The sequence below is a fragment of the Mercenaria mercenaria genome, chromosome 9 (genome assembly GCF_021730395.1).
Source record: "Mercenaria mercenaria strain notata chromosome 9, MADL_Memer_1, whole genome shotgun sequence".
In the NCBI taxonomy this organism is placed as follows: Eukaryota; Metazoa; Mollusca; class Bivalvia; order Venerida; family Veneridae; genus Mercenaria; species Mercenaria mercenaria.
In genome coordinates, this window is record NC_069369.1 from 82,040,072 (window position 1) to 82,091,616 (window position 51,545).

A 51,545-nucleotide genomic window follows, 5' to 3' on the forward strand; every position below is an offset into this window, starting at 1 on the left:
TGAACATTGTTTTTGTGTCTTACAAAATGACGGGGCGCTGTACTTTCTTTGTTTACCTTTTCAGCAAGCGCCTCGTGATCCAGATTTTGTCCCAGTTTTATCGCCATTTTCACGTATAATTCTGTCTGACAATCTGCATTACCGATTTCTATAGATCATATGATGTCTTAGCTTCATTTTGAGACCGATTTCAGCTTTTAACTCACTTGTTTTATCGAGTTATACGAGTTCCAAGCAGACCGCGCTATCCTGCACGTTGTGTATTCTTGCACCGTGTGACGTCATAGTGTACTAGGTCGCGCGCTCTTATCCTTTTTAAGTCCACTCAACAGTAGCGCTAGAAGGTTTAAACCGGCTAATACACTGAAAATGCACCCTCATATGGAGGTTAAGACACATTTTAATTAAGTAAACATTTAACCTGTCACTGATCCTAGATCTTTACCCATTTTTATGTAAATATTGTTTATTTATTATATGGTTTAAAACCCACTTTTGGAACTTGACCCAGTCTGGAACTTGAAGTTGACCAGATCTTGACATGACCCATTCCGGTCAAATAAGATTTTCTACCTTATCCTTCATTTTATATATCTGGTATGCTTGGAACTCGGACTTTTATGTATTTATATTGAAAACAGACATTTGATAATGCACAGTCTGGTTTAACCAGATTCTGTTATAAAATAGTTGAACTGTCTGTTGTCATATGAAATTAAAAAGATGTACATTAGACCTTAAATAAAATAGATAGAACTGGATACATCTTTCTTGGCTCTGTAGATTAGAACCGAATCCAATTTCCTATTATAGTGTTACCCCTATTTAACGTCTGACAAACTTAAAGGCAAAGAAAATCTCCTATATAAGTGACCCCCACCCCTAAAAGCCAGACACTTTAATCCCCAATAAACAGGATCCTGTCTGGTCCAGTCTGATAAGGGTCCGTAAAACCCCTGTAGACTTGACATGTAGTCCATGTCAGAGGATCATAAATTTTATTGATATGTTAATTGGTTACTTCTAATGATATACATTTTACTGATTGAAATACAGCTTTTTTTCAGATTATACACAACATTATTTTAATTGATAATATATTAATTGTAATTGCTCATTCTTGTTGAGTAATGTTCTGACCAATTAAATGATAATTCTTACATCAAGACAATTCTCACCATTTTAGAAAACTCTCAGCTTTATTTAATGAAAAATGAAATAATTATTTAAAACTCAATAAGATAAATGACAAGCATTTTTTTTCAATTATTAATTAATTTTGATATTTTTTATCTAAGTTACAAAATCAAAACAGAAACATTGAATATTGCTGAATTTATTAGAAATTAAAGAAGCGCTGAGTTGCATTTTCAATAAATGAAAAAAAAAATATGGACCTTCATGATAAAATCCAGCATAAAGCGATATCATTGTTCAAAATACACATGATTTATTTATACATGAATTATTCATTAATTTCAAAAAGGTGCCTGAATGCACTTTCTTTCTTTATATATTCTTTTTATAAAAATGAAGCAATAATGAGATAGAATTGTTTATAAAGCTTGATTAATTGAAAAATAAATATGTTGTTGTATTTTATCACTTTGTTTGTTTAGTCCCAATTTAATCAGGTTTTCTAAACTCGTTATAAAAGTACGAACTGGTTTGCTATAAAGGTGACAAATTTCATATGCAATCTTTGTACTGCACAGTAGCTATATAGTAGCTTAATATGATAAACAGAAGCAAGTCTATCAATCGTCCAGTCTTGTATATTGGCTCTTACTGCCAATACGCAGACCATAGGCCACGAATCAGTGTCTTTAAACCTTTTTAAATCCTGACTCATAGAAAAGAGAACATCATTCTCATTTTATGAAACACACAATATTTACACAAGTTAAAGGGACCAGAATACATTTTAGAGACATCCGAAAAAGTATTAATACGGCGATGCACATGGAACCTTTGATGATGCACAGAATGCAAAACTATGAAAAGCGGCGTATGGTCCCTAGATAAAATCAAAGGCCTGAAGGGCTTGAGAGTCGGCTAATGATTGATTTACTGGTAGTATAGTCTACCAGTTTCAGTTTGTTTTTAGTTTTTTCCCAACTGAACAGAGATTTTGTTACAACAGATGAAATTGACATTCAATCGATGCCTAGTAAAACTTTGATTGACATTATACAGGTATTTAAACCTAATATATTTCTCTAAAATTGAAGAGTGGTTCGCAAAAATAAAAATGTTGAAAGTACCAACTACAATTTTACAGCTGACACTAAGATACTGCCCATGACTATATATATTTTTCCAGTAAACATTTGGCTCCGGCATTACCAAAACAGGCAATTATCGGCTGGTATATATTCGCACATGATAAAATTTGAATATGACCATTTATATAGTGAAATTCATAAGTTAAAGCGCGGATTGTCACATACAGTTTGATCAAAAGTATGACTCATGTACTATTGACTACTATGCTTTTTACAAGGAAATTGTATGTAAACAAAGGGAGGTAATTCTGCCTAGAAATGACAAAAATGTAGCTCAGTCTTTCTTTCTGCAGTTTCCTGTATATAAGCTGAATTGTTAGCAAAAATGATTGTAGCATTCTTCAAACAGCATATTGATGTGAACGAAAAAGTGCGATTAAATTATTTAAAAAAAGAGACACAATCTGTTCAAAATAATTGTCTTATCTGGACTTGTAGTTTAATGCGATTGGCTACGGAGAAATCCATTTCACATACGATGGCAAACGAATAAAATGTAGAATGCACAGTCTAGCATATTTCTTGCGAAAAAATTATTTATATAAAGTCGTAAATAAAATCTGGAAAGTAAATCCCTCGGAAGCACCGATAACAAGAGAAACTGTGAAAATGGCAGACTCGGTTTGATTGAGTCTGCTCATGAGCAGTAATAGAAAATGCAACACTGCCAACGCCCCTAACACCAGCTTAAGTAGTATTCAATCTTCAAACCTAAATGAGTTGAAATCAATGATCCCGAAAGACCAGAAAATATAACAACACTGACTCTTGTAAGACTCTTGTTTACACTTCTTACAGATAGTGATTTTGATCTTACAAATATATTTGTGTATAAAAGCATTATTAGAGAATATTTGTATTTCCAAAAGGGTCAGCTGTGTCGAACAAACAATGCTAAGCCATTTTTCATTCTCGTGTAAGTTACTAATGAATGACTGATTTTTTTAAGATTTTGGCCATTTATTCCTTTCAATCATCTTTATTTCAAGAAATGGAGCTATATCCAAAGCATTTTCAACTCACATTTTGGTTACTCCCTTTGATTTGTGGTATTCTTGAATATGATGAAATACACAACAAGTATGCCAGATTTATTGTTTTCATTCAGTTTTATTGTATTCATAACATATTCTTATATAAAAATTCAGTGGTACTGATATAAAACGCCTGGCTGTGCTCAAAATGTTCGAATCCAAGTGTACCCTGCTACCTTACATTATTCATAAATACATTGTAATCATATACATACATAAATGTAAATGGGCCAATAGTTATAACAACCCTTTTAAGTTTATTATATGAATTAACGATGTGTTGCTAAAATTCGTCACTCTCATTATGGGGAAAAAGTGTAAGCAGACTTTCCAACAATGTTTGTTACATTTCTTCACATAAATGTTTTCCTTAACTGCACATACTATACTGAAATTAATTGCAGTTTCCAGTTTACAACGCATGGGTGTTAAAATATAGTAAACATTCTAAAATATAAAACTCTGACACATTTTGTTGTCAGAATTATGACCTTTTTTGACTCTGTTTTTTTGAATACTTTAACCAAAATAATTTTGAAGCATGTACTTTTTTGTACTTTGAATATTTGATTAAGTAGTTTTTAGAAATAATTTCTGCCTGCGTATCTGGAGAAAGGCTCAACATGAAATATCTTTCGTAACAATATAGAAACAAATGTGCGACAGGAAGTGCACAATTTGTTCCCATGGAAATACCAATTACCTGTCTGAAACATGCATCCCCAAATCTAACGTAAATACTAATCAATAAAAAGGAAAGGACTTTACAATATCAGGAGAACGTTGGCATCTCATGCGGCTATCTTGCTAAGTGTATTTTTGCGGTTAACATGTGAAGAACCTTAATATGCAATGGCATTTTGGACCTTATGAATACTTCTTGAAACATACAGTGAATTTATTGTGCTGTGGTTATACTATTACAGTTCCCTTTTTACAATCGCAATTAAAATTAACAAGATATATATGCATGGGTTTTTTTCTTTTATTTTTGAAGGGCCAACACTCTAATAATGTTAAAACTAGTTGTCCTTTTGCTTTTACGTAAGTTGAATATTCACGTATTTATAAAATTGTTAAATTACGCTCGCTATTTGTGAATTTGTTATGCCATGCGAAAGAAGCAATACAATATAAATAAATCAAATGTTTATCTTCTGTGAAACCTTACTTTATTTATGTCAAGTAAATTGTGAAATTCGCTTGGATTGCATTGAATATTGTGGCGAATATCTGCATCAAGGTTGAAATTAGCAATTATTGAGTAGAAGAATTATGCCAATGATTATGATGATTAAATATATTCTATACATATAAACATACTGAACAATAGAGGTAACTCGCCATTTCCTATTTTGTCAATATCTTTAGATTACTGCAATTACTAGAAGTGAGTTCAATGTGATACAAATATTAAACATCTTTTAAGAAAACCTAGACACTCACAGGTCGCTCAATACGACGAAAGTGAAATGTTGCAGTCTCGGTTCGCTAGAGTTTATTCGTGCACGGTTATGAAAATCCATGCCCTCTATCCCCCCGTTAAGCAAAACGCAACATTTACATATATTACAAGTACCAAAAACAATTTAGAGATACATGCAGACGTATTTATACGACGATGCACATGGAACCTTCAATGCGTATGTAATGAGCTTGCCCTAACTGGGAAAACAATGGGCTGAACTAAAAGAAAACAAGGGATTTGAAATATCCAAGGGGTGATTATACAATACCCAAAGCTGTGAAAACGGCAGTATAGGAACATTACCAATAACACAGCATAAAATTTTTTCTGAACGATCTTAAAAGATCGAAATATAATAGTTGGGATTGAATGTACGGGGAGACGTATTACGGCCGTCACACGGCACAAACAACGCTGCTGTGATAAAAAAGAAAACTAAAGTAGAAACTCCACAGGTCGCTCAACTTGACAAAAACGAATATGTTGCAGGCTCGGTTTGATTGAGCCTGTACATGTATGGTCATAGAAATGCATGCTACCTTACACCGCAAAACTTAATATTTACATATGTTACAAGTACCAAAACAGTTTAGAGATATCCGCTGATGTGTTCATATGGCTGTGTACATGGGACCTTCAATGATACACTTGTGTATTATTCCATGAAAAGCAACGTATGGTCCCCAGTTAAAATAATGGGCTTGTCCCAAAGTTTTTTTAAAGTATCTTTTTCGATATTGTATTGTAAGGGTCTTATTTTGTTTTGGTTGCCATTTACTGCGTTTATCAGTAGTTTGTAGATCAGTGTATTTCTTTGACTTTTCAGAAATGAACTGAATTTGTATGATGAGTAAATTCATTTTATGTCTATGATTTTAATTTTGATCAAATATGGTATCACCAACATACAGTTCTATGTCTATGCATAAGTGCTAGAGTTTACTTTTGAGGCATTTCAAGATATTGGCAATGTAACAAATGACGGGTTAACTGTTTTTGTCAGTACATTTTAAGGCCCAAGCTACTTAGTGTTGCATTTCGGAGCATAATGATTTGAGATAATATCTTTTTATGTAATATCTTTGCAACAAACTTATATGTACATATTTTTTTTTGAAATGTACAGCACCTTTTTCATACAAAAAAATGTTACACTGTTACACAAAGTATGTTTATGTGTTGTGATAATACCACCACGTAAATGCCGAAACTAGTAACTGCTTTTATTCTTTTTACTTCTGTTACTTTTAGATAGCGTTGATCTAGTTTATTACTATGTTCTGCATTTTGAAACAAACAACAAGCAACATGTATTGGGATCGGTATTGAAAAGATGACAGTGATATAAGATAAATATAGAGCATAAGCAATATAACACTGTGATTTGTTAACAGCTACGTTACTGGTAGTTTAAACATTTATTTCTGAAATACGTTACTGGTATAGTTTCCGAACGATTGATAAAATCTGCATCAGTCACATGCAAAAAGGTCTATATTATTTTCCCTGTTATTTAAGCTTTAGTGTTTCTGATGTAGGAATTACATGTAAAATATACACAAACAAACAAGCAGATTCTTTGTTATATTGAAGCGTCGCATTGCGACACAAAGTGCTTTTAGGAGTTGCGATAGAACCACAACGTAAACGCCGATATCTCTTTTCACTTCAGTCACTTTTAAACAACGGTAATCTAGTTTAATACCATGTCCTACATTGCAAAGAAAAACACCAAGCAACATGCCTCAGTGTCAATATTGAATAGATGGTGGTGATTTAACATAAGCATTGAGCATAAGCAAAAGAACACATTTTCAGAATAAAAATCTGCTATAACGACTTAATTTGTTGAAAAGTACGTTACCGTTACCTAAAATATATTTACTCCGAAAATTGCATATAGGCTTTTGAATATAAGAATAAAAAGAAATTTTAAGATATCTTGCAAGTACTAGAGGGTTCCGTTCAGAATTTTATTATCATTGTCAGAGCGACTAGGTGTCAAATTTCGGATCACAGCTGTCGAAATTCAGAACATAGAATTTCCATAGGTGTTTTGAACAAACTCATCGGTATTGTAGTTACAAGGAGTTGAACACAAACAACTATGTCTGAAAGTAAGAAACAAGAAAAAACATTTATAGGGGATTTGTAAAAAAAAAAATTATTTCCCAATGTTACTGCAGAAGGCTTGGGTACTTGATAACATCTACATTTGGTAAAATACATTAACAGTTACAGCAACTGGTTAGAAAATCTTCTTGAACTGCTTTGCAATGTGTTAATATGTAATGCATACATATGAATAAAGAAATGATACTAATTTTTCGTTTATTTTATTCTATTTTAGGTAAATGTGCAATACTTTGTTTAATTAAAAGGAAGCTGTCCTATTTGTTTTGGTTTGGCTAAGATTTCTTTTGAGGACTGTTCTCTCTCTATTGCATAAATAACTCATCCATGAAAACCTATGTTGGAATCAGTTTAAAGTTCTGGCATTTTTCTAACAATATAATCGGCCTAATTACAATTACATTTCAAAAATAGGAAAACATATTGCAGGTACGAAAGGGAATAGAACGAAAAAGAACTTAATAGTATACTGTTATATGCGTTACTGTCCTGGAAAGTAGCAAGAAGCAACAACTTCCCGATATAACAGTTATCATGTCTTACTTAGACAATGAAGTGATTGATATCAGCTTCACAGGGTTTCAGTCTTTGTCTGCATTCTGATTTTCGCATTCTTTTCCAGGAACATCATGACACACTGTAAGTATGCTTAAAACTGCCGCTAGGAAGATGCAAACACCTGAAAAGAATTAATGTATTGCTTGTGATTGTGCTAATGGAACAATTCTCTCAAAATGAAGACTTACCTATGTACTAACAAACATTAACTGATAAACACACGATGATATGTATCCACCCTATGTAAATATTAACTGATATTATTATGAACAGTTGGAGCCTTATTAGGCAACTTTGTTTAGTCGTATGACTTGATGTGCCGAAAAGATGCAAAATTAACATCGTTCCTGCATCAGAAACTTGAATTATAGATACGTAGTAAATATTTTAGTGTTGAGAGATAAAAACTCAGTCGTTCGTACAACTGATACTGTAACCACTGTGAGATACCTGTATTTTGCCAGTATGGCACTAAAAACTAACTATATATACAAATATAGTTTTAATTTTACAAGGTGGATATAACAACTTATGTTATGTTAAGGGTATCATGTAAACGGGTTTACTGTGTTTAACGGGTATGTTAACATAAACCAATTGTGTTTGTCGCTGTTAGGGGTGCTTAAACTGGTGCTTAAACTTGAGAGTTAAGTGTGTCAGTAATACAATTCGGAAAACAAAGATAATCATATAGAAAATATGTGATATTCACAATACCTGCAAAAGTAAAGGATTGTTCGTATGTACCGCCATTGTCCACCAATACACCTGAAAATGAAGGCAAATACTACAATATGAAAACACGAACAGTTGAATAAATATGCAAGAGGTGAAGCCACACAGCCTCACAAAACCCCTATAAGCAACATGCGGATGTGCAAAAGACGAGTATATATAGGAAAACACCAGTACAGGCAAGCAAAGACAAAAACAAAGCAAATATTTGAGGACAAAACGAACAAAAGAAGGTGCAGTGGGGTTCCGCCTTGGAATGGTGCGCGCCTACACTCACTCTTACCCCCACATGTAAACAAATTACAGTATAAACAAATACAAAACATGTAAAACGCACAAAAAGATGTTCCTGCAAATAACCCTTAAGAGCAACAAAAAGAAGAAAAAAGAACAAAAAAAAAAAAAAAAAAAAAAAAAAAAAAAAATCAACAAAAAAAAAAAAACAAGAGGGCCATGAAGGCCCTGTATTGCTCACCTGACCTATTGACCTAAAGATCATCAAAATTAACATTCTGCCCAAGTTTCATTAAGATTGCATTGTTTTCTCGTTTAGGGCAAATCCATTATTTTATCTGGGGACCATACGCCGCTTTTCATGGAATTACACACTAGTGTAGCATTGAAGGTTCCATGTGCACCGCCGTATGAACACATCTGCGGATGTCTCTAAATTGTTTTTTGTACTTTGAGCATGTGTAAATGTTGAGTTCTGCTCAACCCGGGGCTAGAGGGCGTGGACGGTAGCATGCATTTCCACTACCGTCCATGAACAGGCTCAATCAAACCGAGCCTGCAACATTTTCGTTTTTGTTGTGTTGAGCGACCTGTGGCGTTTTCACATTTTCTATTATATGGTCATAAATGTGGCCTCTAGAGTGTTAACTACTTCTTCCTTTAACTTGCCTAGTGATCTAGTTTTTGACCAAACATAGCCCAGATTCGAACTTGACCTTAAGATCATCAAGATTAACAGTCTGACCAAGTTTCATAAAGATACAATCATGATTGTGGCTTCTAGATTATTAACAAGCTTTACATTTGATTTGACCAGGTGACCTAGTTTCTGACCCCACCTGACCCAGATTGGAACTTAAGTCTTAAGATCATTAAGAATATCATTTTGACCAAGTTTCATAAAGATGTGGTCATAAATGTGGTCTCTAGAGTGTTCACTAGCTTTTCCTTTGATTTGACCTGGTGACCTAGTTTTTGACCCCACATGACCCAGATTCCAATTCGGCCTAAAGATCATCAAAATTAATATTTCATGAAGATACGGTCATAAATTTGAACTCTAGATTGTTAACAAGCTTTACCTTTGATTTAACCTGGTCACCTAGTTTTTGACCGCGTATGATCCAGATTCGAACCTGACCTAGAGGTTATCAGGACAAACATTCTGATTAACTCCAAGAGTTTCAAACTTTAAATTAGGTCTCTAGAGTGTTAACAAACTGTACCTTTGATTTGACCTGGTGACCTAGTTTTTGACCTCACATAACCCAGATTTGAACTTGACCTAAAATCACAAGATTAACATTTTGACTATGTTTCATTCAGATATAGTCATAAATTTGGCCTTTTGAGTGTTAACAAGCTTTACCTTTGATTTGACCTGGTGACCTAGTTTCTGACTCCACTTGACCTAGATTTGAACTTTACCTACAAATCATCATGGTTAACATACTGACCAAGTTTCATTAAGATATGGCCATTAATGTGGCCTCTGGAGAGTTAAGTAATTTTCATTTGATTTGACCTGGTGACTGTAATATCTATCTTAAATAATAGCGTAACGCGCGATATAATGGACGTCAAGCTAGCGTGGTGACGTTACGTCACATCCTGTTTTGTAATGTTTGTATGATCATTCCTGATATGTACGATGACCAGAATACATGTATAAAACCTCTCCAGTCTTATTCACTATTATGAAGATACAAAATTGGCGACGAGGATAAAAGAAAATAAAGACAGTATAAAACGAAAAGTTAAAGATGGGTGAAAATATAACTGTTATTTCGGAAAACAGAAATTTGAGAACTTTGCCATTCATCCCGCCAGACGATCAGCTGACAATAGGCAATCAATGGGAAGAATGGGTAGAAGGTATAGAGCGAGAATTCAGATACTTTCGAATTACGGAACCGATAGATAAAAAGGACGCAATGATAATTTACGGAGGAAAAGAAATCGCCCGGCTAGAGAAAAGCCTCCCAAACCCAACGACCGGAGACCTAAACGAATATACCACCTTGAAAAAGAAACTGAACGAATATTTTGCACCAAAGAAAAATAAACATTACGCCAGATATATTTTTCTGAAAATGAGACCAACAGCGGGAGAAACTACAATAGCATATGCAGCAAGACTGAGGGAAAAGGCGATAGACTGTGACTTTGAAAATCTAGAAGATCGGATATTAGAACATATCATTCAAACCACAGACAACCAGTCATTAATAAAGAAAACAATAAATAAAAAGTGGACACTGTCTGAAATGTTAGAGGAAGTACATACGATAGAAGAAACGACGCTTCAAGTAAATAAAATGCGAGATGATGACGTATATATAGATATAGCAAGAATCACCAATAGAAATTCCAAGATGGTACGCGACCGGAAGTACCGTGATTCCGCATATGATGAAGAGAGGCAAGTGCAAAACAATAGAAAATGCAGGTACTGTAACAATTTTCACTCATTTGATAAACTCGAGGATTGTCGAGCTTACGGAAAGCAGTGCAATAAATGTAAAGGTTGGAATCATTTTGTGGTGGTATGTAAAGCAAGGTCCAATAGAAACAACGCAGGCTATCCTGAGAAGGACAGTTATAAGAAAAGACATTCTAAAAGAAGACTAGGCAGAGAGGTAAGAAAAACTTTGCGAAGAGGAAGTGATGATGAACATACCGGAAGTTCTGAAGATGAGATTACCGGAAGTTCTGACGATGAATTTTACGGAAACGCCATTCATCACTTACAGGGTGTGAGAAAAATACAAGTAAACAAAGTAAGTGATTATATAAAAACAGTTCCAGTATTGTTAGATGATGTACAGGTTCGAGTAGAACCAGACAGTGGTGCAGATGTCAATGTCATGTACGAATACCAGTATAGAGCATTCAAACATAGAACAACAGAGCACACATCCCTTCAGAAAAGTAGTACAAGATTGAGCACATTACAGAATAAACTTCCAGTAAAAGGTGAATTTGTTACAATAGTGAGAAATAAAACACGTGGAGCTAAAACAACATTTGTTGTCGTGAAAGGAAAAATAAATTCTCCGCCATTGTTAGGAAGGAAGACGTTAATAGAGCTTGGAATGCTGCAGATAAAAGCAGATGGATCACTCAAACAGGAAAATGACTTGAGAATCAAGGAAGAAGAGTGTGTGAAGTCCGTTAATGAGAAAAACCAGTCACCAGAAATTCTAGCAATTCTGACAAAGAATAAAGACGTATTTCATGGAATAGGAAAGCTCGTTGATAAGAAGAAAAATGAAGACATTTTAGTGAAATTCACCATGAAACCAGATGCTGTGCCAGTTGCGCAGAAACCTAGACCAATCCCGTATTACTTACAAGCACCACTTAAGAATTGGCTGGATCAAGGATTACAAGAAGACATATTCGAACGTGTAGAACCTGGAGAGCCAATAACATGGTGTTCACCATTAGTTGTCCAGCCGAAGCCAAGATTCAACCAAATAGAAAAAGAGAGCCTTGAACCACACATGATCCGTGCCAGCGTGGATTTGAGAGTTCCGAACAAGTACATGGAAAGAAACAGAATTACACAGACGCCCGTAGTTGAGGATTTTACATATATGTTTCATGATTGCACTGTTTTCTCCAAGATGGATATGAAACAAGGATATCATCAGTTATTACACCCAGATTCAAGATCAGTAGCAACATCAGTACACCCTGGGGAAACATTAGACCAAAGAGGTTAATATTCGGTGCCAAGTCGTCACAAGACTTACTTGATGAGGCAATGTACAAAATATTCGGCGATATACCAAAGTGTCTTAACCAGAGAGATGATATTTTGATAGGCGGGAGAACATTAGAAGAACACAACAGAACATTAGAAATGGTATTACAAAGAGCGAGAGATTTCGGAGTGACCTTCAACAGAGAGAAATGCAAGTTTGGCGTACACGAACTTGAATTTTACGGGTATAAGTTTACAAAAGATGGTTTGAAGCCAACATCTGAGAAAGTTAAAGCTGTCAAAGAATGTCAAACACCAGAATCTAAAGAGGCAGTGAGGAGCTTCCTTGGCATGGTTGGGTATCTTTCCAAATTCATTGATAGATACTCTGTGCTGACTGAACCCCTAAGAAAACTGACAAAGAAAGACACGCCTTTTGTTTGGGGAAAAGAAGTAGATAAAGCTTTTCAGAGGCTGAAAGAAAGCATCACCGATGAGAAAACCATGGCATTTTTCGACCCAAGAAAACCAATTATAGTAAGAACAGAAGCAAGTTTCCATGAAGGGTTGTCAGCTGGATTATTTCAAAGGACAGCGAAGGGTCTACAACCAGTTCATTACGTAAGCAGATCAATGGCGAGTGCTAAGAAACGATACAGTCAAACCGAGAAAGATGCACTTGCAGTGAAATGGGCGAAAAACAGATTCAGCATGTATTTGCTAGGTGCGCCAAAATTTAAGATCATTACATCCCATAAACCACTGATACCAATGTTCAACAAAACTATGATCAACTTACCACCAAGAATAGAGAATTGGGTGATGGAAATGCAAGACGTCGACTATGAATTGATATATGAACCAGGAAAAGACGAAGCTGACCCATTAGATTACCTTTCACGACACCCACTTCCGGAAATAGACAAAGATGAAACCGATCAAGTGATTCGGGTAGTAGTTGAGTCGGAACATGCAGTCATAATGACGAAAATACAAGATGAAACGAGTAAAGATGTTAGACTACAAGATGTTCTAAAGCGTATTCAGAGCAATGACTGGGAAAACACAGAAAACGACCAGAAATTAAGCCATACTATTTGGTAAGAAATGAATTAAGTATTGCTGAGGGATTAATTTTCAGAAACAGACAAATAATTATACCGGCAACTCTACAGAAGAAAGTGATAAATTCTGCTCACGGAATGGGTCATCTAGGATTAACGAAAACTAAACAGATGCTGAGAGCTAGATACTGGTTTCCAGAGCTAAACGTACTTGTAGAAGATACTATTGGTAAATGCTTTGAATGCCAAATCACAACAAAAGAACACAGACAAGAAACAATCAAACCATCGGAGATCCCTGAAAATGAATGGGAAGCGGTTGCTGTAGATTTTGGAGGACCTTTTCCAGACGGACACTACAACCTTGTTGTAATGGATAAAAGAACACGATACCCTGAAGTAGAGCAGATAATATCCACATCTTTCAGTGACACAGCGGAACGATTAAGGAAGATATTTACTAATCACGGTGTTCCGAGAAGAGTAGAGAGTGATAATGGACCGCCATTCAGTTCAGTCAAGTTTGCAGAATTTGGCAAAGAAATGGGATTCGAACATCATAAAATAACACCAGAACACCCCAGAGCAAACGGAGAAGCCGAAAGCTTCATGAAAATGTTAAACACAACAGAACAGATAGCGCATGCGCAAGGCAGGAAAAGTATCGATACCATTCAAGACATGTTAATGGGTTACAGATCAACCACATCCCGCGACAGGATACACGCCATATGAAGCCTTGATGAAAAGGAAGGTTAGAACAAAACTTGACATAATTCGAAGTCAGCGACAGGTTCCAGAGAAAATGGAGCACGAGATCACGTGCAAAGATCAACAGTACAAGCAGAAATGGCTGAAACGTAATACGCGAGCAAGATGCAGTAAACATAAGTTTAAGATCGGAGATACCGTATTATTACGACAACACAAAAAGAATAAATGGTCTACAGCATATGAGGCGACACCGTATATCATATTCAGAATCGACGGATCGAGTATAGCTGCACGGAGGGTAACAGACGCGCGCGAGATTTATAGAGATGCTACACATTTTAAGAGTACGAGTAATATCACGTGCAAACAAACAGATGACACCTGGAGGAAAAAAATACTAAGCAGAAGTCGGGGGTCGAATAATACACAGAGACGCTGAACCACAACAACCAGAGCCTAGTCGATACAATGACTATGTAAAATAAACTGTCAAAAGAACTGTTATAGAAACGCGATTTATTACTGTGCAGAAGAGGCGGTTAATTAATGACATAAGATGATGTAAAAGAGACAGTTAATCTAAATTATACAACATACGTACTATATTTATTTACATAAGAATGCGAGGATCGATTACACTTGAAGTAAATAGATTTAAAAAAAAGAAAGAAAAAAAGTAGTGTTCAAAATACAAACTTTTATCTGAATTTAGAGAATCAATCTTTAATGAAAAGGAGAAGTGTAATATCTATCTAAAATAATAGCGTAACGCGCGATATAATGGACGTCAAGCTAGCGTGGTGACGTTACGTCACATCCTGTTTTGTAATGTTTGTATGATCGTTCCTGATATGTACGATGACCAGAATACATGTATAAAACCTCTCCAGTCTTATTCACTATTATGAAGATACAAAAGTGACCTAGGTTTTCACCCCACCTGACCCAGATTAAAACTTGACCAAAAGATCATCAAGACAAACATTCTGACTAAGGTTCATTAAGTTATGGTCATAAATGTGGTCTCTAGAGTGTTTATTAGCTTTTCCTTTGATTTGATCTGCTGACCTAGGTTTTGATCCCACATGACCCAGATTCCAAACTGGCCTATAGATCATCAAAATTAACATTCTGACCAAGTTTCATGGAGATACGGTCATAAATTTGATCTCTATATTGTTAACAAGCTTTACCTTTGATTTGACCCGGTGACCTAGTTTTTGACCGCACATGATCCAGATTCGAACCTGACCTAGAGGTCATCAAGACAAACATTCTGATCAATTTCAAACTTAAAAGTAGGTCTCTAGAGTGTTAACAAGCTTTACATTTGATTTGACCTGGTGACCTAGCTTTTGACTCCACATAACCCAGATTTAAACTTGACTTAAAAAACATCAATGTGAACATTTTGACTAAGTTTCATTCAGATATAATCATAAATGTGGCCTCTAGAGTGTTAATAAGCTTTACCTTTGATTTCACCTGGTGACCTAGTTTCTGACTTCACTTGATCTAGATTTAAACGCTACCTAAAGACCATCAAGATTAACATACTGACCAAATTTTATTAAGATACGGCCATGAATGTGGCCTCTGTAGAGTTAAGAAGTTTTTCCTTTATTTGACCTGGTGACCTCGGTTTTGACCCCCACCTGACCCAGATTATACCTTGACCTAAATATCATCAAGACAAACCTTCTGACTAAGGTTCATTAAGATATGGTCATAAATGTGGCCTCTAGAGTGCTAACTAGCTTTTCCTTTGATTTGACCTGGTGACTTAGTTTTTGACCCCACATGATCCAGATTCGAACTTGGCCTAAAGATCATCAAGATTAACATTCTGACTGTGTTTCATGAAGATACAGTTACAAATGTGGTGTTTAGAGTGTAAACAAGCTTTTCCTTTGATTCGACCGCGTGACCTAGTTTTTGATCTCACATAACCCAGATTCGAACTTGGCCTAAAGATCATCAAGATTATCATTCTGATCAAGTTTCATGAAGATTCAATCATAAATGTGGCATTGGAGTGTTAACAAGCTTTTCCTTAGATTTGACCTTGTGACCTAGTTTTTGACCCCAGATGTCCAAGTATCAAAAACGTCCAAGATTTTATTGAGAGTAACTTTCTGACGAAGTTTCATTAAGATTACGCCAAAATTGTGACCTCTAGAGTGTTAACAATCTTTTCCTTTGATTTGACCTGGTGACCTAGTTTTTGAACCCAGATGACCCAATAATGAACTCATCCAAGATGTTATTGAGGATAACAGTCTGACCAAGTTTCATTCAGATTAGGCCAAAATTGTGACATCTAGAGTGCTAACAGTCAAATTGCTGACGACAACGACGATGACGGACGGACGACGGACGACGGACACAGGGCGATCACAAAAGCTCACCTTGAGCACTTCGTGCTGAGGTGAGCTAAACAAAACCCATAAAAACGCGTGTTCTCAATGGTTATGCAGCAGACAATGCTTAGTCCCGACTGGATTTTTAAAGTACCATAGAGACCATTGCCTGTTACGTCAGACATATTCAAAGAGGGTACCTTTTCTTTATTATTCTTGATAAATAATTTACTAGTGCAGTATATTATGATAATCAGGTGAACTGAAATCAAATGTAAGAAAATGGTTTTGTATTTACCAGCAATTACCGGTCCTAAGACTGCACCAATTCCGCCAAAGAAAAGCTCAATTCCTATTGCTGAAGACACAAACTTGATACCAACAATACGTATATTTACTGCCGTCATTAGTACATAGCAGCTGCCGAAAAACAAACCAAGGACTGCTGCAAAGACGATATGCCCTGCAAATGTATATGATATGTGCGGATACACAATTGTGCTAACAGAAACGACGCCAAATGTACCTGCGTATAGCCAAATTTCTTTGAACATACCCAGATTTGCAACGAATCCGGTTATTATACGGCCAACGACAGACAATATACCTGTCACTGATACCATCCATGCAGCCTGAAACTCTGTGAATCCTTTCGACACAATATATACCGGCAGATGCAAGTAGATTAGATATGTCCCGACGCAGTTCAAAAACATACCAACACTCAAAAGAGCTATTGGTTTGTTAACTAAAGCTTTGCAATACTGCGTAAAGACTTCGATGCAATTTGATTTTGATTTGTCGGACTTTGTATTAGCTTTGTTACATTTGCGCATTTCTTGTGTATGTAGTTCCAGCTGACTTGGAAAATACATTGCTCCAAATGTTACAATGTTCAGAGACATTGTTGCCTGTATAATAAAAAACCCTGTAGATCCATAATAATTATAAGCCAGTTGCATCATGGGTGAGAGCGCAAAGAGGCCGGCACCCATACCAGAAAGAGCAAAACCTAAAGCAATGTGGCGTCTTCGTTTGAAACTGAATCCAATGACAACCATGCTCGCTGTGTAACCAACACCAGCACCGCAACCTGAAGGAAAATATAATAATAAACAGGAGTAAACTTGTCTGAAATGTTTTGCCATCAGTCATTAGGCGTTTTGTTAATAAAGGCCTTGTAAATTATCTATGAAAACAGAACCATCGTTTTTAAATGACAGTATTTTACTTCCTGATTTAAAAAGAAAAAAAAATGAAGACAATCATTTCCCGACACAAACAAATTTCCAGGGAAATGCAAAATAGGAATCACTTTATCCAGCCCGACTCTCCAACAATATTTTCGTACTAATCTTTGTTATTTGTTTTATTCCACTCTGATAAAAGAATCATTTACTGTCCTATCTAGAATTATATAGCCTTTATATCTAGGTATTAAAACCTAAATCAGTACCAGTTTCCACGTTCTTGGTATGAAATGGAAAAGGAGCTAACCCAAGACCTCCCACACTAGAAGTGGGTGCTTTACTACCAAGTTACTTAGGCTGTAATTGTTTTAACTGGGCTATATAACACTTTGCAAAGCTTAGATTCTATATTGTAAGGTTGTCTTTGATAAACCAGCTGCAGTTCTATTTATAAATCAATAGTGGTATTTAATGAATTAACATACCGGCAATGATTCCTAAGGTGAAAATTGCTGTTTCAACATTAGGTGCAAATGCTGTTCCCAGATATCCCGTCCCAAAAAGTATTCCGGACAACATTACCGCTGTCCGACAACTGAATCTGTCCACAAAATAGCTTGACAAAGGAGCTGTAAAATATAATTCAAATCATTGTATCAAGTCTGTATGAATATTTTCTGTACGCTTTGATTAAACAATTGTGTGAGACTTTTACACAATATGATATGAAAAACTGAATTTAAGTATATTTCTAATTATACTGCTATCTATGGAATTAATTGCAACCCACCTTACCGGAAACCCAAATTTTACAAAGAAATCCTTAGAAAAACACAAAATCAATAGTCAGACTTCAATGAAACTAGAATCAAACTAGCCCGCCCGCTAAGCTCAGTAGGGAAGCGTTGGTCTTCGGATCGCGGGGTTGCGAGTTCGATCCCCGGGCGGGGCGTATGTTCTCCGTGACGATTTGATAAAAGACATTATATCTGAAATCATTCGTCCTTCACTTTTGATAATTCATGTGGGGAAGTTGGCAGTTACTTGCGGATAATAGGTTTGTGCTGGTACAGAATCCAGGAACACTGATTAGGTAAAACTGACTGAAATACTATTGTAAAAAAAAAAACGGCGTTTAACCCAAAACAAACAAAGAATCAAGCTAGAATCAAAGCAGCAAGTTCCACATTGATTCTTTTGTGTGCTGTTACAGCCGCTAAAAGTTTTACTTTAAAGCAGATTATCGGGACAATCTCCCATATTTTAGAGTACTCTACTGTTGAATCAATACTCAGTTTATATCAAAGTAGTTGTTTCTTGCAGACGTTAAAATTGAATGATCTTCATACAGTTATAGCCCTATGATTTTGTTTTAATGTGCATTTCTAAGTTAAATTCACCAATAAAATTTACTAATGCATCTTATCAGAAATTCGAGTATCCCCAGAAGTAATATTCAACAAAAGTCTTGAAATGTAATGAGTCGAACAACTCCAAAACTATAAGCCTGGTGTGTAGTTGATCATAAAGAATGGATTTATTTTCTGTGACTATTCTTACCAAACCTATGGCACTTTGACGGAATACAGAGAAAAATCTTGTATGTCCAACTCTTTACATATTATAAGCCACATTTGTTTCAAACTTTCACAGAGCTTGATATCCAGATGAAGGAAGGTTTTTTTTTCTGTGACTGTTTTTAGTGCAAGTATGGCCCTTTGATGATTTTTGCTATATTGAATACAGAGAAAAATCTTGTGTGTCCAACGGCTCCCACATTATTAAATTGATTTGCTTTAAACTGCCAGAGATCAACAGGCTTGATGTGTAATTAACCATAAAGGAAGAATTTCTTTGTATGACTATTTTTACAACCGTCATGCAATTGACAGTTTTCCTGTATGGAATATATTGTGTCCAAATCCTCCAACACTATAAGCCTGATTTGCTCCATTTTGTTTCATAAATGAAGAGCTTGATGTGCAGATGACTACAAAGGAAGGAGTTTTTTTGTGAATATTTTACTGCAGTTAGGGCCCTTTGTTGTATAGAGGATTGCACAATATGTGGAGGCATCCATGTCCTATGGAAACAATATCTTGCTTCTTTGTATGCTAACATTTAATTCAGGGTTCTAGTTTTTAGAAAAATCAAAAGTTACTAATGCTTCTAATAAAAATTTTCATATCCCCATTAATATATTAGTATTCACTTTCTTTGTAAGTTAACATTTACGCCATTATTATATTTCTAAAAGCATTTCTTTGAAGAAAAAAAAAGTTAATATTATATTATATCGAGATATACTATTTTAATATGAATTAAGGTATAAATGAAACAGCTGAGTTACGTTTTGATTAGATTATGACAGTAATGACTAGTACGAAAGAAAATAATGAAAACGTTAAAAGACTTGTGAATATTTCTAAAAGCATGGATGAATATCCAACATGGGGAGCCCAGTGCTTAAAAAAGCAGCCTCCCAAAACGTAAACCTAGGACACAGACGTGCATTCGATTTGTAATGTACATACCGAAGAATATTCCTCAGGCCAGTAATCGATAGCGGTTAGATTTTCTGTATAGAAATAAGAAGGGCATGTACACATTTTACTTAATAACAAAATTACTAAAAATAAGAAACCTTAGGTGCAAAAATATTACCAAAGTTCAACATCTGATTCATCACACGGTATTTTAATTAAATTTTATTTTTATTTTTGATTCGTTCCTGACATGATGTTTAATGCCATCATTTCGTCATTTTTTCCCTTCTATTTTTCATATAAAATGTGTAAAAATCTCATACATGCGTTTCTTAAAAGCATTTTTTATGGATAAAACCATTGATATGTAAGCTTAGGTGCAAATGATTTCCTACTCTCAATAAATTTACCTTTTGAATGATATTTATTTCATTTTTGTAAAATAAAAATTTGATTCATTCGCAGACGGTTAACTTCCACTGATTTTGAAGAATAATTAACTTCAGCGCGAAGTTGCTGTTGTAGCGTCATGTGCAGACGACATATCAATGTCGCGTGAACATGCGGTATCGTGATCAAAAAAAGTAAATAATTTAATCAGTTTAGTTAATTTGTAATTGAATGTTCAATTCGACACAGTGAGTGTAAGTTTTAACTCAATTTTATTTCGCGAATAATTCCTTTTCTATTAATATCACAAATTTTACAACAAGAGAAATTCAATTAAATATTGCAGTTAATATCCTAATTCTAAAAAGAAAGACATGCTATTTTTTTTCTTATGTTATTTTTCTTACCTTTTTTAATTTTCATTTAAATATCAGTGTCAGTAATGCCAATTACAATGTATGTCAATTAAATACGAAACGAGAAAGGTTTCTATTGGCCATACAATGTTGAAAGGCTTACCTGGAGAAGAAAAAGTGAGGAACGCAAGGTATTTATATAAAAAAACTTCGGTATAAATGTTATTTTTAGTTTTTAGATAATAAATTGCAAAAACTACGCAGCGCAGCGTAACCAGATAAAACGAATAAAAAAAAAGATAACAAATTCAAGGTCCGCCTAGGTCAAGTTAAAGGCGGAAATTATGTCCGGAGGATTTTGATGTTCAAGAATGTTTTTGAAATGTAAATAAAATATCTGCATTTAAAACGGAATTGATTTTCCACCACATAACTTTCATGAAAATTTTTGCAACAATAATGACGGTTTTAATAAAAACTAAAAATATCATGATAACAGATAAATTTTCCATGAATGCAAGATAAATATAAAAATAGTTTTAAGTCAGTGCTTTAAACTGCATCAGCAATACGTATGTTTTCATGATATCAACTAACTTTTATGAAATTAGAAAAAAAAGATCATGATCATTTTTTTCATTGTGTGGAAATATAATTTTACTTTCGTGACAGTTTGAACTGGTTTCATTATTTTTTTCAGTTATGATGAAAATCGTTATTATGAAACTTTCATAATTGATTGTACATGTTCAATTTGAAATGATTTTACATGAATGTGATTTCTATACTGTTATGAAAGCTGATAGAAATTGTTGATCCATCACGCGTATATATCTATTTTATTGGCCCCAAATTACCACTAAATAAGGAGCGTTAAAACAACACAGACATATACAACACTGATAAGGCTATAAATGCGTTTTGAATATAATTATAATGCCATTTTACTTTTTCGCGTCATTTTTATTTAATTATTATTTTGCAACAGTCTGGTAAAATCTGTGCAGTTATATTCACATTGAATATGTCAAAATACCTGTACCACGCTGATTGCCAATATTTTTCAAAAGAAAGAGAAAATGATCAATTTAACCAAGGGTGACACAAGTCTCCCTTTTATTTATTCTACAAGCATACCATAATTTTCGATTCATTTAATTTCTTACTTTCCCGATATTTAAAGAATTACTATTGATATACGTATGATATTTAACCATTAAGAGAAAAAAAAATTAAATCAAATAAAATCTAGACATGTAATCGTATAAATTGTAATCAACAATTTTTAAAAATACACCTTATATATGTATTTTTGTGACTTAAAAATGGACGTGGTTGTAAAATTCTAACATGGTCATTATCAGGATTTTAACCTGGGGTCTGAAACATTTGATGAAATATACTACATGTCACACAGAAAAGAAAGAGCAGTATTAACTATTATAATGCCATTTTACTTTTTCGCGTCATTTTTTATTTAATTATTATTTTGCAACAGTCTGGTAAAATCTGTGCAGTTATATTCACATTGAATATGTCAAAATACCTGTACCACGCTGATTGCCAATATTTTTCAAAAGAAAGAGAAAATGATCAATTTAACCAAGGGTGACACAAGTCTCCCTTTTATTTATTCTACAAGCATACCATATTTTTCGATTCATTTAATTTCTTACTTTCCCGATATTTAAAGAATAACTATTGATATACGTATGATATTTAACCATTTAAGAGAAAAAAATTAAATCAAATAAAATCTACACATGTAATCGTACAAATTGTAATCAACAATTTTCAAAAATACACCTTATATATGTATTTTTGTGACTTAAAAATGGACGTGGTTGTAAAATTCTAACATGGTCATTATCAGGATTTTAACCTGGGGTCTGAAACATTTGATAAAATAAACTACATGTCACACAGAAAAGAAAGAGCAGTATTAACTATTATAAATCGACATGATTTTTACAATGTCAATTCTAAAATTAATTTATTTTATTTATTGATATTTTGTGACTTGAAAGACAAAAAATTCAAAATAACATTTAAGAAACTACATATTAAGTATTGTTATGGTAAAAATTTAAATTTCTTACGAAAAGTCCCTTCTTTTACATACTTTGTAATTAAAAGTGCATGTCAGTTATGGAAAACCTCTTGAAATTGAAACAAGAAATATCTTTAAAAAAGATGGTCGGCGAATTGTATTAAGACAAGACGTTTATGAGGTATTCATATAATTTGTGTTATTCTATCATCTATCTAACATTCTAAAAATAGCAAAACTAAACACAACACTCAAACAATTTAAATGGTTCTCTTTTAATTTTACACAAAGGTCTCGTAACGGTGCAATATTGTTTTGTTTTTTCTATGTCGAATAATTACAGCAGTGGTCTTGAAGTCACTTCTCTACCTAGTAGACATTAATCGATCGGCTAATCACACCTCATTCATGTGGGCCAAGTTGTTCGAAACTTTAACCGGCTGTTAAACTAACGGCTGGTTAAATTTTGATTCATAATATTAGTATTGGTGGGAAATACCAGTGTGGTATTTTGATTTTACCAAAAAAGAATGTTTCATGTTCACAAACTTTAACACTATATTTGTTTTTCTATGTCTTCTAAAATGTTGAAAAGTAACTCTAAAAGTTAATCAACCGTTTGCGTAATCGCCTGTTAAAGTTTCGAACAACTGGGTCCAGGTTTCTATTATATTTATTAAACTTACTTATTTTAGATATATCAATACTCTTGCTAAATATACTGAGCGAAGCGTAGCTTTAAATCTGTAAACAACGTCATTAAACACTCCTTGTCTGACATTTCATTAGCGCTGCACAATCAGGAGAGTGAACAAGAGGACCATGATGGTCCTGAATCGCTCACCTCTTCCCACATGACCCAGTTTTGAGTATGACGTCGTTTTTTTCTATTATTTGACATAGTGACCTAGTTTTTGAGCTCATGTGACCCAGTTTTGAACTTGACCTAGATATTATCAAGATAAAAATTCTGACCAATTTTCATGAAGATCCATTGAAATATATGGTCTCTAGAGAGGTCAAAAGATTTTAATAATTTTAGACCTACTGACCTAGTTTTTGACCGCAGTTGACCCAGTTTCAAACTTGACCTAGATATCATCAAGATGAACATTCAGACCAACTTTCATACAGATCCCATGAAAAGTATGGTCACAAGGTTTTTTGATTATTTGACCTACTGACCTAGTTTTTTATGGCACGTGACCCAGTTTCAAACTTGACCTAGATATCATCAAGGTGAACATTCTGACCAATTCTTATGGAGACCCATTCACAAGTATGGTCTCTAGAGAGGTCACAAGGTTTTTCTATTATTTGACCTACTGACCTAGTTTTTGACCGCACGTAACCCACTTTCAAACTTGATCTAGATATCATCAAGGTGAACATTCTGACCAATTTTCATGAAGATCTCATGAAATATATGGCCTCTAGAGAGGTCACAAGGTTTTTCTATTTTTAGACCTACTGACCTAGTTTTTGACCGCACATGACCCAGTTTAGAATTTGACCTAGATATCATCAAGATGAACATTCAGACCAATTTTCATACAGATCCCATGAAAAATATGGCCTCTAGGGAGGTCACAAGGTTTTTCTATTATTTGATCTACTGACCTAATTTTTAATGGCACGTGACCCAGTTTCAAACTTGACCTAGATATTATCAAGGTGAATGTTCTGACCAATTTTCATGAAGATGTTGTGAAATATATGGCCTCTAGAGAGGTCACAAGGTTTTTCTATTTTTAGACCTACTGACCTAGTTTTTGACGGCATGTGATCAAGTTTCAAACTTGACCTAGATATCATCAAGGTGAACATTCTAATAAAGTTTCATGAAGATCTTGTGAAATATATGGCCTCTAGAGAGGTCACAATGTTTTTCTATTTTTAGATCTACTGACCTAGTTTTTGAGGTCACGTAACCCAGTTTCCAACTTGACCTAGATATCATCAAGATGAATATTCTGACCAACTTTCATAAAGATCCCATGAAAAATGTGACCTCTAGAGTGGTCACAAGCAAAAGTTTACGGACGGACGCACGCACGCACGCACGGACGCACGGACGGACGACGGACAACGGACACCGCACGATCACAAAAGCTCACCTTGTCACTTTGTGACAGGTGAGCTAAAAACAAGAACAATCTTTAAAAATAGATTGTCGGCTAATTGTAGTAAGACAAGAAGTATATGAGGTTTACAAATCTTGTCATTCTATCATCTATCTAACATTTTGCAAATAGCAAAACCAAACACCACACTTAACAACAATTTAAATGGTTCTCTTTAAAATGTTCACAAAGGTTTCCTAGATGTGCAATTTTGTTTCCTTTATTCTACGACAAATAATTACAGCAACGGTCTGGAAGGAACTTCTCTACATAGAAGACTCTAATCACACCCTTATTCATGTGATACGCAGACCGTATTCATCTGTTTCTGTAAATTGATATATGATGGTATTTGAAGAGGTTTTTATCATATTTATTAAACTTAATTATCATTTTTAGATATATCAATATTCTTGCTAAATATACTGAGCGAAACTTAGCTTTAAAACTGTGAACAGCGTCATTTAGCATAAACGCTTTGTCTACATTTCACCCAGCGTAGCACAATCAGCAGAGTGTAACAAATAAACACTCTAAACACTCTCGTCAAATCAGGCAGAGTGTTGCATAAATCGTTCATTTTGATAAATTATCTATAATACGTTATCGAGTAGTCTGATTTGCAAACTGAAATCATGTGGCATGGTCACGAATTCGTTCTTAATACGGCATCCGCCGAATAAACATCATGGTGATAATACCCGGAGGCAATATATATCGACATCGCAATGCCTGTCATCTGTTACCAATACCATAATTATAACTGTTGTCTCCCCTGATATCGATTTTCTGCCATATCGGACATGAGGTCAATTCTTCCTCATGACCGAGCGATAGAACATTTGTTAAAATATTTTGTAATCATTGAACATGTTCTGTTGCTCTCTTGAAAAATTGCTCGATGCCGATTAAAAAAAAATTCATTTGAATACCTTTGAAAAGGCTTTTATTTTAATATTAGATAGATATTCTTGATTCGAAATCTATTATTAGCTTTGTCACTATCGTCACTGAAATAGAAGGTCTCTCGTACATTTGAACCTGTTTTTTCTTGTGACTGTGTTTACAATATTGAAATAAATGTTCATAATTTGAAATCCATTATCAGCTTCGCTAATATCATTACTGAAATGGAAGGTCACTCGGTCTTGTTACAGAGGGGGAATTTAGAGTGTTCTTGTCTATATAAGAGAATAATTTCAATGTTAAGAGTTAAAAAAGGAACTCAGTCGAAAAGTCTGTGACTGGTAATTGCAATTTTACTTAGCTTATAAATAGAGCAAAGAAAATAGCTCTACAGAGTAATAGACTAAGAACTATTTGTATCCGCTATTATGCGACTACCATACTTTTTTTTCGCGCCATTTTCCTATTTAGTGCTTGTATGCCTAAAAAGTCGAAAAGGGGCATAACTTTGTAAAAACGCACAGTTGGATTATAGATTTGTGCATTACATGTCAAATCAGCACAATAAGCACGTATCTATAGTTCCAATGCTTTCAAACCCGTAATTACCTAAATACTAGCTTACACAAAAAAATAAGCGTAATATTGCAATGTCAAATAAGGGGAATGTTTTTTAATAAAAAAACTGCCAAATATTGTTATAAATTGGGCATAACGTTTGAAAAAAAAGCAAGAAAGAGTTATGCAACAGATGCAATGCATGTCAAATGATCACAGTCTATTAGTAGATACTGAGATATAAGCTTACATACCAAACATAATCACTCGTCACGCGTATAAAGATGTCTACAAATTAACGAGCTAATATAAGGGTTGAATGCATTTTATACGATTTAGATTAATATAAACTACAGTGCGATTCACTGATTTGCAAAAAGTAATACATCTAAACGCACAAAATAGTACCATCAGTCCTAAAATTATAAACTGTAACTGAAACTGAATAATTTGATTAAACACCTATTTTATACAATGATATATTCAATGGTGTTGTACATAATAATGATAATAATAGTTATTATAACAATATCAATAATGACAATAATAATAATAACAGCCTTATTGAAATAAACAGTCCCGATCGCACCCCTCCCCTTGAGGTCATTTTACCCCTATTGCCAATACCAGTGCTTAAAACATCTGGTACGCCCAGACGGGCTGCATATAGAGGTTCAAACCTCCCGGTTAATGGTGCCATCATATACTTTTTAAGAAAAAAATACTACACACTTCCCTACTCATAGAGCCTTACCAACAAGTGCGTTTATTAAACAAAGCTTGGAGATATAAATGTTGAAATGTAAAACCTTTTACAAAAATTTAAGCTCTATCACCCGCTGTTTTCGCATGATAAACAATTATCAAAAATTTAAAACAATGCCGCGAAATCTCTGAAATACAGTGTCTTAATATCTTTTTGGAATGTGTCAAGTGATTTACTTTTGCCTAGTTCTATAGGCATTTCATTCCAAAGTTTTGGACCAATAGTACAGAAACTTCTGTCATTGAATGTTTTGCACTTGTTGTATGGAACAACATAACGATATTCAGAATTTTCAGACGATCTCAAACCTTGTCTACTAGGAATATACTCCGTATGCAATTCTGTTAAGTATAGAGGTGCTCTGCCTGTGTGACATCTATACATGAAAGAGAGTATCTTGAACTCAATTCTTGCTTACACCGGCAACCAATGTAAGTGGTACAATGCTTGTTTAGAACTGTCAAATTTTCTCCTGTTAAGGACAAGTTTTGCGCACATGTTTTGAATACGTTGCATCTTACGCACTTCACAATTAGCTACACCATACAGTATGACATTGCAATAATCCAGATGTGAAATAACTAGAGACAAAACTAAAATTTCAGTGGCTGCTTTTTTAAGTATTTTCGGATGTTCTGAATTCGTAGGTAATTCAACATGGCTGTACGGCATTTGCGATTTATATGATCTTTAAAGTTCAAGGTTTCGTCAAGAAATGCACCAGGATGTCTAATTGTGCTTTCACGTTTGACATCATCACCAGAAATGTTAATGAAATTTGAAAAGCATTTGTTCAATTGAGGTCTGCTGCCAAACATAATAAATTCAGTTTTGGAAGTGTTCATTTTCAGTTTGTTTCTATTCATCCAGTCATTGATTATAACTGCGCATCTTTCAAGGTCTCCGATCGCGTGTGATTGTACGGAAACAGATGTAGGACGAAAGCTTTTGTTTGCTATATGATCATCAGCAAAACCGTAGACTGATATGGATTTTGGAATGACATCAAAAAGAGTTTCAGCATAAGTGAGATACAGCCAAGGACCAAGGCAAGTGCCCTGGGGCACACTGCATTCAAGATGGCGGTCTGATGAATATACATTGTTGATATTAATCTTACAAGTATGAGGCCTTAAATAGGAGTCTACCCATTGAAGAGCGGTATCACAGACGCCATATTGTGCTTTTAGGACATCTAGAAGAATGTCGTGGTCGACAGTGTCAAATGCTGCACTTAAGTCAATCGCAATAAGGGCAGTGACTTCCTTTTTCTCCATACCACTTAGAAGATCATTGACTAACCGAAATTGATTTACATGTTTGTTAATCTGTAAAGAACAGCTTGTTCAATAAGTTTTGATAGAAATGATAAATTACTCACAGGACGATAATTGGAAAGCTCTAGTTCAAGACCGGCTTTTTTGAGCAGAGGTCTAACAACTGCTTGTTTGTAATTCACAGGGTAAACACCTTGTTGTAATGAACGATTCACAAATTTAGTGACACCAGAGAGAGTTTCATCTACATGTGATTTCAGAATACGCGTTGGCAAAATATCTAACTCTAAAGACGTAGTATTCAGTTCATTGATGAGATTTTTCACTTCATCTTGAGTCAGTTCAGTAAATTTGTTTGAATTTTGTATATCCTTTACTTGAGGTTCAAAATTTTGGTATTGACTTAGGGTTTGACGTATTTTTGAGATTTTTGCTATGAAAAAGTCAGCAAATTTTTCGGCCAATGAATTATTAGACTTTCCTTGAGGCAGTGGGTTTTCAGATTTGGTACCAGTTAGCTCAGATACCAATCCATATAGAGTCTTAGAGTCACCTTTAGCGTTCTTTATCTTTTCACTGAGTGTGTTTCTCTTTTGACGTTTGATTTCAAAATTGTATTTATTTCTTACTTTATACGACTCAAACTGATCTGTTTTACCATAAAGCTTCCATGTACGCTCAGACTTTCTAACTTGTTGCTTTTGATGTTTCAGTTTTTTATGGAACCAAGGTTTGGGTGCTCTCTTAATTATAGTTTTTTTCTTTTAGAGGAGAGTGCTTATTCAGGACATCCTCTATTTCCGATTCAAACTCTTTCACAAACTTGTCTATATTCTGTGAATCAACGTATATTGTACTTTAAATTAATTCTGATTCGTTCAAATTTTTAAAGTTTCTAAATGTCACGCTCCTACTAGCAATAGTCTCTTTTTTAACATCCAAGAGAACCTTAACAACACAGTGATCAGATGAAAATGGTCCAGGCTTCACATTTCTCTACATGAACACCATTAAGTGACTCAGTTATGACTAGATCCAAGCTATGTCCTCCTGTATGAGTACTGAAATCAACGTCTTGTTCCGGGCCCATTGCTACTAAAGAGTCCTTGAAGTTTGTAATAGAACTGTTGTCATCGTTTATATGCAAGTTAAATTCTCCCATTATAAGTAAATTGTCATAATATGGTAAAATATTTTCGATGAAATCAAACAATTCAGCAACGAACTGGTTACAAGTCGATAGAACTGGGGGTCTATAAAAACCCCCTACGTGTATGGTTAAAATTTTGATAAGGAGCTTCCAAATACCATATTCAAAGCTTCGAACAGTACTGTGAGTTACCCTTCGCATATTTATCGGGGTTTTACATCTGATCGCAACACCACCACCTTTTTGACTTTTTCTATTAGTTACGCTTAAGTTATTTCCATTCTTGTTTAAGTCGGAAGTTTCAAACTGATGTTGTTTCTCGTCCGAGTCAGAAGAGCGAAATCTATTCTCTCATCTCTGAGATATTGGCTCACACAATCATCTTTGTTCACAACAGCTCAACAGTTCAGCAAAATGCAAGATACATGTTCGCGTATATTTTTGTACTGATTGTATTTCTTAGGGTAAATCAAATTTTTAAAGTTCACACCATTTTGTTTAGGACTTATTTTACTTTTACCACCTCGTTTACTTTAATGCGTTTTCTTTTTACATGATAAATTGTGTAAGTTTATAATCCTATATGCCGCAGGGTCTAGTTTTCCTAATCCGCTATTGTTCGATACCGTAGATCCAATATCCAATAATTGATCTTTAGCGTATGTATATTTTACAGGTAAACGACAGGTAATGTCTGATGTGAATTCATGAAGAAAATTATCAAAAATTTCACTGGATGCAATCCACTGAATCACTGAAGCAACTTATAGTTGAAATAATGTTATCAAATATAATTTTTTTCGTAATTATTAATAATTATTAATAGTTAGCATAGATATTTAACTTTTAACCCAAAGGAACTCAGTGTTGTTATATTTTCTGGTCTTTCGGGATCATTTCTTTCAACCCATACAGATTTGAAGATTTAATACTTCTTAAGCCGGTGCTAAGAGGCGTGGTCCGTGTTGCATTTTCCATTACTGCTCATGAACAGATTCAATGAAATCAAACCGAGTCTGCAATTTTCACTACTTGCCTTGTTATCGGTGCTTCCCAGGGATGTACTTTCCAGATTTTATTCAGACCTAATTTTTGACTCAGAATTAATAATAATAAGAAACTATTTTATAGTTTGTATTCAATTTAAATTGTAAAATGCAATTAAAGACATCATGTGTGTAAAGGGCGGTTCTTCCAAAGGGCTTATGTTCACGTAGGGATCTATGAAAGGTCGGTGCACCCTACTAATCTTTAATGCAAAATACCTAATGCAATATACTTTTAAAATCAACCTAATTTGAAAGTATTTAACTGATATTAATGATTACTGATTTGTTCCCTTAAATTGATAAAAATAATTTTCGATTATTTGTTAAACATTAAAGTCCACCAAATACAAGTCCTACCTTAAATGCGAACACGAGACCTGATAACAGTGTATTCTTAAACGTTAAGAAACAAGTTTATAATAATGAGACTAGGTAATGTATCCAGTCCTTAAAAAAGTGATTCATGCACTGATGTACTTTTTTCATCATTTTGTTTTAATTTACTATGCGTTTTAGAAGTATCTTTTACATTTGCAAAGGTAACGCCACCCTTTGAACAGTCATTGAAACAAGTTTTGAGCTTTTCCAACGGATAATTCTAGCACTTTGCGTCAATGGAACAAACATAACAGAAACTTACCATATTTATGGTAGGAAACATAAGCTTGTAAAATAACGACTCAAAATTATGTCTTTCTTACCACTGGGATGCAATTTGGATGCAAATGATTATAATAGATAAAGGCATGAATTGTTTGTTAAATGAAATGTGTTTTAACAGTTTATATCTCAGAGCTATAATACATATAACTTGTATACATGAAAACCAAGATCACCGTTTTATGATTTCTCTGATCTATGTTTCTGACTGTTTCTTCGATACTGACACCGAGTAGGAGTTTGAAGTTTACGTGTATTTACGATGAAAGCCGGGAAAAATCATTTCTATCTGAATGTCAACAACAAACAAAACTGACTATGCTGGAGAACTTAAGTAAGTGTCAAGTTTGTTGGAATTTCAGAATGTTTTCGTCTGTGAAGACATGAAATCCGAAAATAGGGGGAGAGTTTCTAAAAAAGCTAATAGCTTCCTACTCAATCCTCTATGTTAATATATTGAATATTCTAACAAATGAAATTTTGATAAATAAAATATTGTTAAACCAAATCCGAGAATAGCCTTGTAGGTAATGACAAAATTGAATTTTAAACAAAACAATGCAAATCGAGAGGTATATATCACTTCAAAGTCCATTAAACATTTATACGTTAGTTGCAGTGGTTGAAATAATATACTGAAGTTGCAGTGGTTGATACGTCCATTTTTCGTTACAAATTAAAATGAGCAGAGTTTTGATATATAATTTGATATTTGATATTCGTTCATAGGTGTGGTTATCCATAACTTGGGACATCCGGAGTTATTGTTTAAATCTGGATATTCGACACAAGTCATAAACTTACTCTAGTTGAAAATATAGTAAGTGTGAGGTGGGCATGCCCAGTCTCCTTTATATAGGTTACTGACCGTTCCAAGGCGGTGCCCTTTTTTTCAACTGGTTTTCTGTCTGTCTTGTATTTTATTTTGCGTATGTTGTTTTCTTTGTTGTAAGTATTTCCCCCCCTTGTCCTTGCTCCCCCTGTCGCCCCTCCTTTCCCGTTACATTTGAGCTCCCCCGTTTTTTTGGCGTCGCCTCCCACTTTACTTTGAGTAGGTTTTCGTGTCCCCCTTTACTTTGGCTGCTGGGGTCAATGGGCGGTGCACGATTGCTTTTTCCTGCTTGTAGGTGTACGTTTGTGTGTCTAAAACGGTGCCATGCAGTGACTTGTCTGTTTCTATGTTAGTTAGTTGGGCGTGGATGTGTTTTTATCTCTGGTACATGAATGTCTGCGTTATTGTGGTTTACGTTGTAGTGTAACTGTGATTAAGGAACTTGGCATTGCCTTTGTATTTCAATCCTTGGTTCTACTTTCCCCTTTAACCTCCTCCTCCACCCCCTTTCTCCCCCTTACCACGTCCCCTATCTATATTTGGCATAAATTCATATATACTTGTTAGAGTTTTGAAGCATCCCGTCTGTAATATTTTTCCGTTACAGCTTCTTTTGTTGTGGGCCTACTTTGCAAATGCGTGGCCCAGAGGCTGTGTTTTTAGTGTTCCGTGCTTTCGAGAAATCTACCCTTACTTATTATGTTTGGGGCAACCGGAATTATTGTTTAAATCTGGGAATTTGACACAAGTCCAGGCCCGTAGCTACACTGAGGCACAGGGAGGCCGGTGCCTCCCTGTTTTTCTGCCAAGATTATGAGAAAAAAGGATATGTTTTGAGTCACCATCTTAAAAAGCATAATCGAACTGAGGCACTGCCCCGACAGGCATTAATTTGGAAGGTTGTGTCCCAGCCTCCTCCATAGGAGGGTTTGTGGGGGCTCCCCCAAAAATAGGATATATGATATGAAAAACACACTTTGTTGCGCTGTTTTTATATTAAAGAGAAAATTACCCTTTCACTCCGCGATCTACCCCGATCTACTAATACCGATTTATGGTTCGTTTGTAATGTCTCACTTGCGATGGAGGTCTCGGATGCAACACAGCACTTACTTTTTGGGAGGTGTATGTCTACAATATTCTTCTTGAAGGAGCTGCTGTTTTATCTCATACGAGTAAAATTAAATGTAAAAATGTTCAAACAATTTTCCCTAAAACCAAAGTTCCGTCTTATGTTGCTCTCATGCTGAAAAGGACATTAGTTTTCGATAAAAAAAAATCTTCTTTCATACAATGACAAGGATGTTGCCACAAAGACAGGATATCAGTATAACTCGCCACAGAGGTAAGAGCAAAATGCGTTTTAACAAATTGTTTGCGGCGTGAAATTAAAATAAAACTTCATTAGGTTGAAAAGAACATTCAAATCCATAATAATTACAGCATAAATGGAGTTTCATCAATTGCTCACGATACCACATGTTCTACCTATCGTCTGCTTCAACAAGAATTTCTTCAAAATAAATGAAAATAAACTGCGCCGTTCTCCATCAATGATATTTTGATAAAAATGAAATACATATAAACTATAATGATAAATCATTAAGTTTCAAATGATTTGCTTTTGGCACCAACAAATTCATCGATTTATTTTGAATCTTAACCATACTTTGAAATAAATTAGGTTTGAAAAAGAAATGATTTATATTGTAGGAAATTAGACATAAAGTAGCTAGAAACGTAGGTATGTAAACTTTTCTAGTGCCCCTACCTCCCGATCCCGAGGTTCCGTAAATCATTGCTCCGGCTATAAGTGCCCAAGTACGAAATGACGATGGGAGAGATGCAAATATTAATTCGGGATCCGAATGTTTCACGAATGAAAAATGCAGTCCTTGTGAATGTTTAGAAATAGCTATTTGGTTGGTTTAACAGGCATATTTTATCACATATAAAGGACATTTTATGTTTAACAGTGATAGACGTTTACAGTACATCTTGCCTTAGCGGTCACTTACAGGTATTAATCATTAAGTAGCCAATCAAGAAGCTTCGCAAACTGACTATTCTATTGTGCCGAATAAAAAATACTAAAACATTGTTTTGATATACTTATGGGCAGATACAACAATACTGGAGCTTATTTGAAACTGAATAGGGAAGATCAAAGTTTAAACTAGTATCTACAATGTTTGACATAATTTGTTTTGGCACTATATATATATATATATATATATATATATATATATATATATATATTTTTTTTTTTTTTTTTATTTGTGTGTTACAGCGCACCAACACTATAGGTTATATGGCGCCAAACAGGACTTCAAATTTTGGTTTCACATCTCATTTACATTGAAATAAAAACATGAGGTATGGAATGAAAATTTGCATACCTACTTGAATCGCAGAGTTATAGCAAAACCAAGTGTTAAGACTCTATTAGTCGCCTCTTACGATCATGCAAGGGTAAGGCAGTGGTTCCAATTCTTTTCATACACAGATCGACCCAGAACCGCATGGGCCCTATGGATATATTTAAAGCTGTAAGACTTAAAGTGTACTACACGAATATAATTTTTCTAGTATGATAAATATATAAATTTTCATTCGTATAAAATACTCACGAGTACAATTTTGAAGCAATGGTAAGGGTAAACGTGTAACAAGAAGTGATCATTAGGTTCAACACATCTGACCGAAAGAGTTTTGCTATTGATCATTTAAATTCTAAATTTGACTGGAAACTTATTCTGTCACGCTCTTTGGAATAAAAGTAGCTAAATACGTCTCTCATTGGTATACGGCACTGTTTTTCCTGATATTTTTGAATTACCTTACATTTACAGTATTATGGTTTCTTTCTGTTTATATTATTCGAACGCAGTTATTAGGAGCTTTTTTCTCTCATTTTGTTTTACAAATGCAATGACACTGCAACTTATGCCCATATTACCAAGTATTGAGATCCAAGCAACTAAAACGGAAAAAAACTTACCTTGTGGGTATGCATTTCGCTATTTACATTTGAAAGCAGTTTCACCATTTTTTTTTCATAGTATTTTAGATACTTTTTTGCATTTAGCGGCGTTTAGATTATGACGCAAATGTATCTGATAACGTATTATACTTTTATTTTGATACAGACAGTAGACATTTTTTGACCGGTAACTTGATTCAGTATTATATCTTATAAATCTTTTGAAGATAATACTAAAATTTCTTTACTGGCGTGTCTGAATCATGAAACGACCATGAAATTAACCTGACATCCACTTCTTGTAATAGTGGTAAAACTTTTGTTGGTATTAACCAGTATGGTATCATCTACATTTAAGCAAGATGAACATTTACAGTGAAATAAAGGTCTACAATAGAAATTATTAAATGAATTACAGTTGTGAAATATTTACTAAGCTGTAGGACTAGGAATACCAAAATCTACATTAAGCAAATATAAAACATTTATTGAGTTTCAGATATGCATATGCAACAGAAGTGTTTTATCGCTCACTGCACTTGCTAATAAATTTCATTAAAATGAACGTCTTAACTGAACGACTGAAACGTCGAGGTCTGATAAATCGTTTACTAATATATGCGCAAACATTGACACTAGCCTCATACCCTGCCCTGATCTGTTTTATTGCTTCTTTCGATATTTGATAGAATTAAACCCAGCTCTAGCTGAGAAAAGTCGAGATTGAGCTTTAATGTAATTTTAGGTCTTAAGTTATATCAGTTTTTAACTAATAATTGGCAATTTTTACAACATCTTGGTTTTAACACTGTAATTACATGTACATGTGAGAGGTAGACATAGTGTAGTATCGTACAATAATGAACAATACATTGTATGTAGTGTAGCAATGGTAAGTGTATAAGCGTGTAATTATCCTCCACACCGCTGACCGTAGGAGGTTTAAATTTTAAATCGGAAAATTGTTTCGCTACTCTTCGTGGTATAAAAGTAGCTAAATGCATTTCCCATTTCTACAAGACGCTGTCTTCAGGCAATCTTTTGAATTTCACATCTTCCATTAACCCTTAGCCTGCTGCAGGCGAATTTAACAGCCTTTGCAAACAGCTTGGAACCAGATCAGACGCCGATTTAATCGGCATCTGATCAGGTTCCAAGCTGTTTGCTACTCTGACAATATTTCTTCCAATTTTGGAGCAAATTGAATGAACTTTACAATTTTAGCAGATGATATTTCCAGCAGACGACTATTTATCTAGCATGCTAAAGGTTAAACAGCAGGAAGACCAGATATGCTAAACAAAAGGTTAAATAATTTCATTTACATATGAGGCTGATGTCTGTTTCTATTATTCGAACGGAGTTATCAGGTGCTTTTTATTCTTATTTTATTTCACAAATTCAATGACACTGCAACTTATACCCATATTACCAAGTAATGAGATCCAAACAACTAAAAAGGCATAAAAACTTACTTTGCGGCATTCACTACGCTTCATACATTTTAAAATCATTTTTTCCACAGTATTGTATATATTGTTTCATTTAGCGTGTTTAGATTACGATGCAAGTGTAACTTAAAGGTCCAATACTAAGGAAAGTGAACATTTTAATTTCTTTTAAAAAGCACAGAAACTATTTCATTTTATTGGAAAATGAAAGTTGGTATGTAGAAATTCGAAATAAATCGCAGTATATGTACAATTATTTTTCTATGAAGTATGAAGAAAGTTAAAAAGACCTGGGGGGTCATTCTGTCGATTCATTTAAATTTCAACATAATACACATACATTTCTTTGAGTTCCAAAGACCTTCTGTAAATTTTGACCTGCCAATCTTCATTATTTAGTGTCTTGCAGAAGTCTATGCACTGGCTATGAAAAAAATTGCCAACTCACTTTCCCTTAGTAATGTACCTTTAATGAGTAACTTTTTTGACTGCAAAACTTGATTTAGTATTATATTTGGTAAATCGTTTGAAGATTATTAAAATTTTCTTTCTTTACTTGCGTGTCTGAATCATGAAATGATATCTTAATATGTCAGCCTGACATAGCCTTCAGTCATATGGGAAAATTAGACCCATCGATGTTTCACACGAGTGAAAATATTTTATATAGTGCAAAGAAGGAGCCCTTTACTTTAATTAAATTCATGGAAAAGAATTATAGGTATTTTAGCTTTGCAAACGATGTAATAATATACAATTCATTGTCTTTCTTATGAATATATTATTTTTAAAATGAATTTAAAAGAAAATGGTCTTTTTTGCGTATACTTTATGTCTGTCTATCTACAGTTAGAAACATAGTAAAATATGGATAATTTGCTGAAATTTCTTCTGTTTAACAAAGAATAAATAGATTCTTATGTGCGCTTTAAGACCTTTGCAAACGACTTAGTAATCTATATTCATTTAGCTATTGTTTCATACTAATTTCAGTTTTCTAGGTGAAGAGGAAAATGGCCTTTTTAAGCATTTTGCAGATGAGTGTAGGTTTTCTTTCCTTATCGGAAAGACTCGAACAATCTCGTATGTTTCCGTCAATTCTTACGGAATTTAAGCTCCTTAACGGTAAAGACTGATATCTCCTCACCCGCTTAACAGCACACATGTGCGGATTTATAAATTAGTGGACGCTCCATAATATGATTTGAGCCTTGAGGATCGAAGTTCAAGATTTAAAAAAGAAACGTTGAAATTTGAGGCGGCATATTTTGGGCAAGTTAGAAGTAGAAAATCAAAATTCAAATTCGTAAAGGATGATGTTGAATTTCGCTTACATTGAATTTCGCACAGACTCAGAAATAGAAATTCAAATAAAAAGAATTCGTCGATTTTCGAGGCAGAATTGAAATTAAATCCAACAGGATGACCGAAATTCAAATATTTTGAGGGGAGCGGTCGTCCAGAGGAAAATGTGTCGGCCGCTCAACCCAGGGGTCGTTGGTTCAAGCACCAAAGGGGTCACGACCATGACATCTCATATGACACCAGTACTGGTTTTTCCAGAAAGCTGGCTGTTTCACATTCAATACCAGTTTTAAATTCGATTGCTTTGAAAATTCGAGCAGGCTTGAAATATAAAATCGGGAATAATCTATTTAGATTTTTAACAAGGATCTGTGTTCAATAAACGCTTGATGCCTCCGGTGGCATCCTTGTCGATACAAAGCAACCTAAGTCCAAAACGAGGTCAAGTTCAAGGTCAAGGTCAAACTGAGGTCAGGTGATGTCTGAAGATGAGGAATGGTCACAGGTTACATCTGCATTAGTATCAAGTCATTCTAGTAAGAGGTATTGATGCTAGACGAAATAGTCCCATTTGGTTAACCTCGTATGGACGGACGGACAAACGGACGAACGAACGAACAGACGGACGAACCAACGGACGGACAAGACAATCACTATATGCCAACCGCATCATTAGATGCCGGAAGCATAAAAACTTGAATTTCGATATATCCGATCTTGCACGATTTTTAATCTTTGAATCTACCCGCCCGCTTAGCTCAGTAGGTAGAGCGTTGGTCTACGGATCGCGGGGTCGTGAGTTCAATCCTCGGGCGGGGCGTTTGTTCTCCGTGACTATTTGATAAACGACATTTTTGTCTGAAATCATTAGTCCTCCACCTCTGATTCATGTGGGGAAGTTGGCAGTTACTTGCGGAGAACAGGTTTGTTCTGGTACAGAATCCAGGAACACTGGTTAGGTTAACTGCCCGCCGTTACATGACTGAAATACTGTTGAAAAACGGCGTTAAACCCAGAACAAAACAAACAAAAATCTTTTAATCTTGTGCAGATCACATGCAGTTTCAGTATTATACTGAAATTCAGCTTTTTAAAATTTGAAGTACGATTTTCGAGATGGCTCGACACTAATTGCTTGCTTGATATTTGGCCTTTTTCATTTCAATATCAATCTTTGGCTTTTGGAATATTATAAATATCAATCATTGAGCTTGTCCGAAATTAAAAGCTATTTTGAAATTTGACTTTTTTCGATCTTCAGATGTAACTTTGGATCAAAATTCGATAAGTTATGAAGTTATGAATTTCGATCTTCGAGCTGGCATAAGATTCTAAGCTAGTTGGACACCGCTCACGGCATAATAATAAATGTGCAATTATTTGATTACATATAAAAAACTACTTAAAATCTTTATTTCATAATCATGAACATCAAAGAAAGTATTATAAAGCGAGTTTCCATCTGATTGTAAGAAAGTAGAAATTACTTTTGGAAAGTCATTGTTTGGTTTTATAATAATGTATTGGTTGAGAATACCGTTATAAATGGTATTCTGATTAAACCACCAACTACCATTTAGGTTACTATTTTCTAATCTATCTTTGCAATCACTGTATATTAGACTTAACAATATCCCTAAATCCATATGATCAAAAGTATTAATGTAACAGTACATTGGCGAAGAAGGGTTAGACATCGGCCTGAAATACGGAGTAGGCCGAAAACTAGCGAACAGACTCGACAGTCGATTTACCTGGCCAAACGTATTATCGGCTTTTGTGGTGATTTTCACGATGGGTCTAATTTTCCCATATGGCTATACTTAGATTTTTAATTTTAAGTACAGTCAAACTTGCTTGAGAGACCACAACACTCAATGACTCAGATAACAACCCTACCTTGCATTCATCCATACATCTGTATGTGACAGCTTAGTGAAAAGTCATTTCAATGTAATGTTAATTTTCATGGTAAATATTGAATAGTTTTTCTTATTTTTATATATGATATATGATATGGTTCGAATAACATTATATCTAAATTTCAAAGTAAATAGTCGATCTGAATTTATTTTATTAGACTTACAACATTTTCTGATATCATACAATATGCATGTACAGTCAAACCTGTGAACAAAGACCACTCTTCAGAACAAGCAGAAGTGGTCTTTGTTCACAGGTGGTCTTTATTCGGGGGGAAGGGTCGCTTCTCATTTAGCCATTATCATGCTGATAAAAAGTATTTTTACAGCTTTTTGCTTTCTTTAATAATTCGAGGGGTGAATGCGAAAGAAGTGTTTCTTTATTTATATGCACTTAGAACTCTTTCGCATTCACCCCTCGTTATGTTCTATGTATAAATTCGGCCGGTGCAAACTTGAAAATTTTCAATCAAGCAGTAATTATTATGTAAGTCGTGAAAATTCGGCGGATTTCAAATATATTCATGCCGGAACGGTCTAGCTTGGCCGTTATTGGGGGGCAAATATGACCCTTGGGAATGAATTAGGCCGGTCGCTGGTCGCGGTCGCCAGATGGTCGCTATTCACAGCCTTTTTATGAGCATTTTTCTATGGGGAGACCAGAGACCGGTCGTTGTCGACAGGTGGTCGCTATTCAGGAGTGGTCGCTAGCACAAGTGTAACGATTACTGAATGCATAAAGGGAAGTAATTCCATTAATATGCAAATTTGTAAACCTGTCAATTGTCATTGGAGTAAAATGACAGTATATATGCACAATAAATCACTTTTGGTTTTTCCCTTTATGCATTCAGTAATCGTTACATTACTTTCCCCTCCGAGAAATCTCGTCCCGAGATTTGGCCTAGGAAATACATGGGTAAGGCAACTCCAGTCCGGCAGTTGACTTCATCCCACCGCAGTTGACTTCATCCCACCGCTGCCACCATTTATAATGTTTCAGTGCCACACAAATCCCGTCGGTGAAAAGCTAGCTCATCACCAAAGGTGATTTATTGTGCATATATACTGTCATTTTACTCCAATGACAATTGACAGGTTTACAAATTTGCATATTAATGAAATTACTTCCCTTTATGCATTCAGTAATCGTTACACAAGTTTGACTGTATCTTACAATTTTCCGTCATTGAGAGAAGTTATTCCCGTAATAATTATCAATAGCTTGAAAGGTAGGACTATCTGCAGTAGCGGCTACATGGAAATTAAAAAACATTAAAACAACATGCTCAAAATGATCAATTCAAATTTTTTTGGTCTTGCATATTATGTATAAGCAAGAAACATGAATTTTTCAATTTAGCAATTTAATTTAAAATTTGGGTACTATCTCTATAATATGAGACCACTTGCATTAAGATATCTTAAATGCGCGCACCAACTGAAGTATGATACTGAAATATCTCACAAATGCCACATAATTATAACGTCGTATCGTGTTTTTAAGCTGTTGTCATATAACATACCTATTCGGAAATGAAAATTGAAGACATATTTGTCACACCCACAGCTCCCTTCGGATATAGCTTCCCGGGGAGCTGTATTCGGCACACGTTTTCGTATATAGCTCCTTGGGACAGAGGTTCTGTATACGACAAACCCGAATATGACTCCTTATACATGGAAAAATTAAAATACTATAACAGTACTGTTCGAGTAACAAAAAAACATAAATATTTGGCAGAGTGTCATTTTGATATACGATTTTCCACACCACTTGGGAGACAGGTGGGGATTGAATAAATTTTATTTCTTGTGGCATTCATACGTATGAGCTAGAGAGCGAGAGTGCGTAGGTACACAGTCCCGAAAACGGATATAGTTAGACCAATAATCGCCAACCTGTACAAGAAAATAATAACTGGCAATTTAAGTTAGAAACATGGGTTTAAAATTTTGTACCTGGTCTAGCAAATATGACCTCGAGTCCAAATACATACTTGATCATACTGTGACAGGCACTCATCTTCTGTACTATGTGACAGAATTATCAAATTTGGAAGGAACAAATGTTAATTAGGTGTACCTGAAGATTTTAGGGTTTTTTTGTCGGACTTGACGAAATAAGGTAGTTGCCCCAAAGTTCCAAGACTGTCCAGAAATATATTGGTTTAGTACTAGTTATGACCCTTGCATCAGAATTAAGGCATCACGTTTGAAATATTTGACACTATTTGGTCTTTAAAAAAGCGACATAACGAAATGTCCTAAATAAGCCACGTAGTCCATGTTGCATAAAAACCCCGAGGAGCTATAATTATACGGAACAAAGCTACAGGTGTTCCTTTTATAGCTCCAGTTTAATCAAGGGAGCTATATACGGAGATATATACGGAGAATACGAAAAGGTTTCGCCGAATATAGCTCCCCGAGGAGCTATATCCGATGTGACACATATTACTAAACCTAGATTAGACACTACCGGAAAGCCTGGTAATTCATACAGCTGAGGCAAACTGAAAGACGGAGACTAAAGATAATAAAAACAAGAGGGTCAGGATGACCCTGGATTGCTCACCTGAGTAAAATGAGCTACATGTTTCAAATGTCAAACTGATGATAAAATATTAAGAAAGTCAGTAGGTCACATTCATGGTCAATGAAATTCAGTTTTACGATTTGTGTGCAAAACTGTGTATGTCATCAAAATTTCAAGGCTGTATCTTAAAAAAATAAGAAAGTAGGTCAGTAGTCAAGGTCACAGTCAAGTGACATCATATTACTTGGGGTCATCAGGTAATTATAATTAAACAGTCTTGGAAATAGGATCAGATGATTTTTAAAGTATTTTTCCTATATAACTCACATAATAATAACTAAGTGATCCCAGGGCGGGGCCTCTTTTAACCCCACGGGGGAAAATTTTAACAATTTTGGTAGAGGACTACTAGACAATGCATCATACCAAATATCAAAAGCCTAGATCATATGGTTTCTGACAAGAAGATTTTTAAAGCTTTTTTCTATATAAGTCTATATAAAACTTAGGACCCCAAGGGCAGGGCCTCTTCTCACCCAAGGGGTACAATTTGAACAATTTTAGTAGAGGACCATAAGACAATGCTACAAACCAAATATCAAAGGTCTAAGTGTTGTGGTTTCAGACAAGAAGATTTTTAAACTTTTTTTCCTATATAAGTCTATGTAAAATTTGTGACCCCCGGGGCGGGGCCATATTTCACCCTAGGGGGATAATTTGAACAATCTTGGTAGAGGACCACTAGATGATGCTACATACCAAATATCAAAGCCCTAAGCCGTGTGGTTTTGTACAAGAAGATTTTCAAAGTTTTCCCTAAATAAGTCTATATAAACCATGTGACCCCCGGGGCAGGGCCATATTTGACCCTAGGGGGATAATTTGAACAATCTTGGTAGAAGACTACTAGATGATGCTACATACCAAATATCAAAGCCCTAGGCCATGTGGTTTTGTACAAGAAGATTTTCAAAGTTTTTCCTATATATGTCTATATAAATCATGTGACCCCCGGGGCGGGCCATATTTGACCCTAGGGGGATAATTTGAACAGTTTTGGTAGAAGACCACTAGATGATGCTACATACCAAATATCAAAGCCCTAGGCCATGTGGTTTTGTACAAGGAGATTTTCAAAGTTTTCCCTATATAAGTCTATATAAACCATGTGACCCCCGGGGCGGGCCATATTTGACCCTAGGGGGAAAATTTGAACAATCTTGGTAGAAGACTACTAGATGATGCTACACACCAGATATCAAAGCCCAAGGCCCTGTGGTTTTGGACAAGAAGATTTTTAAAGTTTTTCCGTTCGGTTGCCATGGCAACCAGAGTTCTGCATGGAATTCAATTCTTTGAACAATTTTGAAAGGGGGCCACCCACGGATCATTCTTGTAAAGTTTGGTGTAATTCTGCCCAGTGGTTTTCAAGAAGAAGATTTTTTTAGGAAATGTTGACGGACGGCCTTTGGCTCAGGTGAGCTAAAAATACAGCCTCTATCGCATACACAAGGTTTTTCTTTGATTTGACCTAGTGACCTAGTTTTTGACCCCAGATGACCTATTTTCAAATTCGGCCTAGATTTCATCAAGGTAATCATTCTGACTAAAATTCATGAAGATTAATTGAAAAATACAGCCTCTATCGCATACACAAGCTAAATGTTGACAGACGACAGACGACGGACGCCGAACATCGAGCGATCAGAAAATCTACCGAGGCAAATGAGGCAGAAAAATGACCGAGGCAAGTGCAATATAGCATAGTTTTCGCACAACCTATGCGCCCGTTAGTTTATATTCCAGCTGACACTGTCGCTGTCAGTTGATTCATGTTCTTGCGAAAGAAGTTTTATGTTATGCATACCTAAATAAAACGTGGCGCTTATCTGACTTAATGATGATATATTTTCTAAATTGATTCATTTTGACATTACAACAGAATGAAGTCTTGCAATCATGAGGTTTTGTTCTTAACACGCTTTTGAACATATCATTTCTAAAAAGTCACGATTATAGATCTACGTACAGCATTTCAAAACTTCGTTATAAGACTTCTCTCAAAAATATATAGTCACTTAAAAGTTAAGAACTTATATCAGATACACTTATTAATTGTTCGTAAGTATGGAATCTTCCCGTTTATACTTTTTTATATAAATGTGTGACATTTTAGATTTTGATTAACTTATAAGTATAACTTTATGACTACATTTGATCTTTTAGATCTGACATGTCATACGCACTATTTATCCTAGTGCTGAATTTAAAAAATGTAATAGTATTTTAAGAAGATTGACAAAATATATTATGTACTAAGTACATTGATTTTGTATTACGTTTCTGTATTGTATTTGTATATGCATAAACTGTGTTGCTTCTTTCAAATTTTCGTTTCACGTCAGCCATGCTAAAAGGTTTATAGCTCTACATGAACATATATACATTTACTCAACTGAAGATGTAAAAACCAAGCAAACATGACCATATGCCTTTAAATTAGCGTTTTAGAGTGACAATAATCGCAAATACGTTGGCTATTTCAAAACTCTTATTTTTCTGTAGATCTATATTAAAATAAAATGTACGCGAATCTTTTTAACGTCATTTATTTTTTCCGAAATCGGTATCTTAAAAGTAACAAAAAACATGTTTGAAATGCAGAAAAACGCACGAAATGGCACCCTCGAAAAAAAATCCAGGGGAGCATGCCCACTGGCCCCCTACCAAATGCCTCCCTATTTTTTTACCTCTGGCTACGGGCCTGAAGTCATAAACTGTGTCAATTTGGCTTAAAACATTCTGTTTCCTCCTTATAGATAAAACAGAATAATTTGATTTTGTCCCGTTATATTGTATTCCAATAAGAGTGGTTGCACCTTATCATATAAATAATAAAGGTAAGACCTTTATCATATAACTTAATTAAATAGAGGTAAGATCCCATTCATTTGTTTAACCTTCTTGAAATTCATTATTATGATATTTGCGGTTACTGTTTGTCAAAACCATCATATAATCGAGTTTTATTATAAACAAGATTATTTATCATTTATGTCTAGCACGAATCTCGTCATTGTGATAGGAAACAGTTGCGCCTATTTTTTTTTTACAATTTGCCTACAAGTGTTTCTGTTTATAGACGAATATATCTACAAACTGCGGTTTATCGAAGTTACAATCTGAAAAGAAAACGAATAAAATTTAAATGCACTGACACCTATTACATCCTTACTCAACTAACCATAACGTCATGCGCAATATGAAACTATTGTTACTAGATGACAAAAATATGTTTTAAAAAACTTATATCAAGTTGTGTTGCAGCTATCCGGACTTTATACAAACTGACAATGGTAACATACCAAAAGTGATAATATCTTCTGAAAAATTGATTATATAATACAGGATATAAACAGAATAACAGACTCTAAAAGGACTTAACACCCACCCCCTCAAAATAGTGACGCAATCATTACTGTTGTTTTCGAGTGTGATTGTAATTTCGTGCATTCGTTTGCAACATGTCCATGTTTCCCATCGAAATGTATAAAAGCAGACATTCCGTTATCAGAAAGATTCGAATTCTTTGAAAAATACTGAGCATGGTACCGAAAGAGGACAGATGCTTCAGTTGATCATTTCAGTATTTTTCAGGATGTGTTCATGCATTTCAAACTCACTGACATTTTCTTAAATTAAATTCGATTACTACTAATGGATATTGTGCTTCCAATCAGTTGAAAATTGATAGATCGCAACGCATTATGCTTGACATTATTTGCTTAAAAAAGGAATTTATTTTATGCTAACTAATGAAATACTGTATTCTATCAGTTAAATATTTTCATATCTCACCGCTCACACTGTGAAAATATGAAATCTATATTTTCACACTGTGAGAGATATGAGCTCCGCCCCCTCATACATTGTGTATGAATTTTAAATTATTTGCTTAAAACAGGATGAAAATTATAGTCGCACTTTGTTCTTTATAATATATTTCTCGATTCAAATTATTTTACTTAAAGAGAATTCCATACCGTTATGCAGCAAAATATAAAACAAAATGGAACTTTATGTTGCATGCGTCTTTATAACGTCACAGCACGTCTGACGTCATGTCTGTTTACGCCTTGTTTCCCGCGCTGAGATTAAAACAGTTGCAAAATGCATTTCTCAACGTCATTGAGCATAAAATAAAAAGAAAATTTGTTTGTTTTTCGTGAATATGGAATGTATCTCACCTCGAAGTGATAATTTTTTTTTCACATTCTCACTCGCACTTCAGCTACGCGCTCGTGAAAATATTTGTAATTTTCTCACTTCTCGGTGAGATATATACCATATTCACTCAAAACAAACAAATATCCTCTATGTAGTATCTTGTTTGGACTGATAGTGAGGATATTGTTTAGAATATTATTAATAGGAAATTTCACATATATTTCAAATCGTTATTTTAAAGACAAAATTGAGTATATTGTTCAAATAGTTAAAATGTTGAAAACTCGTAAAATGTTCAGTAATACACTATATACGACAAATATAAAAAGTAAATATGATAGAGCTACCACATTAACTTAGAAAAACTTTTAACCACTAGTTGTAGATGCAGCTCTCAGGTAAATGTTTTGGCGGGAACGTGGCTCTACTGAACTTTTTTATCAATTTATTTGTCGTCCTTGTATGTATATTTACGTATTCTGAGAGCATTTAGTATTAACACCCTAACCTGCTCGGTCACTAGCTTTTCCTTAATTTAAAACCTTACTTTTATATGTATTGCAGTTCTAAACGGAATGTATTATTCCCACCATTTATTGCTCCTCTTGAAAGTTTTTTTTTAAAACTTGTATGTGTATTGGGGAGGAGAGTTCAATTTACAAGAAGTTTGGATGAATGGTCGGTGAAACAAAGTGGAACGCTGGGTTTCATGTCGAAATTTAGCCCAATACTAAATACCAGGAATACTCAGGAGCTTACTCTCCAAGACAGGAAACACTCATGACATATTCAGATACGCAGTGGTGTAAATGACGTCACTAGTGATCTGACAAGGCAAGGCAAGACTTCAAGTAGGGTGTGCGTGAAGGAAATGCATACATTCATTACTTGATTGGCTTGATATGATGGGATGCTTGATGTTTTATGTATGTAAGTTTACCCGCTTCTCCCACCCAAAACGGACAGGGTCAGGTCTTGAAAATTACTGAATTGTATTACTGAATACTAGGAACTGACACTCCAAGAAAGGAAAAAATTAGGATATTTTTATATTCTTGCAGTAAATACGAGGAATGTTCGAAAAGTATTGTGTATTGTTGTAACACGCCATTTTCACGAGCAATTTCACGTCGATGGTTATACAGCTTATTACCTCTATTCAATATCTACACAATGGTATATACCTTTATCTTGCCTCCTACAAGTTTCTTGCATTTCTATTGGTCAATAGACGTCACGTATAGACAGGATATATTCCAATATCCTGCTTGTACATTTCAGATATGAATTTTGATTAAAACAAAATGTAAAATACTAGATTATAGCATATGAGTAAAGGGTAGTCGGCAAGATAAAATCGTTACACAGCTTGTTGGTGACAGGAAACGGGATATACGCTGTCTCGAAAAGCTTCGCTCTCGTCTGATATGGATTTCCTCGACAGCGTATATTCCGTATCCTGACACCAACAAGCAGTGTAACTAATAATATCAAGTCAATCACTTTTTTACCTAGTTCTCGCCACTGGCATCAGACCAGAAAGAAAATGCCTCTGTATATGTTATACCCTACCCCTAGGTATCATATAAGAACCATGGTCGTGAACGGGAAAATATACTAACCCATTTCAATCGCGTATTTCATACCAAAAACGCGCAGTTCAGTAAATGTGTACTATTGATATTAAACAAGTGGTAATTTATCTTCGGTTGTGTACCTGTCACATTTCTTCAATACTTCTTATCTTAACAACGTGTAGTTTATAGTTTTTTCAACGGTACACAAAAAACATGCTTGAACTTCCCTGGTGAAGTTCCGGTCTAGATTACAGACACACTCTGATTGGCTGATGTGAAAATGTATGTCCGTCGTCATTTTACTACAAATGTACGCTTAAATATTTATATGCAGCATAAATGTGCAAAATGAATTAAATAAACAGAATAGATGTATACCAATGTATGATTTCAAGTTCAAAATCATGTACAAGATGACTTTTATTCATCATTTCGAGCCTTATCGTAAAACTGTGAATATATTGCATTCTGTTTTTGTTTGTTTACATTTCGCTTAACATGTGCACACTGCCGCGACCTCTAGACCGGATGTTCATTAGGGGAGTTCGCGCAAGTTTTTTCTGTAACGTTGACTAAAGCATAAAAATGTGCAGCATCTCTGCAATATGGAATATTGAGACAATGTGACAGGTGCACGAATGAAGATAAATTATCGCTTGTTTAATATCAATAGTACACATTTTACTGAACTGCGTCTTTTAGGTATGAAATACGCGATTGAAATAGGTAAGCATATTTTCCCGTTTACGACCATGGTTCTTATATGATACCTAGGGGTAGGGTATAACATATACAGAGGCATTTTCTTTCTGGTCTGGTGCCAGTGGTTCTCGCTATTTCAATATGGACAGTCGTTGACCACTTTAGCAAAAATGGTTGGAAAACGAATAACAAATACTGAAAAGATTCGGTCATATATAAAAGTTCGCAGTAAACTCGTTTGTTCTTTGAAGAGCTTTTTGCCGAAAAAACCCGTGTTTACGGTTTTAATAAGGTATCTTATGAGACAGTTAGCAGGTGGAAAAAGAAATTGATTGTGGTGTAGAGTCTGTTGAAATGCCCCAAAATCAGGTCGGCCGAAAACAGCAAAGTGTAACCAAACTGTTTTGAAAAATCACAGAAATTCTTCAAAATGATGATCGATATACTGTACGCGATACTGCACACATTGTTGGCATTTCATTATCAACAGTTTATTTTATTTTAAAGAAATTCTTGAAAGTTAGAAAGATTTCTGCTAGGTGGGTATCCCATCTTTTGACTGACGACCAAAAAAGGCTACGTGTTGAAACTGCCAAAAGATTGCTAAAAATGTTCCCAAATTTTTTGCAAATGTTGTTACAGGTGATGTAACCCGGGTGCATTATTTTGAATCTGTCAGAAAGGTTTGGAACAAAATATGGGCCATCAAACATGGCTGAAGGCCAATAATTGCATAACGCACTTTGAGTGCAAAGAAAGTTTTGTATGCCATATTCTTCTCCAGCGGAGGTATAGCAGTACAGATTCCAGTAAAAAAGGGTAGAAGCGTGACTGGTAGGTACTACCGTGACGTTATCTTGAAAAAATTAATGATTCTGAAGTACTACAAGAAACGTCACCTATTATCAGGTTTCAAACATGTTCGACTGCTGCATGACGATGATCCAGCGCACACCGCTAGTACAGTAACACAGTTTTTGAAGTCGGAGAGAGTTACTGTGCTACCACATCTACCTTATTCCCCAGAACTGGCGCCATGCGACTTCTTTCTGTTTCAAAACTGAAAAACTTCCTTTCTGGTCGAATATATCGATCGAGACCAGCTCTCGGTTCAGCTGTCCATTAGTACCTCCGTAGTATACCAAAATCAGCCTACCGGGACGCTTTCCAGAAATTGATCCATAGACCAAAATATGCATTTCTCATTCACGTTTCCACCAGTTACACAATACTTTTCGAACACTCCTCGAATTTGTAGGAGAAAACTTTCAAATAACCAAGCTACTCTAGACTGCCTGCTATAAGGATATTTTATTCAGTTTCAAATTTAAAAGCTAGTCTACTTTTCCAGCAAAGCCACAATTGTTAATTTCATTGATCTGCTGTCTCAAACATAACTGTTTACATTTTCTATTCCTCCAGGGTTCATAAGTTCCTCCCGGCTAATTCAATTTGTTTAGGAATAGGTTAAAATTAGTTTTTGAAACTATATTTCACTTCTTTGTTTCAAAAACTAATTATAACAACTGACTAAGAATGATTCAATGTTTATTTTTGCAGATTTTAAACTTTTAATTCAGCAAACTTTTAAAAATGGTTATCTAATGAGAAACATATACAAGTTATATAAATCGCCTGTCATAGGGCTATCTTCTGACTTTTATATGGCAGTTGGGTCTTTTTAAAAAAAATCACAGATATTATACCATGCCAAAAACATACATTAACATGTAAAAATAAAGCGTCAAATTATAACTTCTAAAGAGATTTTTTGTTGTGAACTAATGAACATAAAATCAAAGTAAATGCTTACCTCCGAGAGACATGGAAGCTGTCTGTAACGATCCTGCCCATGATGTGAGGGACACACTTGATCCATACCTCTTGAGTAGGGTAGCATGCATTATTCCTACACCATACATATTTGCACCAATCAGACAAAATGCACCGAAACTAGCTAACATTATTACCCAAGACCATCCTTTATCCAAATTTTTGAATTTGTCTGTGTTATCAGATGAATTTTCCAAATTTTCAACTTTTATCTCTGAATTTTGTTTTCCCTCCATTATAAACTTAGGTAATGTTCACGTGTATGGCAATGCTTTTTTATATTGTTACTTAACGTATAAACAGCAATAACTGGTGTACTTATAGTAAAATTAACAGAGCGTAACGTGAAACGTAATACTGATGATTTCTTACAAATTAAACGGTTACAAAAAACATGTACATTAAAGATTCCCTATCCGTTTCTTTATTAGTTAATTTGATATAAATTGTAAACAATTAAAGGTCATGTGTAGGAAAGACGCTAATCACCAATTATGAAATGACAAGCGTTTAAATTTGTATCTTTCTTACAATTCACAAAAGATTGGGAAATATTTAAATGTTTATTTAAATCCGTAACGATGTGTACATAGAATCGTTTGAGAGTTAACAGACTTCGGCTTCCGCTGCCAAAACCAGTTCGAATATTTTAAAAGGATAAAACGTTTTATAAATAGATAGTAATGAAAAGATGTGCAGAATTACAACTTCGACCTTCTTAATTACTGATTTAGCCACCATTCATTTATAAACTTTATTTTACCTTTTAGGTAGAATATGGCATTATGTAACTTCATACATAATTCATACATAATTGGAAGAGAAATATTTGCTTTTTGTGTTTTTGGGTTTAACACCGTTTTTCAATGTAACGACTTGCAGTTAACCTAACCAGTATTCCCGGATTCTGCACCAATAC

General features: G+C 34.7%; 1 protein-coding gene across 2 annotated transcripts; it reads right to left on the reverse strand.

The window, feature by feature from the left end:
• Nucleotides 1-3,387: 3,387 nt before the first annotated feature.
• LOC123547599 (monocarboxylate transporter 9-like) lies at nt 3,388-50,896 on the reverse strand. 2 transcript variants are annotated; one of them, XM_045334831.2, is made up of 6 exons: nt 50,607-50,896; nt 17,970-18,113; nt 16,593-17,387; nt 8,196-8,246; nt 7,464-7,599; nt 3,388-6,898 (listed from the first exon to the last, which is right to left on the reverse strand). In XM_045334831.2, exons 1-5 carry the CDS (start codon nt 50,860-50,862, stop codon nt 7,502-7,504), a joined length of 1,344 nt encoding a protein of 447 aa, XP_045190766.2. In that variant the 5' UTR covers nt 50,863-50,896; the 3' UTR covers nt 3,388-6,898; nt 7,464-7,501. The 2 variants fall into 2 exon arrangements, with proteins under 2 accessions (XP_045190766.2, XP_045190765.2); XM_045334830.2 differs by having other exon boundaries at nt 3,388-7,599.
• Nucleotides 50,897-51,545: the final 649 nt, after the last annotated feature.

Bases quoted from the DNA above. Each gene is read 5' to 3' on its own strand.
- LOC123547599 (XM_045334831.2), bottom strand. From the start codon at position 50,862: ATGGAGGGAAAACAAAATTCAGAGATAAAAGTTGAAAATTTGGAAAAT. The intron at 18,114-50,606 runs GTAAGCATTTAC...TATATTTTACAG, and splicing joins AGCTTCCATGTCTCTCGGAG to CTCCTTTGTCAAGCTATTTT. The intron at 17,388-17,969 runs GTATGTTAATTC...ATTTTCCTTCAG, and splicing joins CACCTTAGGAATCATTGCCG to GTTGCGGTGCTGGTGTTGGT.